The sequence below is a fragment of the Gopherus flavomarginatus genome, chromosome 11, assembly GCF_025201925.1.
Source record: "Gopherus flavomarginatus isolate rGopFla2 chromosome 11, rGopFla2.mat.asm, whole genome shotgun sequence".
Classification (NCBI taxonomy): domain Eukaryota; kingdom Metazoa; phylum Chordata; order Testudines; family Testudinidae; genus Gopherus; species Gopherus flavomarginatus.
Genome location: NC_066627.1, coordinates 11,204,409 through 11,276,497, shown reverse-complemented (window position 1 = coordinate 11,276,497; position 72,089 = coordinate 11,204,409). Strand labels below are relative to the sequence as shown.

At 43.9% G+C, this 72,089-nt stretch overlaps 4 pseudogenes; 2 read left to right on the top strand and 2 right to left on the bottom strand.

The window, feature by feature from the left end:
* Window positions 1-4,312: 4,312 nt before the first annotated feature.
* On the bottom strand, window positions 4,313-5,247 carry LOC127031224 (olfactory receptor 13A1-like; annotated as a pseudogene).
* A 15,614-nt stretch (window positions 5,248-20,861) lies between these two features.
* On the bottom strand, window positions 20,862-21,797 carry LOC127031216 (olfactory receptor 13G1-like; annotated as a pseudogene).
* Window positions 21,798-40,591: 18,794 nt separating this feature from the next.
* LOC127031244 (olfactory receptor 6F1-like) lies at window positions 40,592-41,525 on the top strand (annotated as a pseudogene).
* Window positions 41,526-58,084: 16,559 nt separating this feature from the next.
* On the top strand, window positions 58,085-59,038 carry LOC127031821 (olfactory receptor 1030-like; annotated as a pseudogene).
* The last annotated feature ends 13,051 nt before the right edge of the window (window positions 59,039-72,089 follow it).

The following is a 72,089-nucleotide window of genomic DNA, read 5'->3' as shown; positions in this document are numbered from 1 at the left end:
GGTGATAGATGTGGCAATTTCCTGCAGTATCCAGAAAAACCTGATTACATTGTGTTTAAGTCTCTTTGGCATCTATTGCATTAAATGCAAAGGTGATGGATTATTGTGAGTCTTGGGAAGTATTAGGAACTTCAATGGACAAGAATGGACTTTTGAACAAAAAGTGTCAAATGAATTCCCTGGGGAATCTCCAGGGGGAGGTGACTGCAAATTTCTGCGTCTGGTTGTGCAAACCGCCCGCCTTTTGAAGCTGCTTCCTGAGGAAATGACCATTCCCTGCTGATTACTTCTTCCCAGAATCTGAAGATCAAAGCCTCACGCTGTAAAAAGGAACGACTGACATATGCATGCAGATTCTTGTTCTAAGGTAAAACTGCTATGAACTTGTTACCACAGAAAGACCTCTAGATGGAGTTTGAAGGAGTGAGGTGGGGTGATTGCTGGTTGGCTCATTAGCATCTGTGTAGGCTCTTTTATTGTTTTAAAATATTTCTTCTGTAATGATTTCACCTGAACAATAAATGCCCCTGCTTAGAATGGGCTGTGTGGTAATTTATGACTACGGGCATTTACAGGCCTTTTAGGGCTTGCTGGAAATAACAGAGGATAGTTAGGGTATTTTGCTGCCTGGGGAAACCCTGGTCAGGAGGGACAGATATTTTGAAGAGGGGTGTCTTTCCCTTGAAAAACTAGTCAATTTCTATAAGTTATTATTAAAAGTTTTAATCTCTTAATAACAGTGGAAGATAAATATCTTTTTTTTAGCTCTAGTACTATATGAACTTAGCTGTATCATGGCACTTAGCTGCTGGAGCTGTATTGATGTGAAAAACAGCTGTTCAATAAGGACTTTGTCTAACATCTGAATTGTTATTCTATTGGGTGAATAGTTTTTTTTTTTATGGGATATTCACAAGTGCTTGAGCAGGTTGTGCACCTGGGGCGAGAGTTTGAAACATGAGTTAAGCACATGGGGCCAGATCTTTTATTTAAGCACTCAGTAAGATTTTCAAAAGTATCTGGGGACTAGATTTACAAGAGGATTTAGGCATCTAACTGCCACTTTTAGGCACCTAAATACCAGAATCAGGCCTCACTGGGATTCACAAACCCCGTGAGCAGCCACTGCCAAACACTATAGGGACCTTTTCCTGGCACTATGGTTTTGCACTGTAACCCTTCTGCTCTCTGGAGTCAGCAACAACAAGGGCTGAGTTCAATGTGCAGGGTCCCTCTCACCAATATAACACAACTCCCCCTCCCCCCAGTAACCGGGGAATATTACACACACACACACACACGGGTGCCTCTAGGAGGCAACAGTTCCCCATTCACAAGTACCGGGTCTGTGTACAGCAGAGAAAATTTTAATAAAAAGAGGAAAGGAACCTGGAACCAGTTTGGGAAAACCCCACAATCGCGATTCAAATATATCCGACCATGAGCAAAACTCCCTCTCCAGGGGACTTTGAGCAGTATCATTTGCCTCCATATCTCTCACCTTATGGTGTGAAAAGCCAGCAGACAAAGGTCTCTTTAAGATGTCACTTCCTTCTCCCTCTACTGCCCCCTCCCATTCACAGCTGCTGTGCTTGACCCGTAGAGAAAGTTCAGAAGTGCATTCACATGAGTTCACCTTCCAGCTGGGTGGTTGGAGGGCGGGAGGTGGGATGAAATGTCCAGCAATGTCTTACCTGCCGTGCACCACTGCAAATGACTCACAATTGATGCTATGCACTCTGCCTGGCTGCCTGCTGCCACTGCTGAGCCCTCGTTCATCGTGCCTTCATTCAGTCCATTGTGTCATTGTATGCTCTGTCACTGATGTCTCTACACCCTCACATTCCGCTGACACCTGTCTCTCTACTGTGACCTCTGCAAGTAAGTCTCCTCTCCTGGGGTTTCACCCAGCTCTCAGTGATTTCAGATCTCAGCCCGGGGTACCTCTCTTCTAGTGAAGACTGGGCTGTCTTCTACACAGAACTGTTGTCTCACAGCCAGTCTAAGCGTATAGGCCTGATTATCAGTGATTTCAGCTCTCGTGGCCCTTAACAAAACAAAATACTCTCAATGGAGCCTAATCAGCTCTGCCTTTAGACAGGGGAGTGGAGCAGATCAAATGATTCCGATGACTCTTATGCAGAGCTCTCACCACCATGCAGAAACAGCTGTTCCCACTCTCTGTCTCCCCTTTTCCACTGCAATCTGGCATCAGGGTCCCCTGCCTAGTGAGTTCAGTCCAGCTGAGGGTGATTCCCTCAGTCTGGACAGGCTAATCGCAGTTCTGCTTCCCTTTATTTGTACAATCAGGATAACAACATTTACTGAACCCTGCATTCAATACTAAAGTGATTTTTAACTCAACATCAGCCAACATCAATGACTTTGGCAACACAACTCTGTCTGCTGGATCCCTAGGCAGAGTAGGGGGTGTTCAGGTAAACACAGTCTGGTCCTGAAGCCTTTTTCCTCCAGCTCAGGGGAGATCTCATTCAGACTTTGCTTACTATAATAAAAATTCCCCAGCGCCTCTGCTGCTGCATCTGAGCATGCACACTGCTGCTCCAGTCAAGGTGTCCAGAGCAATGCAAGAACTGGGAGAAGACAGACGTCCTATGTCTATGTCAACACTTTTTCCCTCCTCTTTCTTATCTCTCTCCATTTACCATTAGTCTAGGAAGAGTCTGTCTACAGTGCTGTGGGACTGTGACCAAAAAGAGAAAGAAAAGCAACCCCTTAAAAAGCCAGACCCTGGTTTGCCAGGTGTAGGTGGGGCTGATCACACTGTATGCTGTGTCTGTGTTTCTTTAGGCTGAGGTTGCAAGTGTGAGTCAGCACAGGAGTCAGAAGCAGCACTGCCAATCTTTGCTGTCTTTTTCTGTCTCTTTTCATGCATGTTTGTCTTGTTTCACGATCGGACTCCAACAACAGAAGGTCATGGACATCAAAACAGATGTTTTCTCTTTTCTAAGATTATCTTTAAGAACATTAAAAAAACAGCCTCTAAACAGAGATTTTGCTTATGAAAGTCTCTATATATCTAAAAGGAAAGAGAATAAGGGAAATTGTTGCAATGAAATCCTTCAATAAATTATTTTAAATATATCTGAACTGTTTTTGTTTGTATGTTTCTTTTTCTGGGACTTTAATAAAAAGTTAAAAAAGAAATTCAGTGATGGATGTTACAATAAGTCAGCAGCAATAAATGGACATGAAACCCATGACCTCAGTGACTTGTTTAGTGATGTAACAGTGAGCAACAGTTACTAACACAACTTGTCTTTTGAAAAAAAATCGTTAGATGATAGATATCAAGTATCAAAGGGGTAGCCGTGTTAGTCTGAATCTGTAAAAGCAGCAAAGAATCCTGTGGCACCTTATAGACTAACAGACGTTTTGGAGCATGAGCTTTCGTGGGTGAATACCCACTTCTTCAGATGCATGTGGTGGAAATTTCCAGGGGCGGTATATATCAAGTTTCTTCATGAGGTTGATGGATTTCCACTCCATACGGCTAAATGCAGTGCCTTGCATGGTGTCAAGTATCAGAGGGGTAGTCGTGTTAGTCTGGATCTGTAAAAGCAGCAAAGAATCCTGTGGCACCTTATAGACTAACAGACGTTTTGGAACATGAGCTTTCATGGGTGAATACCCACTTCTTCAGATGCATGTGGTGGAAATTTCCAGGGGCGGTATATATCAGTTCTTGTATTAAAATCTCTGATCTGAGTCCATGACACATGGACTGGAGACCTCCAGAACTCAACTAATATGTATTTGAGAGGTTTCTGGGGTTTAATGTCTGAGAAAGAAATCAGACACAGAGAGAAAGTCAGTTTGATATTTTTTATCGTATTTATTAATGGAGGCAGAGAATGGAATATTGTGATTCTATGAAACTGCATTTCCATAATATGCTCCACAATGAGACAGATTTTTATCACTATTTCATCACCTAAAGGGTTTTCCTGGAGCACCTAACACGCACTGAAATCAATGTGTAGGTGCTTTTGAAAATCCCACTGAGTATCTAAATACTTTTAAAATTCTAACCCAACATGATAGCCCAGCTAGTGTGACTGGTATATTCCATGGGGCCTGATCCTCAGCTACTGTAAATCACCATAGCCCCACTGCAGTTAATGCAACACATTCCCACCTGGTGTAAATCATTGCAGTTCTATTCAAGTGAATGGACCATAGTACAAATCCATGTCTCATGAAGTTCATAGTTTTGCAACTATTCATACCACCTGTGCACCTGGCTTAAAAGAAACAAGGCAGGCGATAATCAGGTTCACACTTGGAAAAATTAACTTTTTGTGGTGAATGGAAAGATTCTCTTCATGGCCACTTTGACCTCCTTATTGCGCAGACTGTAGATCACAGGGTTCAGGGTGGGAGTGACTAGGGTGTACATTATGGCCACCTTCTTGTTTTTATCCAATGAGTTACTGGAGGTCGGCTGGATGTAGATGTAGATTATGGTGGAGTAGTACAAGATGACCACAACCAGGTGGGAGGAGCAGGTGGAGAAGGCTCTCTGCTTCCCTTTGGAGCTCTGGATTTTCAGGATGGTGATGATAATGAAGCTATAGGACGCGGTAGTCAGAAGAAAGTTCCCCATGGCCAGGAAGATGTCAGCCATGAACATCATGATTTCGTTGACATAGGTGGAGCTGCATGACAGTGCCAGTATTGTTGGGAAATCACAGAAGAAATGCTGGATGAGGCTGGGCCCCCAAAAATCCAGGCATAGCACAAACAATATGTTAACAAATGAATTGATGGTACCCACAGCCCAGGCACTGACTGCTAAATGGATACAAATTTCCTTTCTCATGAGTTTTACATAATGCAAAGGTTGGCAAATGGCTACATATCGGTCATATGAAATGACAGTGAGCAGTAGAAGCTCTGTCCCCAGTGATGATGTAAAGACAAAGAGCTGGGTGATGCAGCCTCCAAAGGAGATGGTTTTCTTCTCCTGCATCAGGTTTTACAGCATTTTAGGTACAACCAAGGAAGTGCACAAAATAACAATCAGGGCTAAATTGGCGATGAAGAAGTACATGGGAGTGTGGAGAGGTGGGTGGATGACAATAACCACAATGATCAGGGAATTGCTCATGATGACAGCTATATAAAGGCACAGGAATAGCCCAAAGAACAGCCCCTGGTGGTAAGGATGGCCAAGAGCCCCTGCATGATGAACTCGGTCACTCTGATGTGGTTACTATGTTCCATTTTTTGAGCGTTCCTTCCATAGCAACAAATTTTTGGTCAGGTATTGCATCAAAAACTACAGCAATATGAAAACAAAACAAAACAAAAAAGAAACGAGGAGTCCTTGTGGCACCTTAGAGACTAACAAATTTATTTGGGCATAAGCTTTCGTGGGCTATAACGCAATTCTGGATATAGGATGGTTTCAGTATATATCACATATACAATATAGAAAAAATACAAAAAAAACTATAAATTTGTTAGACTCTAAGGTGCCACAAGTACTCCTCATTGTTTTTGCTTATATAAACTAACATGGCTACCCCTATGAAACCTACAGCAATATGTCAACTGAAGCATTGAAAGGGACCGATGGGATGTGTGTGTGTGTATTGGATAGATAGATAGATACATAGATAGATAGATAGATTAGATGGGTTGTATGAGGATAGATAGATAGATCTCTTGTCATACTGTAAACACTTAACAGAGCATATAAACTAACTAAACTACATTAAAATATATTAGCACAATAATCTGTCTCAGCTACTGAATCCATATTCTCCCAATATTTGTGTGGAGAAGTGAAAACATAACACACTTGATGTGCTCAAATACACGTGCATGAAGTCATTTGGGCTGTTTACAAAAACTGCTTGTGATAGGAGTTCACAATATGATCTTAAACATAATTCATACGCCAATAGCCTTATTAATAACCAAGATTCCACTTTGCAAACTAATTTCACAAATTATATCTGTTACAATATAGATTGGCTTCAGTTCATATCACACATACAATATTTAAAAAGTAAAAAAAAATACATAATATATATGTTTATATGAAATTCTGATGCATAAAAGTAAGGACTTGATTTCACTTTAACTCATGCTAATGTAAATTAGGCTTAATTCCAGTGCCATCAGTTGGAATTATTCTCCATTTACTGGAATTACATTGGTATAAAACTTGTATAAAGGAGTGGGGACTAGTGCTCTCCCACATATATGTGGGTTTGTGTGTGTTGCTTTATTATTAGGAATAGTATTTGCATGATTGACAAGTCCTCCCTACTACATCACTCTTAGGTCTCCATTTACTGTGCTGAAATGTTTCTAGTCTTATTACTAGTTTATTGCTTCTGCTGCTTTTCCTCTCACTCCTCCTGGCGTAAATCAGGAGCCAATGAAGTCAATGAAGTTACTGAATTATAAAAATGATGAAAACTAGAACAGCCTCAGGGCCAACAAAACTAACGAATCATGAGATCATATTACAGTCATTTTGCATCATAGAATCATAGAACCGTAGGGCTAGAAGGGTAATTTAGTCTCTGTCCAGGCAAGATGCAGGATTTGTTGTGTCTAAACCATCCAAGACAGATGGCTCCAGCCTCTTTTTGATAATCTCCAGTGTAAGTGCTTCCATGACCTCTAGGTATATGAGAGTTTTTGTTTGTTTGTTTGTTTTGTTTTTAAAGTCACCCATTGTGTTACTTTTCAAATTCAATTCCATATTTTTGAGGACACAGACTATAAGAAGTCAATCGTCCACACCTCAGATCAGTGTCTTAATATTATATCTCCATTAAGTTAATCTCATTACAATTAAATACAGAGGAGCTTTCCTGATATATGGGAATTTACATCAGATTTCTATTGGTCAAACTGAAATCAACATTTGGTCCTATATTCATAAACAAATGGTGGAAATGTGTATTTCTGCAAAGAACTTTTAGCCAAATAATAAAAAAAATACACAGAAATTACATATAGCTCAATTTTCCAATGAGTGTAAATGAATTAATCATTCAACTCACTGAATTTCACAAGGTCTCATAGAAAATTTGAAATGCTAGCCTAAAAACGTCAGAAAGCTTCATTTAGGAACACAGTTTATGAGGAAGGAAGAAAGCAAGCGAGCAAGAAGAATATTCTCATCTCTCATTCAATCCTCCAATACAATGGATCAAGTTGTAATTTAAATGCAGAGACTGAATTATGATTCATTCATCTTCATATATAGCAGCCTTCCGTTGGGAGATCTTGCACCCCTTGTGAATCTGGAAAAAAGTTAACTCTCAAACAAGGCCTCAAAGGAGAAGGTAAATGGGAATCTCCTAAATCAGTATGAATATAAACTTTCCACATTAAGCTGGGAAAATCCCTTTAGCTCTTAAATCCACATTAAGTTGGCAAAATTCCTTTGGATCTTAGGTCCAAATGTCTGTTCTACTGAATTGTCCAGGAGAAGGCATTTTTTTCTATCAATGCATTTCTTTCTGACATAGTGCTACCCATAGAGATGGATTCCATATTAATCAGTGAAGGTCAGTGGATAAAATTTCAGAGTGAAATCCTGGCCCCAGTAATTGGAGTCAATAGGAAGGCTGACCTTGGCTTCAGTGGAATCTGGATTTCACACTCAGATTTCTACTATCAGTGATCCTTAGTCCTGAATCATCTGAGTTTACTCTCAGTGTTAAATACCTCTACTCTACAAGGAGTAATGGTCTCAAGTTGCAGAGGGGGAGGTTTAGGTTGGATATTAGGAAAAACTTTTTCACTAGGAGGATGGTGATGCACTGGAATGGGTTACCTAAGGAGGTGGTGGAATCTCGTTCCTTAGAGGTTTGCAAGGTCAGGCTTGACAAGGCCCTGGCTGAGATGATTTAGCTGGGAATTGGTCCTGCTTTGAGCAAGGGATTGGACTATATGACCTCCTGAGGTCCCTTCCAACCTTAATCTTCCATCATTCTATATCTTCACTAATATAACTATCAAACCAACTTCTGAGAACTTTGAGCAGTGTCTTCTCCCTTGGTCCTGTAAAGTCAATGGGGCAGGTCCCCATCGGGTGTAAATAAGCATAGCTCCATCACAGTCAATGAGACAGATCCAAAGCTAGTGGAAATCAGGCTTGTTTCAACAAAGTCAACAGGCCAGATTCCCAAATGAACGAACCAGCCTATCTGCATCAAAGTAAATAGTTTTACAACATTTGAGGATTGAATGGAGCTACCCAAGTGTCACTTCACACAGTCTCTAAAGGTAGTGCTTTTGATAATATGTGAATGAGAGCCAAATCTGAGTCACAGAATAATCCTTTGTAGAAAAGAAAACCCATATTGTATTTCCGATGCGAGAGATTTTTCAGGGGTGGCAGTTACATAGGGGAAAATCTTTTAAATTATATAGATCCCATTACCTCCAAACACTTAAGCACATGCTTGATTCTCATCTTATGAGTCATATTATTGACTTCAATCGAGTTCTCACATGCTTAAAAGAGAAGCAGATAAGCTTTTGGATCATGGCTAAAACTGTGATCCAAAGTTTTGGTGTCATCATACTTATGAAAACCCATTGTGTCAATTAAGCGAAATGTATCTTCAGAAAAAAATTTACATGGACTTTCATTATTTCTTTTTTTTTTTTAACTGAAGTCCCCTGACTGTCCCTGCGTCAGACTGATTGTTTGGCTTAATGATTGCACTAGTAGTTGTCCCAGCTGATCGACAGGAAAAGGTAGTACTGTATATCATCTGTAATGTGGATTGCAATAAATTGTGGTATCCTTCAAACTTATTTTGAATAAGTAGAGATTTCCTTTTTATCCTTACTTTATGACGGATCCATGCTTGGCTTATACATCACTACAGAGTCATGGTCCCAGGTCTGTCATTATGGCTGTAATCAAGGATTATAGATGAATAGATTACAAGGTCAGAAGGGATCCCTGTGATCATCTATTCTGACCTTTTGTATAGCACAGGCCAGAGAACTTCCTTGAACTAATCCCTAGAGCAGATGTTTTAGACAAAAATATCAAATCTTGATTTAAAATTTGTTGGTGATGATGAATCCACCACAATCATAGGTAAATTGTTCAAATGGTTAATTACTCTCATTGTTTAAAATGTTCACAATCTGAATTTGTCTAACTTCAACTTCCAGCCAATGGGTCACATTATACCATTCTCTTCTAGACTGAAGAGCCTATTATTAAATATTTATTCCACATGTAGGTACTTACAGATCATGGGTTTTCAAACTGGGGGTTGGGATCCCAAAAGGGATTGTGAGCAGAGCAGGTGCAAGGATGTTTCGTGCTCTAGGTGAAACTTCCACCTTGTGCCCTTCCTCGTCGCCCCACCCTGAGGTGCCCCCCCCGCCCGCAGCAACTCCCCTCCTCCGCTCTGAGGCGCACCCTCCCTCGTCAGCTCACCCCTGCCCCGCCTCTTCCCCTACCACACCATGGCTGCTTCACTTGTCCCGCCTCCCAGACTTGAAGCGCCTAAGTTCATTGGTGCCACAAGCCTGGGAGGAGGGAGAAGTGAAGCAGCCATGGCACACTCGGGGAGGAGGCGGGGAAGGGGTGAACTGGAGGGGGGAGTTCCCCTGCGTGCCGCCACCCACCTCTACTTGCTGCAGGCAGCCCTCCCCGAGCTCCCTTGCCCCAGCTCCCTCCACCTAAATTCTGGTAGCGACTGGGGCAGAAGAAGATCCAGCTGCCGTAGTCACTGCCGAACAAAACGCCGTCTCCCAAATCCTAGTGCCCTAGGCGACCGCCTAGGTCACCTAAATGTTTGCACTGGCCCTGATCATGAGGGTTATTACATGGTGGGTCGAGAGCTTTCAGCTTTCAGCCCAAACCACACTTTTCCTTCAGCATGTATAATGGTCTTATATATATAAAAATATATATAAAAAGTGTTTTTCATTTATAACGGGGTGTTGCATTCACAGGCTTGCTATGTGAAAGAGGTCCTCAGTAAAAAAATTTGAGAACCACTGTCATAGACTGTAATCCAGTTACCTCTTAACCTTTTATTTGTTAAGATAAATCAGAGATCGGCAACCTTTGGCAGCGGTTCACCAAGGTAAGCACCCTGGCTGGCCAGGCTGGGTTATTTAACTGCTGAGTCCACAGGTTCAGCCGACGGCGGATCCCATTGGCTTCAGTTGGCCGCTCCAGGCCAAAGTCTGCTGCGGGAAGCAGTGACCAGCACATCTCTTGGCCTGTGCCATTTCCCACAGCCCCATTGGCCTGGAGCAGTGAACCATGGTCAGTGGGAGCCTTGACTGGCCAAACCTGAGGACGGGCAGGTAAACAACCTGGCCTGGCCCAACAGGTTGCTTACCGTGGTGAGCCATATGCCAAAGATTGCCAATCCCTGAGCTAAATAAATGGAAATCCTTGAGTCTATCACTACAAGGCATGCTCCCTTATTCTTTAATCATTTTTGTGCCTCTTTTCTGAACCCTCTCTAATTTATCAACATCTTTCATGAATTGTGGGCACCAGAACTGGACATGATATTCCATCCGAAGACACACCAGTGCAAAATACAGAGGTAAAATAAATTCTCTACAGCTGCTTGAGATCCCTCGATTTATGCATTCAAGGATTACATTAGTGATTTGGTTATACTACCACCCTGGGTGCTCATATTCAGCTGATTACCAACCAAATCGTTTTCAGAGTCATTACTTGCAAGGAGATAGTCCCGCATCTTCCAAGTATGGCTGAAATTCATCATTCCTAATGTATACATTTACATCTAGCCATATTAAAAATAATAGTATCTGCTTCCTCCCAGTTTACCAGGAGATCCAGATCACTCGGTATCAGTGACCCATCCTCTTCATTATTTACCATTCTCCTAAATGTGTCACTGTAAGGAGGCGCCCTGGCTCCCCGCTGCGCCTGAGAGGGACGAGCAAGAGCAGGTGCCTCAGTGGGCGGAGTCAGAAAGGCCTGTCCCCGCCCCCCGGAAGTCAAGGGGTGGGACAGGAAGTATAAAAGCCCGGCCCCAGCGCTCAGTTGGGCGCAGGCTGCCGGAGAGGACATATGCTGGTGCCTGGGCTCTCGCTGGGCCGGACCTTCCCCGTGCCCACTACCCACAGGAGCGCTGGCCTGACCTGCCCCGCGCCCATTACCCAGAGGAACGCTGGCCGGACCTGCCCCGCGCCCACTACCCAGAGGAGCGCTGGCTGGACTTGCCTCAGACCCGGTACCCGGAGGAACGTCGGCCTGACCTGCCGTGTGCCCGATACCCCGAGGAGTGGCCTGAGCTTCCCCACGACCGGTACCCGGAGGAACCCATGGTCTGGGACCCACCAGACGACGCTGGCAAGGACCAGGTACCCAGAGAGGGGGAGGTTGGAAGTAGCCCGGGGATAGCTGACCCTGGTTTGGCTCCTGAAGAGCCCGAACCCATGTCAGTGTGTTGCAGCCAGGATCCCCACTGACCGCAGCGGGTCTTGACCGCTGCTAGGGCCCCGGGCTGGAACGCAGTGGAGTGGGAGGGCCTGCGTTCCCCCTGCCACCTGCAACCGGGTGGCAGACTCCCCCTCTTCCCGCCTATTGCCGCTGCTCTGCGCTGATCCAGAGGGCCAGAGCGAACTAGACTTGTGTTTGGTGCCCCGCCTGAACCAAGGGCTGGGCCCCCTTGAGTTTGCCATTGCTCTGTCCTGACCCAGAGGGCCAGAGCTAATTAGAGTTGTGTTTGGTGCCCCGCCCGAACCAAGGGCTGGGCCCCCTTGACTTTGCCACTGCTCTGCCCTGACACAAAGGGCCAGAGCTAATTAGATTTGTGTTTGGTGCCCCGCCCGAACCAAGGGCTGGGCCCCTTTGACTTTGCCACTGCTCTGTCCTGACCCAGAGGGCCAGAGCTAACTAGACTTGTGTTTGGTGCCCCGCCCGAGCCAAGGGCCCGGGCTGATACTGTGTTTGCTCAGCCCCTGCTAGAGGCCTGAGCCTGAACTATTACTGCCCGCCCTGTCCAAGGGCCTGGGCTGATACTGTGTTTGCTCAGCCCTTGCTAGAGGTCTGCGCTTGAACTTCTACTACCCCGCCCTGCCAAGGGTCTGGGCTGATACTGTGTTTGCTCAGTCCCTGCTAGAGGCCTGAGCCTGGACTATTACTGCCCTCCCTGTCCAAGGGCTGGGGCTTATCTACTTTGAGAGCCCCGACCCCGGCTAGAGGGCCGGGGCTCTACCTTGTTTACAGACCTTGTACCCCGCTCAACACCTGCCGACGGGCTAAGCCTACCTGGACTGCAGTGCGTAAGGAGGCGCCCTGGCTCCCCGCCGCGCCTGAGAGGGACGAGCCCCGACACGACCGGCTTACACGTGGAAGCACCACTGGGAGGTTACACAGCGCCAGGATGTGGGCGCGGACCCTTAACGCCGGTGAACGGGAGGCCGCAGGAGAGGGAGCCCCCTCCCCAGAGATGGACCTGTCCCACCTCGCCGCCCTTCTGACCGAGAACCAGGATCGGCAGCGGGCGGCGCAGGCACGATGGCAAGAGGAGCAGCAGGCTGCCCAGCTTCAGCAGCAGCAGCAGCTCGTCGAGCAGCTGGGGAATCAACAACGCCAGCTGATCCAGCACCTGGTTCAGCAGCAGCAGCAGGAGTTCCAGCTGAAATGCCTCCAGCACCTTGCAGCGGAGCGGGGGCCCCGAGAGGGGGTCCAGTCGGGGGGCACCGATGGCAGCCCGGGGCCCCACCCACCGATCCGACTGACCAAGATGGGCCCGGGTGATGACCCGGAGGCCTTCCTGGTCACCTTTGAGCAGTTGGCCATTGTCGCGTGGTGGAATCCTGACCACTGGGCCTCCATCCTGGCGCCGTACCTGACAGAAGTGGCTCAGGTAGTCTACCGAGGCCTGTCTGCCGAGGCCGCCCAGGACTATCGGCAGGTGAAATCCGCCATCCTGGACGCCCTCGATGTGAGTCTGGAGACGTTTCGACAGCGGTTCAGGGGCCTGACGTATCCCACGGAGGCCCAGCCTCGTATGGTGGCCCAGGAACTGCGGGAGACCTGCCGGCGGTGGTTGCAGCCCGACCGTTGAACGTCGGAAGAGCTAGCAGAGCAGGTGATCCTCGAACAGTTCGCCCACATCCTGCCACCGCGAGGAAGGGCCTGTGTCCTCCGTCATCGACCGGCGACACTGGCCGCCGCTGTCACCCTGACGGAGGACTTCCTGGTGGCAGAAGCCCCGATGGGCCCGACAGGCCGACTAACCCCACCAGGACCAGAACACTCCGACCTCGGGAAGAAGGCGACACCCACCCGGGCTGCAGCCTCACCAGCACGGCCGGCCCAAGCCCCACCGCCCGCTCCCCGGAAGGTGCCCTGGAACCTCGCCAGGGACTCCCCAAGGACCCGGCCCCAAGTCGGACGACCCGACCTAGGGCCTTGTTTCTCCTGCGGCAAGTCGGGACATCTCCAGAGGGATTGCGCCCAAATGGAGTGTACCTTTGGCCAGGTCTGCTCCAGGGAGGCTCTGGCCCGGTACCGACAGCCCGCCAAGATTACGGCGCCTGTGATGGTGGAGGGATACCCGACCGTGGCCCTCCTTGACTCCGGTTGCGGACAGACCTTAATCCGCAACCACTTAGGTCCCCCAGGAGATGCACGCCTGGGGGAAATTCATTTACAATGTATCCACGGCGATGTACGGCCGTACCCCAGTGCCTGGGCCCGACTGACAATAGACGGGGAGACCCGACGGATGGTGGTAGGTCTCGCACCGAGTCTGGCGTATCCAGTAATCCTGGGCCAGGACTGGCCCGGGTTTCCGGCCGTCCTACGCCGACATGCCGGAGGCAGCCTGGGTCCCGTACCAGCCTTGGAAGGAGAGGCCTCAGAAGAGAAGGACGATGAGCGGGGGCCCCCAGAAACGGAAGAGGATGAGCTGGACCCCCCGGAGGACCCCACCGCCGAGGATGGGGGCGATGTTTCCCCGGGCGAGGCCAGGGATCCCTCGGCCCCCACGGACTTCTGCCAGGACCAAAGAGCTGACCCCACCCTCAGCGAGGCATATGAACAGCTCGCCGCTGTGGATAGAACTATCCTCGATCCCGGGTGAGCTGCCCGGTGGCCACACTTCGAGTTGCGCCAGAACCGCTTGTATCGGGTCGAGAGGGACCCACACACCAGGGAGCCCCGATCACAACTCCTCGTACCCCGCTGTCATTGGCGGGCGGTCATGAAACTGGCCCATGACGTCCCGGCTGCTGGACATCTGGGTACTGAAAAGACCCTAGCCCAAATATTGGGGCGCTTCTATTGGCTGGGGATATACCGCAAGGTGAAGGACTATTGTACCTCGTGCCCGGAGTGCCAGTTGACCGCGCCGGCGAGGACGCCCAAGGCACCACTGGTCCCGATGCCATTAGTCGAGACCCCTTTTGAGCGGGTGGCCATGGACCTGGTGGGACCCCTCTCCAAGAGTGTTGCGGGGTTCCAGTACATACTCGTGATGCTGGACTACGCCACCCGGTTCCCTGAGGCGATCCCGCTCCGTAACATCACCGCCTGCACCATCGCAGGCGAGCTGGTTAAGGTCTTCGCCCACGTTGGCTTGCCCCGGGAGATCCTCACGGATCAGGGGACCAATTTCACCTCGCGGCTGTTGGAGCAGGTGTGCAGGCTCCTGGGGATCAAGCAACTGCGAACCGCGGTGTACCATCCCCAAACCGACGGCTTGGTAGAGAGGTTTAATCGCACCCTCAAGGATATGTTGCGAAAATTCCCCCCAGAAGACCTCTGCCGGTGGCACCAACTACTCCCGCCCCTGCTCTTGGTGGTGCGAGAGGTCCCCCAGGCCTCAACCAAGTTCTCGCCGTTCGAGCTATTATATGGCCGCCAACCGCGGGGCCTGTTGGACCTGATGAGGGAGACCTGGTAGCAAACCCCCTCACCCGCCCAGGGTCTCCTGCAATATGTGATCCAGCTCCAAGAGCATCTCAAGCAGGCTGGGACCCTAGCACAAGCAATCTTAAAAGCTGCCCAAGAGATGCAGGCCCAGGTGTACAACCGGGATGCGCGCACCCGGGACTTCCAACCTGGAGACCGGGTCTTACTCCTCCTCCCCTCCAGCGAGTCCAAGATCCTGGCTCGATGGCAGGGCCCGTACGAGGTGGTGCGAAAGGTGGGCCCCGTCACCTATGATATTCGTCAGCCTGGTTGGCGGAAAGAGCTTCAACGATATCACGTTAACCTCCTTAAACCCTGGCGGGAGCGAGAAGGATTGCTGATCAATCCCTGTCCACCAGAACCCGAACTCGGGCCCCAAGTACACACTACGGAAGACCCCGAGGGACCCCAGCTCGGGGAAACGCTGACAGAAGAGCAGCTGGAGCAAACCCGCTGCCTCCTTCAAGCATTCCCTCGCACTTTTACGGCCCAGCCCGGGTACACTTCCATGGCCTATCATCAGATTCAGACAGAGCCGGGAGTGGTGATCCGGGCCATGACCAGACCCCTGCCGTATCACCGAAGGCGAATCGTTGAAGACGAGGTACGGGCGATGCTAGACCTGGGAGTAATTGAGCCATCACAAAGTGAGTGGCGTAGTCCCATCGTCCTGGTGCCTAAACCCGATGGCTCCCAGCGTTTCTGTATCGACTTTAGGCGCGTTAACGCCATCTCCAAATTTGATGCCTACCCCATGCCCCGAATAGACGAGCTGCTGGCCCGGTTGGGAGAGGCCCGCTATATCACGACCCTGGACTTAAGCAAGGGGTATTGGCAGATTCCCCTGGATCCGGCCTTCCGGGAGAAAACCGCCTTCGCCACGCCGACCGGCCTGTACCACTTCACGTGGATGCCCTTTGGCCTTCATGGGGCACCCGCAATGTTCCAGCGCTTGATGGACCGCCTCCTCCAACCACATCATGACTACGCCGCAGCCTATCTAGATGACGTGGTCATCTACAGTCGGCAGTGGGAGACCCACCTGGACAAGGTCGCCGCCGTCCTAAGGTCCTTGCGGGAGTCTGGGTTAACGGCCAACCCTAAGAAGTGTTGCATCGGCTGGCGTGAGACCACCTACTTGGGGTATACCGTTGGCAATGGACAGGTGAAACCTCTTGTGGACAAGGTTCAGGCCATTGCCGCCTATCCACCGCCAACCACGAAGCGCCAAGTCCGCCAGTTCTTGGGGCTGGCGGGATATTATCGGAGGTTCATCCCCCAGTTTGCAGCAGTGGCCGCCCCCTTGACCGGGCTCCTTACCAAGAACAGCCCGCGACACGTACGCTGGACCCCCGAGTGTGACGAGGCTTTCCAGTCACTGAAGGCAAGCCTCTGCAGCAAGCCAGTCTTGTTTAGCCTGGACTTCCAGCGACCATTCGTCCTACAGACAGATGCGTCGGAAGTCGGGCTCGGGGCTGTCCTCTCACAGGAGGTGGATGGGGAGTAGCATCCGGTTCTTTACATCAGCCCGAAGCTGTTCCCCAGAGAACAAAACTACGCAGTCGTCGAAAAGGAGGCCCTTGCGGCGAAGTGGGCCTGGGGAGGAGAGACTCAGATCTCTGAGGGTACTGCCAGGAGGAAGCACCCTGGACTGAGTGACTTGGTCCCAGCAGGACAGTGGGACACCAGCTTGCAGAGTCTGGAGATGATAATTCCCTGGGCGACCAGCAGGCGCCGCCACAGGAGTAACTCCCATCCCGCCACACAGACTCACTCTACTCTTAAAAGCACTCAAGAGTTTTAATAAAAAGATCCTGGTCTGATCTCACCCCTCCTGGGAGTCTGAGTTTTGGAAGGAACTGAGCCCAAGCACAGTCTTAACTGTTCTATCCCTCCTTCTCTTCTGGCTTAAATAATGTGATGGGCAGTTCCCCGATCATAGCATTGTGCTGCTCCTACATAGGGATAATAGATATGGCAATTTCCTGCAGTAGCCTGAAAAATCTGATTACATTGTGTTTAAGTCTCTTTGGCATCCATTGCATTAAAAGCAAGGGTGATGGATTATTGTGAATCTCGGGAAGTATTAGGAACTTCAGTGGACAAGAATGGACTTTTGAATGAACAGTGTGGAATGATTTCTCTGGGGAATCTCTAGGGGGAGGTGACTGCAAATTTCTGCTTCTGGCTGCGCAAACCTCCTGCCATTTGAAGCTATTCCCTCAGGAAATGACCATTCCCTGCTGATTACTTCTTCTGAATCTGAAGATCAAAGCCTCACGCTGTAAAAAGGAACGACTGACATATGCATGCAGATTCTTGTTCTGAGCTAAAGCTGCTCTGAACTTGTTACCACAGAAAAAGTCCTAGATGGAGTTTGAAGGACTGAGGTGAGGTGATCGCTGGTTGGCTCATTAGCATCTGTGTAGGTTCTTTTATTGTTTTAAGATGTTTCCTCTGTAATGATTTCACCTGAACAATAAATGTGCCTGCTTAGAAAGGACTGTGTGGTAATTTATGACTATGGGCATTTACAGGCCTTTTACGGCTTGCTGGGAATAACACAGGATAATCAGGGGATTTTGAAGGCTGGAGAAACCCTGATCAGGAGGGACAGATATTTTGAAGAGGGGGGGTCTTTCCCTTGAAAAACTAGTCAATTTCTATAAGTTATTATTAAAAGTTTTAATCTCGTACTGGAGCTGTACTGATGTGAAAAACAGCTGTTCAATAAGGGCTTTGTTTAACATCTGAGTTGTGACCCCCTCAATCTGGACAGGCTAATCGCAGTTCTGCTTCCCTTTATTTGTACAATCAGAATAACAACATTTACTGAAACCTGCATTCAATACTAAAGTGATTTTTAACCCAACAGCAGCCAACACTGATCACTTTGGCAACACAACTCTGTCTGCTGGATCCCTAGGCAGAGTAGGGGGTGTTCATGTAAACACAGTCTGGTCCTGAAGCCTTCTTCCTCCAGCTCAGGGGAGAGCTCATTCAGACTTTGCTTACTGTAGTAAAAATTCCCCAGCACTTCTGCTGCTGCATCTGAGCATGCACACTGCTGCTCCAGTCAAGGTGTCCAGAGCAATGCGAGAACTGGGAGAAGACAGATGTCCTTTGTCTATGCCAACACTTTGTCTCTCCTCTTTCTTACTTCTTTCCATTTATCATTAGTCTAGGAAGAGTCCGTCTACAGTGCTGTGGGATTGTGACCAAAAAGAGAGAGAAAAGCAACCCCTTAAAAAGCCAGACCCTGGTTTGCCAGGTGTAGGTGGGGCTGATCACACTGTATGCTGTGTCTGTGTTTCTTTAGGCTGAGGTTGCAAGTGTGAGTCAGCACAGGAGTCAGAAGCAGCACTGCCAATCTTTGCTGTCTTTTTCTGTCTCTTTTCATGCATGTTTGTCTTGTTTCACGATCGGACTCCAACAACAGAAGGTCATGGACATCAAAACAGATGTTTTCTCTTTTCTAAGATTATCTTTAAGAACATTAAAAAAACAGCCTCTAAACAGAGATTTTGCATATGAAAGTCTCTATATATCTAAAAGGAGAGAGAATAAGGGAAATTGTTGCAATGAAATCCTTCAATAAATTATTTTAAATATATCTGAACTCTTTTTGTTTGTATGCTTCTTTTTCTGGGACTTTAATAAAAAATTAAAAAAGAAATTCAATGATGGATGTTATAAAAAGTCAGCAACAATAAATGGACATGAAACCCATGACCTCAGTCAATTGTTTCATGTTGTAACAGTGAAAAATGGTTACTAACACAACTTGTCTTTTGTAAAAAAAAATAGTTAAATGATAGAAATTCTTCTATTAAAATCTTTGATCTGAGTCCATGACGCATGGACTGAAGACCTCCAGAACTCAATTAATATGTGTTTGAGAGGTTTCTGAGGTTTAATGTCTGCTAAGGAAATTAAGGCACAGAAAGAAAGTCAGTTTGATATTTTTATCATATTTACTCATGGAGGCAGAGAATGGAATATTGTGATTCTATGAAACTGCATTTCCATAATGTGCTCCACAATGAGACAGATTTTTATAGCTATTTCAACACCTAAAGGGTTTTCCTGGAGCACCTAACATGCACTGAAATCAATGCATAGGTGCTTTTGAAAATCCCACTGGGTATCTAAATACTTTTAAAATTCTAACCCAACATGACAGCCCAGCTAGTGTGACTAATATATTCCATGGGGCCTGATCCCCAGCTAATGTAAATCACCATAGCCCCACTGCAGTCAATGCAACACATTCCCGCCTGGTGTAAATCATTGTAGTTCTATTCAAGTGAATGGACCACAGTGAAAATTTATGTCTAATGAAGTTCATAGTTTTGCAACTATTTATGCCACCTGTGCACCTGGCTTAAAAGAAACAAGGCAGGTGATAATCAGATTCACACTTTTAAAAATTACTTTTTGTGGTGAATGGAAAGATTCTCTTCATGGCCACTTTGACCTCCTTATTGCACAGACTGTAGATCATAGGGTTCAGGGTGGGAGTGACTAGGGTGTACATTATGGCCACCTTCTTGTTTTTATCCAATGAGTTATTGGAGATTGGCTGGATGTAGGTGTAGATTATGGTGGAGTAGTACAAGGTGACCACAAGCAGGTGGGAGGAGCAAGTGGAGAAGACTCTCTGCTTCCCTTTGGAACTCTGAATTTTCTGGATGGTGACGATAATGAAGCTATAGGACACTAGTCATAAGGAAGTTCCCCATGGCCAGGAAGATATCAGCCATGAACATCATGAATTCGTTGACATAGGTGGAGCTGCAGGACAGCACCAGTATTGTTGAGAACTCACAGAAGAAAAGCTGGATTAGGTTGGGCATGCAAATATCCAGGCATAGCACAAGCAATATGTTGACAAACTAATTGATGATACCCACAGCCCAGAGACTGCCTGCTAAATGGATATAAATAGATACAAATTTTTGGTCAAGTGTTGCATCAGAAACTACAGCAATATGAAAAACAAAGAAACAAACAAAAAAACGAGGAGTCCTTGTGGCACCTTAGAGACTAACAAATTTATTTGAGCATAAGCTTTCGTGGGCTATAACCCACGTCTGGATATAGCATGGTTGCAGTATATATGACACGTACAATATAGAAAAAATACAAAAACACACCCATAAATTATAATAAGTCAGCAGTAATAAATGGACATGAAACCCATGACTTCAGTGAATTGTTTACTGTTGTAACAGTGAACAATGGTTTGATTAATATTTTATATATTGTTGGGATTGAGACATTACTTTACTAACACAACTTGTCTTTTGTAAAAAAATAGCTAGATAGAAATTCTTTTATTAAAATCTCTGATCTTAGTCCATGACACATGGATTGGAGACCTGCAGAGCTCAACTAATATGTGTTTGAGAGGTTTCTGGGGTTTAATGTCTGCTAAGGAAATAAGAGAAAAAGTCAGTTTGATATCTTTTATCATATTTACTCATGGAGGCTGAGAATGGATTATTGTGATTCTATGAAACTGCATTTCCATAATGTGCTCCAAAATGAGCCAGATTTTTATCACTATTTCAGCACCTAAAGGGTTTTCCTGGAGCACCTAACATGCACTGAAATCAATGCATAGGTGCATTTGAAAATCCCACTGGGTATTTAAATACCTTTAAAATTCTAAGCCAACATGACAGCCCAGCTAGTGTGACTAGTATATTCCATGGTGCCTGATCTCCAGCTATTGTAAATCACCATTGCCCCACTGCAGTCAATGCAACAAATTCCCACCTGGTGTAAATCATTGTAGTTCTATTCAAGTGAATGGACCACAGTGAAAATTTATGTCTAATGAAGTTCATAGTTTTGCAACTATTTACACCACCTGGCTTAAAAGGAACAAGGCAGGTGATAATCAGGTTCAGACTTGGAAAAATTAACTTTTTGTGGTGAATGGAAGGATTCTGTTCATGGCCACTTTGACCTCCTTATTGCGTAGACTGTAGATCACAGGGTTCAGGATAGGAGTGACTAGGGCGTACATTATGGCCACCTTCTTGTTTTTATCCAGTGAGTTACGAGAGTTTGACTGGATGTAGGTGTAGATTATGGTGAATTAGTACAAGGTGACCACAATCTGGTGGGAGGAGCAGGTGGAGAAGGCTCTCTGCTTCCCTTTGGAGCTCTGGATTTTCAGGATGGTGATGATGATGAAGCTATAGGATATGGTGGTTTGGATGAAGTTCCCCATGGCCAAGAAGATATCAGCCATGAATATCATGATTTCGTTGAAGTAGGCTGAGTTGCAGGACAGCGCCAGTATTGTTGGGAACTTACAAAAGAAATTCTGGATTAGGTTGTGCCTGCAAAAATTCAGTCGTAGCACAAGCAATATGTTGACAAATGAATTGATGGTACCCACAGCCCAGACACTGACTGCTAAATGGATACAAAGTTCCTTGTTCATGAGTTTTACATAATGCAAAGGATGGCAAATGGCTACATATCGGTCACATGACATGACAGTGAGCAGCAGAAGCTCCGTCCCCAGTGATGATGTTAAGACAAAGAGCTGGATGATGCAGCCTCCAAAGGAGATGGTTTTCTTCTCCTGCATCAGGTTTTCCAGTATTTTAGGTACAACCGAGGAGGTGCACAAAATATCAACCAGGGCTAAACTGGTAATGAAGAAGTACATGGGAGTGTGGAGAGGTGAGTGGATGACAATAGCCACAATGATCAGGGAATGGCCCATGATGACAGCTATATAAAGGCACAGGAATAGCCCAAAGAACTGCCCTTGGTGGTGAGGATGGTCAAAGAGCCCCTGCATGATGAACTCAGTCACTCTGGTGTAGTTACTATGTTCCATTGCTTGAGTGTTCCTTCTATAGCAACAAAGGTTAGAGTTTTGGTCAGGTATTGCATCAGAAACTACAGCAATATAAAAAAAAATAGGAATCCTTTTGGCACCTTAGAGACTAACAAATTTATTTAAGCATAAGCGTTCGTGGGCTATAACCCGCTTCTGGATATAGGATGCTTTCAGTATATATCCTACATACAATATAGAAAAAATACAAAAAAACCCATACATTTTTTAGTCTCTAAGGTGCCACAAGTACTCCTCATTGTTTTTGCTGATACAGACTAACACGGCTATCCCTATGAAAGCTACAGCAATATGTCAACTAAAGCATGGGGGGGTGTATTGGATATAGATAGATAGATAGATAGATTAGATTAGATTAGATTAGATTAGATTAGATGGGTTGTATGGGGATAGATAGATTTCTTGTCATACTGTAAACACTTAACAGAGCATATAAACTAATTAAACTACATTAAAATATATTAGCACAATAATCTGTCTCAGCTACTGAATCCATATTCTCCAAACATTTGAGTGGAGAAGGGAGAACATAAAACACTTAATGTGCTCAAATACAGGCGCATGAAGTCATTTGGGCTGTTTACAAAAACTGCATGTGATAGGAGTTCACAATATGATCTTAAACATCATTCATACACCTGTAGTCTTATTAATAACCAAGATTCCACTTTGCAATTTAATTTCACAAATTACATCTGTTGCAATATAGGATGGTTTCAGTTCATATCACGCATATAATATTCAAAAAATACAAACACATAACATAATATATATGTTTAGGTGAAATAAGGATGCACAAAAGTAAGGACTTGATTCCGATTTAACTCGTGCTAGTGTAAATTAGGCATAATTCCATTTCCGTCAATGGGGATGATTCTCCATTCACTGGAATTACACTGGTATAAAATTTGTGTAAAGGGGTGGGGACTAGTGCTCTCCAATATATGTGTGTGTGTGTTGCTTTTTAAAATCACCCATTGTGTTACATTTCAAATTCAATTGCATGCTTTTGAGGGCACAGACTATAAGTAGTCAATCTTCCACATCTCAGATCAGTGTTATAATATTATATCTCCATTAAGTTAATCTCAGCTACAAGTAAATACAGAGGAGCTTTCCTGATTTATGTCAATTTACATCAGATTTCTGTTGGTCAAATTGAGATCAACATTTGGTCCTATATTCATAAACATGTGGTGGAAATGTGTATTCCTGCAAAAACTTTTAGCCAAATAAAAAAAAAGACCATATCAATTAAATTTAGCTCAATTTTCCAATGAGTGTAAATGAATTAATCATTCAACTCACTGAATTTCACAAGGTCTCTTAGAAACTTTGAAATGCCAGCCTAAAAAGGTTACAAAGCTTCATTTACAAACAAGGATTATAGGAATGGATGAAAGCAAGCGAGCAAGAATAATATTCTCACCTCTCATTCAATCCTCCAATACAATGGATCAAGTTGTAATTTAAATGCAGAGACTGAATTATGACTCATTCATCTTCATATATAGCAGCCTTCTGTTGGGAGATCTTGCATCCCTTCTGAATCTGGACAAAAGTTAACTCTCAAACAAGGCCTCAAAGGAGAAGGTAATTGAGAGTCACCTAAATCTGTATGAATATAAACTTTCCACATTAAGCTGGGAAAATCCCTTTAGCTCTTAAATCCAAATGTCTGTTCTACTGAATTGTCCAGGAGAAAGCATTTTTTCCATCAATGCATTTCTTTCTGAAGATAGTGCTACCCTTTGAGATAGATTCCATATTAATCAGTAAAGGTCAGTGGATAAAATCTCAGCGCAAAATCCTGGCCCCATTATTGGGAGTTAATGGGAAGGCTGACCTTGGCTTCAATGGGGTTTGGATTTCACACTCAGACTTCTGCTATCAGTGATCCTTAGTCCGGAATCATCTGAGTTCACTCGCTGTGTTAAATGCCTCTATGTCTTCACTAATATAATTATCAGGCCAACTTTTGATAACTTTGAGTAGTGTCTTCTCTGTTGGTCCTGTGAATTCAAGGGGCAGCTCTTCATCGGGTGTAAATCAGCACAGCTCCATCACAGTCAATGAGACAGATCCAGAGCTAGTGGAAATCAGGCCTGTTTCAACAAAGTCAACAGGCCAGATTCCCAGCTGAATGAACCAACCTATCTGCATCAAGGTAAATAGTGTTAGCGAGCAAAGCTCGGTTGATTTTGCTCTGTTTTACAACACTTGAGGATTGAATGGAGCTACACAGGTGTTACTCCACTCAATCTCTGAAGGTAGTGCTGTTGATAATATGTGAATGAGAGCCAAATCTGAGTCACAGAATAATCCTGTGTAGGAAAAAAAAACACCATATTGAATTTCAGATGAGAGAGATATTTCAGGGGTAGCAGTTACGTAGGAGAAAATCTTTTAAATTATATAGATCCCATTACCACCAAGCACTTAAGCATGTGCTTGATTTTCAGCTTATGAGTCATCTTATTGACTTCAATCGAGTACTCACATGCTTAAAAGAGAAGCAAATAAACTCTTGGATCAGGGCTACAACTGTGATCCAAAGTTTTGGTATCACCATACTTATGGAAATCCATTGTGTCAATTAAGCAAAATGGATCTTCAGAAAAAAAAATACATAGACTTTCATTAATATTTTTTTTAACTGAAGTTCCCTGACTGTCCTCAGGTCAAATTGATTGTTTGGCTTAATAATTTCACTAGTAGTTGTCCCAGCTGATTGACAGGAAAAGGTAGTACTGTGTATCATCTGTAATGGAGATTGCAATAAATTGTGGTTTCCTTCAGACTTATTTTGAATAAGTAGAGATTTCCTTTTTATCCTTACTTTATAAAGGATCCATGCTTGGCTTCTACATCACTACAGAGTCATGGTCCCAGGCCTGTCATTATGGCTGTAATCAACAATTATAGATGAATAGATTAAAAGATCAGAAGGGATCCCTGTGATCACCTATTCTGACCTTTTGTATAGCACAGGCCAGAGAACTTCCTTGAACTAATCCCTAGAGCACATGTTTTAGAGAAAAATATCTAATCTTGAGTTAAAAATTGTCGGTGATGGTGAATCCACCACAACCCAAGGGGCTGTCTCTTACTGTGTTTCTATACTATGGATACTACAAAAGAGTCCTGATCTCATGTAGAGGCTTTAGGTACAATAATAATAATAATAATAACAATAACAATAATAATAAATAACATAATGAGATGGTCAATGTGTTCATATTTATCCTTCTAATTTCACAGAAGCTACCTCTGTCTGAATTTGTTTTTCTAATTGACCTCCACATATTGGACTGAAGCAGAAATTATTTCAGAGAAGTTCTCTGTACTGTGTTATCTAAATCAGAAGAGATGATCCCTGTGCTCATTTCTGGGTTTAATAATCTATAAATCTATGAATTATTATCTCCATCTATCCTGTGCCTCTTCTGTCTCATTCCTTCTCCTTTGCTGCTCTCCTGTGATCTCATAAAGTAAACAAAATTTCTTTTCTATCATCTGCATGCTCCATCTTTTTTTCTTCACTCTTACCTTATGGCCGTGTATTTGCCAGTGATAATTCCAGAACACGAGCGCCTTTGGGCACTCTGAACTTTTACTGGATCACAGTGTCCCAGGCCAGAGGCCACCTCAGATATTTACCTTTTTATTATTAGTCCACCAGCAAGCACAGGCCACGGACCACAATCCTGGTAACCCTGAGGCCAATGGGAGCTTGGCTTTGCTCTCCGGGGGGTCATGTTTGGGGCCCATTGTTTGGGACTGCAGTGTCTGTCCAGATAGCTAAAGATTTCAGAGCACAGCACTGTCCCAACTCTTCACAGCTAGTAAGGTAGGAAAAGAGCTTTATCTTCATTCCAAAGGGAGGGGAGCTGAGGCACAAATGGCTGATTCCTCAGACTCTAAAACGCCATCTTCTAAGGTGCTGTGGTACCTTAGGGCCTGACAAAAATTAACAATTTAGTGTCACAACACCCCTGAAAGGAAAGAAGGAGCCATTATCCCTATTTCACAGATGGGAAAACTGAGTCACCAGGCAGCTTAAGTGACATGCTGTCACACAGGTAGCCGTGGGGCCCATTGACTTGGATGGATCTATGGCTCCTATACACCAGCTGTGAATCTTGCTCTTTGACTTCAGTGATGTGGTGGTTGATTGACACCAGCTGAGTAACAGTCTCATTGACTCCAATGGAGCTGTGGCTGATTTACACCACTTGGGTATCTGGACCATTTACTCCAGTGGAGCTAGGTCTGATTGATATCAGCTGGGGATTTGACCTATCGGACTCCAATGGAGTGAAGGCTGATTTACACCAACTGGAAATCAGGCTCCATTCACTCCAATGTAGCTACAGTCAATTTACACCAGTTGGGGATCTGGTCCCACTGAATCCAGTGGATCAAATGCTGATTTACACTAGCTTGCGATATGGCCCACAAGGATGAAGGTTGAGCTTTTCTTACCTTCCTAATAGATTTGTACACACAATTCCAATTAATTGTAGGTTGCAATGATGGCTCATTGTCCCTTAGGGAATCTGGGACAAAGCCAGGAACTGAGCTGAGATTTCTGAGTTCAGTCCGGTGCCCGAAACATGAGATTGGCTTCATCTCCATGCTGCAATGGCTGGGTGCGGGGCTCTGGCCTGTGCTATGGGCTCTGGCCATACAGGGACCAGATTTTAAAGGGATTTAGGGGCCTAGTGGGAATTTCTGAAGCTCCTGGGCCTTTCAAACTCATTTATTTCAGTGGATGTTAGGTGCTTAGGTACTTTTCAAAATCTCATTAGGTGCCTAAATACCTTTAAAAATCTGACCCTAACTTTACACCACAGAGCCTATGCCCACAGATGTCATACACTGAGCAGGGGTGGCAGAGTCTGCCCAGAAGCCGGGGAGCCAGGGGCCCTCAACCCCTCTGTGACTCCACCTCTCCTCTTATCTTCCCTATGGGGCCCTGCCCCCTGGCCAAGACAGCAGTATGAGCCTAGCCCAGGCAGCTCTGGGAAGCCACGTATCTGGGGTGGGGGAGCCTGAGAGCTTCCCGTAGCCCATGTCCCCTTTCTCCCAGGCCCCTCACCCCAGGCAGGACGAGGGTCTGCAGCTCTTCACAGCTGCCTGGGCAGCTCTTATCCCAACCCAGCTCCAGCTGGGGGGTGGGAAATAGGAGCCACAGCCCAGACATGGTAAGAGATGTGTGGGCAGCTATGTAGAGCTGCAGATTCTGCACTTGCCCTGGGTGGGGAGTCCAGGGGGTGGGGTCTGCAGCTCCCTACAGCTGCCTGGGCTCCTCAACTGGGCTCCAGCTGCCAACCGGTCCAGGGGGAGGGGGGCAGGAATTTGGGAGGAAGAGGTGGGGTGGGTTCCAAGGAAAACATGCGAGGGCCATGGCTCCCTGTCCCCCCTCACCCCCCTGCCCCTTCCAGTGCCCCTGACACTGAGAGTTTTGTCAGCAGAGCTTTGCTGGTCAGGGGTGTGGAATTTTTAAGCGTATACCTGATCTTAGAGAAAATGTGGTAAAATATGTGTTGAAAACATTCTTTTAGCCTGGAGCACCCTGACCATAAATGAAAAGTGTTAACCCCCCTTTCCTCCCACATGAAGAGATTTAGGAAGGTTTGTGCACATATTAATTCACTGACACATTGATTTGTGGCCAAACATTTTCAAAATTGGATGACTGAGGCTAAAAATAATAATTAGGCTGAGATTTTCAATGGAGCCAAAGGGAATTAGACACCTGACGTAGATGGATTTTGAACATCTAATTTCTATAATCTCCTTTCAAAATGCCAGATATAGTTCTTCTGTGGCATTGCCATAGATCTCAAAGGGGGGTGTGTGTGTGTGTTTCACTGCTGGACCCTGCTGGAAGGAATGTGTGTCTATTTGTTTTGTGTCTTTTGCTGCTGCCCCCTGCTGGAGTGTACAAGCTTTGCTTAGTGTGTATGCATGTTCAGGTATTTAGCTGTTGTCCCACATTGAAATCCTGAGCAGTGAGCCTTAGAGCCTGGATCTAAGGAATTGGGCTCCTGCTATAACACTAATAACAACTTTGTAGACATTTGGGCTCAGGATCTGAAGCCCATCCCCTCCCCAGGCTTCAGAACCCGAGCTCCAGCCTGACATGCTGTTTTTAGTGCCGTAGCATGAGCCTTGTGGGCAGGGTCTGCAGATCCAGGCTGGGAGACTGGCTGTTAAAATGCAGTGCATGTGTACTCTCCAGGGTGGCCAGATGTCCAGATTTTTGGATCTTTTTCTTATATAGGCTCCTATTACCCCCCCACCCCCTGTCCCGATTTTTCACATTTGGTTTCTGGTCACCCTAGTACTCTCCTTGGCCAGTGCTGCAGACTAGTGTGCCAACAGGTCCGTGTGCATGCGCACCCAGCACTGGAATACTGGGGTGGGCAGAGCTGCAAGTCACAGCTCTGTTGCATTGAGAGCTCTGTGTGGGCAAGAGAGTGAGAGGGGCAGGGCTAAATTTCACTATTTGTCAGCTTTGTGTTTGGGGCAGGTCAGCCAGGAAAGAGTTGTAACTCATGATTATGATTATTGGCAGTGCTGGGAAGTGGCTTGGGGCCAGGAATAGTAGGGATATTACATGACAGAACTGATGTACATCAGCACAGCTGTGAAGGCATCCAAGGACTGGGAAAACAGAGGGCTATGTGTCAGGACTAAGGGGAATTGGCAGAGCTGGGGGATGTGGGCAGGACAGCAAAGCCTGTCACAATCCAGGTACGTTGGCTGATCTGTCACTGAGGCCTAGACAGCTGGAATTGCCTTTCACTCACTGTACTTGGGCCCTGCTGCCTCAGCTAACCCAGTGGGAATCTATGGTTTGTTTACATGTCAGTTTCACTGCACTCCACACACCAGCCCACTACATCCCCTAGCTAGGTGAGAGTCTGGTGGAATTTATGAATGAAGGGATCACCCTCCACAGGAGCTGGTCAAACTGGCTTGACCCCTTTCACTTTACACATCAGGGGGCTCCTTGCCATAGGAACAAATCTTCCCCTTCCTTTGTCTAACATTAATCAGTGGCTCTGACTTTCCTTTCTAATCAGCCCCAATGGGACTGCTGCCGCAACTTGCATTTCCCAACAGCGTTTCCATTCTAATATCCTCCATGGGACCCATTAACATGAAAAGTAACTTTGTTTCTGGTGCTGGCGCTTAACTCCTTGAGATGTTTGTCAGATCTCCAGGCAGTGCCCAGGTCTCAGCTGAGCAAAACATTTCTCAGAGTGCTGATTACGACATGAGGAGTTATAACAACCTGTGTGTCTTCCTGTAAATCCCTACAGAGCTGCTGCCTAGTTGGAGAGATTTCTCTTTAGTGGCTGTGTTACAAATGAGCACATAATGAAGCAGGGTTTTTTTACCTGATTATTATTTTTATCCTAAGCAAGAGTCAATGAAATTAACATGTTTCAGATGACACTGCTCAGGGTTCCTTCATGCTGGGGATCTGTCACTGCAGATCTGCTATCAGACCTATAGAAATAGCTGCATCCTTACGGACAAGCACTTTACAGCCTATGGACAGACTGTTCATTGCCACTTGTCTGGTCAGCCACCAGGGACTGAGATACCTCCTGTTACAATCCATCCCCTTGCCACTGATGCCCTTAGCAGAGTGTCACAGTCATACTGCAAGTCCCTTGTCAGCTTCAATTCCCACCTGCTTTGCCTGTGAAATTAGCTGCACACAGAGTCAGGATGAATATCCTTTCGTTACCAATAATCATGATAGATATTTTTATAGAATTATAGGAGATTAGGGTTGAAGGAGACCTCAGGAGGTCATCTAGTCCAACCCCCTGCTCAAAGCAGGACCAGCACCAACTAAATCATGCCAGCCAGGGCCTTAAAAACCAATAAAGAAATGTCAGCAGCCCCTGATCACTGAAGTCCATTTCCCACAGGGATGGACCAATTAGCAGCACATAGATAGATAGATAGATAGAAGCAGGTGAATGTAAACACCATTAGACAAGCGGACAGAGAGATGATTAGACAGATGAACAGAAGACATTGCAGTTTGACAGAAGTGTAGATGAGCAATTAGAAATGCACGTGGATAGATAATTGGATGGATAAAGTGCAGGGGGAGGAAAAATGGAGAGATATCTTGATGGACAGATAGGTAACAGGATGGATAATTAGGTGGTTGGTTAGATTGACAGATAATTGGAGAGAACAGTGAAAATATAAGCGCTCTCTCTCTCTCTCTCTCTCTGTCTCATACACACACACACACCCCAGATTGTCCCATCCAACAATGTGCTTCAAAGCTGATCAAAAGAGGTCATTTCTCTAGGTGAGAACTCAGATAACAGCACCCGCACCATGACTGTCTTCCCTTAACATGTTTTCTGAGCCTGCCAACTGGTGTTATACTTGGGTGCTGGGATTTCCATGTGACTGCAGATCCACTTATAAATAATGACTGACCAAGGCTGTAAAATTCAGCTCTAGATCCTGAGTCTCACAAAGATAATTGAGGATGTTAGTTGGTGATTTCTGTCTTAGACCTTTGATGTCCAGGTAACTTCATTATTTCCATTGCTGCTATGAATTTGATGGGTAGCATCAAGTGATGCACAGAGAGGCCGGTCAGAGCTGTAAGATAATCACAATATCCAACTTCTGCCACAACTTCTGTTGCAAATCTGGCCCTAACTCCCTTTGATTCCTTAGAAAATCTCTCCAATGACTTCATTAGAATTAGGCCCCAACAGAGGTGTTAGCCAATACACACAAGTTGTGGATATCATACATCACATCAATGAGTATTATGCACACTTTATTAATGTAATATGCAATGTATCTACGAGCCCTTGACTTAGGGGAACTTTGACTGATACATGTGATATTTGTGGGAAGTTATATTAACTGTGTGTATTATGCTCTTCCCACAATTCTGCTTGCCCGTGTGGAGTATCCCACAACACTGTGCAAAACTGAAGACAGCTTTGGCATTAGAAAATATGAAGGCTATCAAAGCCAATGGCTTTGTCCTAGACAAATTGGGATGAATCTCTACACCCAACTGGTTTAGCATATGGTATCCAAAAGAGAGATTAGAAAAGTACAGAACAAAGCAGCAAGCTTAGGAACAGTTACAAACTAGCGGGATGGATTTGAGTGTTGAGTATAGAGCTTTGCAACTTAAATAATTGTACTATAAATCCTGCCAGTTGAAATGCATCTCTTTGAAGCTCACCTTCTGTGTAAGGTGAACATGCTGCACGAATATGCTTCCAGGAATATATCTCCTTTTCGTATTGTACTGCTTTGATTTAGGCAATATATTTAGCTCTGATACATTGTTTTGTCTCTTGAAAATTTTTAAGACCAAGCCATGTGTGTAGTCAATCGGCTACACCTCTGAGTCAGTAGATCTGGGATGTCATGAACATTTAAAGCTACTTATTCCAACTATAGGTAGGGTGAATGGCTGACAGTGAGTCAAAATGGAGTTGATTCTTAGCTCTGTCAGCCAGCCAGCTTTGTCTCAGTGCTCACATGTTGCAGATGAGGAAAAATAACATTTGCTCCCTCCACAGGAAGATTTGTTGCATAAGTCAGATTTTCAAGATAATTGAAGGGGTTTGGTGCCCAAATCTCATTGACAGTCAATGGGAATTGGGTGCTTAACTCTTTTATGTCCCTTTCCTAAGGTGACCAGATTGCCTCGTATTGAAGTTAGGCTTACTGGCCTCTATTTGCCAGGATAGTCACTGGAGGCTTTTTTCTTTTTTTTTTTTTTTAGATAAATGATGTCACATTAGCTATCCTCTAGCATCCAGTACGGAAGCAGATTTAAGTGACAGGTTACATATCACAGTTAGTACTTCTGCAATTTCAAATTTGAGTTCCTTCAGAACTCTTTGATGAATCTCATCCTGTCCTGGTGACTTATTACTGTCTAATTTAACAATTTGTTCCAAAATCTCCTCTGTTGATAACTCAATATGGGACAATTCCTCAGATCTGTTGATGAAAAAGAATGTCTGAGGAGTGGAAATCTCCCTCACGTCCTCTGCACTGAAGACTGAAGCAAAGAATGCTCTTTTTAAGAGTAACAAGAAGGATTTCTTCAGGAATGTTAGCAACAAGAAGAAAGTCATGGAAAGTGTGGGCCCCTTACTGAATGAGGGAGGCAATCTAGTGACAGAGGATATGGAAAAAGCTAATGTACTCAATGCTTTTTTTGCCTCTGTCCTCACAAACAAGGTCAACTCCTGCTATATAACAGTGCAAACACAGACTTAAAGCTAGCCCAGAAAGGGATGAGGACTTAGCCCAGAAAGAGGGCTAAAGACTCTAAGAAGAGTGGAGGGACAGGCTCTCTCAGACCTTTTACCCTGGAAGATGTTTGTTAGTGAATCAAGACTGTTTGTGACTTGGCTGGAGGACTGTGTCACTGAAGACCCACCTGATGAGTTTAACAGCCAACAGGGGGATCCAGGATCAGAGAGATCATACAGATTTTCACCCGACCAACAAGAGGTGCTCATGAGAGGTGTGTCCCTCATCACAATGCCATTTGTAGGCATTTCACTTTTGTGACTGTACCTCTTAATTTCCATTTAACTAGCCTCCTAATTTTTGTTTAGTTCTATTTCCTGAAGTTAAATGCTTTTGTGGTGGGCTTCTTTGGTATTCCCCACTACTCCCACAAAGATGTTAAATTTAATTATATTATGGTTTCTCTTACCAAGTGGTTAAGCTATACCCACTTCTTGGATCAGATCCTGTTCTCCACCTGGATCTAAATCAAGGATTGCCTCTCCCCTTGTGGGTTCCAGGACACTGAATAGGAGTCAAGAACATGATGCAGTTGCAAAACACCCTAATAGCATTCAGGGCTGTATTAACAGGAGTATTTGATGCAAGACATGAGAGATTATTGTCCCTTTCTGCTTGGCACTGATGAGGTCTCAGCTGGAGTACTGTGTCCAGTGCTGGGTTCCACACTTTAGGAAGATGTGGACAAATTGGAGGGAGACCAGAGGGGAGCAAAACAATGATGAAAGGTTTAGAAAACCTGACCTAGGAGGAAAGGTAACTAATACTCAGCATGTTTAGTCTGGAGAACAGAATACTAAGTGGGGAACTGTTAACCATTTTCAGATATGTTAAATGCTCTTATAAAGAGGACTGTGATCAATTCTTCTCTACGTCTACTGAAAGTAGAAAAAGAATTAAAATGTTTAATCTGCAACAAGGAAGATTTAGGATATTAGGAAGAACTTTCTACTCTAAGGGTAGTGAAGTTCTGGAAGAGGGAGGTTGTGGAATCTGCATCACTAGAGGTTTTAAAGTACAGGTTGGACAAACAGCTGGGAGGAAAGATTTAGGTTTACTTGGTCCTACTCCATCCTGACTCAACACATGGGGCTGGACTTTATGATTCTCAAGGTCCTTTCTGGCCTGACTATGACATTCCCCGGTGTTATCTGAACTGATTATCTGCTAGTTCACGCCAATCCTTGACTCTGGGAGCCAGCCTTACCCTGCTCTGCTGTGAGAACCCCCACTCCTGGGCTGTTCACACACAGCCTCTGACATGTAAGCTGCTCCTTGGATTGTGCAACTGAATGACTCTAGCCAATATCTCCAGTCCCGGACACAACCCTAGGAAACTCCGTCTTTCCATGTCCAGTTATGCCCGCTGGATGATGCAAGCTTATATGGGTTCATCAATTTAACAAAGAAATTAATATTCACCAAGCTTGTTATCCCAAGGGGAGTCTCTGACACACTTCAAACCAAATTCACTGCTTCAGATAGAATAAACAAATTTATTAACTATAAAGGTAGATTTTAAGTGATTATAAGTCAAAACACAACAAGTCAGATTTGACAAATGAAATAAAAGCAAAACATATTCTAAGCTGATTTTAATACTTTCAATAACCTTACAAACTCAGATGCTTCTCACCAAATACTGGCTGGTTGCACTTCAGGCAGGCTCTACCCTTTGATCAGTGCTTCAGTTGCTTGGTGGTGATGTCTGTAGATGGAGGTGAAAGAGAGAGAGGAAGAGCACGGCAAATGCATCTCCTTTTTATCATGTTCTTTCTTCCCTCTTGGCTTTGCTCCCCTGCCTTCAGAATCAGGTAATCATTACCTCATCATAGTCCCACACTAACCAAAGCAAGGGGTGACTTATTCAAGAGTCCAACAGATCCTTTGTTGTTGCCTAGGCCAGTGTCTTTTGTTCCTGTGAGGCTGGGCTGGGTTTGTCCCATACATGTCCAGATGAGGTATGAACTGACCTGCTGCTCTTGGACAGTTTTTGCCTGGGCTTGTTTTAAGCTATGAGGACACATTTTAAGCCTCATAATGAAATTGCAACCTATAACATTACTATAACAACAATGATCAGTGCATCATGAGCCTTCCGAAGACACCTGACATGACAAACTTTGCATTGGATACTACACAATTATGATGAATATGGGTTGCATGGTGTTCCCACAAGGTACAGAGTGTGACACTGATATTTCTATGATTCTATGATTTAGGGTCCATATTTGAAAATGAAATACTTTTGCCAACAGAAAATTTAGATTTTTGTCAGATTTGATGTTTTCGTGTGGAAAATTTTGAGTAAAACAAAAACACGTTTTCTCCTATAATAGCTTTTTGTGTGTGGGAGGAAATAACTAGCTCTTCTTGGCTACCCCTTTGGCCTCCTGTTGAATCCAGGCAGGGAGTAGCCTGAGGGTATTTCCACAACACTCATATTCTAGAGACTGATCCCAGAACCTCCAATTCCATAGTCTCCAGCAGGTAGTCACATAACACTTGGTTAGCTTGCTCAAACTTCATCACGTGTCGTGTCTGGAGAGTACAACTCCTAGCAACCTCTAGGGTTAAAGGGCTACATCTGTGACACACGTGTGCTTATCTTACTACACAAGAGGCCTACTTCTGTGTTACCTCCTGCTAAGCATTCAGGTTAAAATACTGAAAAGCACCTGTCATGGTATAATTCCCCACTCTGAACCTTAGTGTCCAAAAGATGGGGTACCAGCATGAATTCCTCTAAGCTCAATTACCAGCTTAGTACTTGTAGCGCTGCCACCAACCAGGAATTCCAGTGCCGGGTACACTCTGGTCCCCCCAAAACCTTGCCTGGGGACCCCGAAGACCCAGACCCTCTGGATCTTAACACAAAGAAAGTAAACCCTTTCCCTCACCGTTGCCTCTCCCAGGGTTACCCTGGAAGATCACTGTGATTCAAACTCCTTGAATCTTAAAACAGAGAGGAAAATCCACCTTCCACCCTCCCTCTCTTTCTCCCCCTCCCAGACTCTCCCTGAGAGAGAAAGTAATCCTAACACAGAGAGAAAATTTACCTTTCTCTCCCCTTTCCCTCCTTTCTCCCCACCCAATTCCCTGGTGAATCCAGACCCAGTCCCCTGGGGTCTCACCAGAATAAAAAAAAACAATCAGATTCTTAAACAAGAAAAGCTTTTAATTAAAGAAAGAAAAAACAGTAAAAATTATCTTTGTAAATTTAAGATGGAATATGTTACAGGATTTTTCAGTTATAGACACTGGGAATACCCTTGCAGCCTAAGTATACAAGTACAAATTAAAATCCTTTCAGCACAATACAAATTTGAACTCCTTCCAGCCAAATACACATTTGAACTCTTTCCAGCCAAATACACATTTGCAAATAAAGAAAACAAATATAAGCCTAACTCGCCTTATCTACCTAGTACTCACTATTCTGAACTTATAAAAGCCTGTATCAGAGAGATTGGAGAGAAACCTGGTTGCACGTCTGGTCCCTCTTAGCCCCCAGAGTGAACAACAACCAAACACTAACAGCACACACAAAATCTTCCCTCCCTCAAGATTTGAAAGTATCCTGTCCCCTGATTGGTCCTCTGGTCAGGTGACAGCCAGGCTCACTGATCTTGTTAACCCTTTACAAGCAAAAGAGATATGAAATACTTCTGTTCTATTAACTCTTACTTATCTGTTTATGACAGCATCAAAGGGACTTTGGTGCTTATGTCTCATTTCAAAAGCTTCTTAGGGCCAGATTTTTAAAGCTATTTAGGCACCTGGTGAAATTTTCAAAGCACCTGGTTTCAATGAGTTTTAGGTGCCTAGATGCCTTTTGAATACCCACTAGTAACTAAATTACTTTAAAAATCTTACCCTTGCTAGATATTCAAAGCTATTTGGGCTTTGAAAATTGCAGGTAGATATCCTGAGGGATTCAAAAAAGCACTTAAGCAAGTTAGACACCTAACTCCTACTGACTTCAATGGGTTTAGGCACCTAAATACTTTTAAAAATCTGGCCTTTAGACACTTGTCCACATTTTACTGTCTGTTTCAGACACATGGCTCCAAGGCATAATTCTTCCCTGACTCACTAGACCTGGTGCAGCTTAATGTCCTCTGTTACAGGAGTGCTATATATCTGTATATATTGAAATGGAGAATAGATTAGGTGCCTGTAGATGGTGTCACATATATGAAGCATATTTCCTTGGTTTTGTAGGATTAATAAAATTCATTGTTGGGGCTTCCTCTGTCCAGTTCTTTGTTTGTGTTGAGAAAGTAGAAGGTGTCAAATGTTGGCATTTGCCATTACTTTACAGCTGGGGAAAATGAGGAAGGAGGGTGGGATCTTAAATAACGCTCCAAAGCTCGCAGTGTTAAGCAAGTGTTTGGCAAAGACAGAACTAGAGCACTGGTCTTCAGGCTACCAGTACTGTGCTTTCGCCAGGTGACCAGCTTGACTCAGCAGAGTCCATTACACATTCTAGGGAGATCTGTGAAATTCTGTTGAGATCAAATACCCCAGTGAGCTAGGGAGGTGGGGGCAGAGTAAAAAACCAACCCCCTCATGCAGCCAGCGTGAGCTGCAGCTCATTAGCAAGGTAGGTAGGGGTAAAACCAGTTGGTTGGTGATGGAAAGAAAATCCCACCAATCTCAAAATCTATAGCATTTGCCTGAGTCTTTTAGTTTTGAAGAGACAGGTTCTTATTTATACTAACAACACTTCAGACCACTCTGGCAGTAGAATGAGAGCTTAAAACTGAGTGAATCATACATGCCATGCTCATTTTAAAGCCCATTTTACTGCTACAGTGGTGGATAATGCCCTGGATGTAAATATGAACCAAGTGTGAACTATTTCTATATTTAATATATATTTAGGTTGCAGTGGGGGAGATATATCACCCTCTGAGGCACCATTTTCCAGCAGGCATGCTATTGTGTGTCATCCAAAGAAAGAAAGATTGTGAAAGAAAGGAGTTTGTGTTGACAGGCTCTGCTGGAAGACATCGTAAGTTAAAACCACAAAACATCTACAGCTTATCCTGAGAATTATAATTTAAAGTAACTGTACTGTGAAACAGGTTAGCCATGCTTTATAATGAGCAACCTGAAAAGTTTGTTCCCTTGAGGAGTCAACACACCTGTACTGAAAGAATCAGTGTATCTCTTTCCTTTTTTTAATGTAGTATAAAATCTAGGATGAACAAAACGAAATAGTATTTTTTGTGAATTGTATAATTGGTAAATTACTGTTTTACTTCAAAAAAATTGCAAAAATGAAAATATTTTCATTTTTACCCATTTTTCTTTTATTTTTTCCAGGTTTTTTTCTCAAAGAAATCCACAAACTAAATAGGTTTTAGTTAACCAAAAGTTAAATATGTTCTTTAGTTGCCAGAAATGTCTTGCTTTCATGAAAATCCCCCAAACACTTTATTTATTTGCTTGAAAAAATCAGTTTAATCAAAAAGACAATATTCATTGAAAAAAAGGTGTTGAGGGAAATTTTGCCAGCAGCTGTAATACATTTACCTGTGGAATGTATTAGTCTAGTAACTTTACTGAGGCAAATGTAAAAGGACTGGTAGATGGATAGGTCGGTGGGAGTAGGTAGATTTCTAATCAGTGCCCAGAAGTAGGAATCTCAGCTCTCACGTTCTGTCCTCAGCTGGCTCTGTGATTTGAACAGATCACTTCCTATCCCTGTTTTAGTTTCCGCACCTATAAAAAGGAAAAAACCATACTGACCTAGTCACACCATTCGCTCCTTAAAGCAGGTCTCTAGTGTGAATTGTGTGGATTAATCGCCATGCTTTGCAGATGTAAAGATCTGCACAAGTGCTAAATATTGTTAGCTGTGCAAGAATAAATTCAAATGGAAATGGAGAGGATAGGCATTACAACTAAGATTTTCAAAGAAGCATAAGGGGTTAGTGTCCTAGTTTCTATTGCACTAACTCCCTCTGACCCATTGGGAAATACTAGGCTACAATGACTATCAATAATTCTTTCTTTCTTCTAGAAAATGATGGCTATCTAAGTGCAGGCAGGATATCCTCTGTACAATGTGGCAGACATACCTAGAGTTGTAGGGTGGTTTATATGCTGTTCCTTAAGCATTTGGCATTGGGCAGTGATTGGAACGTGATTCCTAACTAATCAGATTATTGTTCTGATCTAGCCCAGGCTGTAAGGGATGGACTGAAAGCTGAGTCCAGGGAAGGTGAGTGAAAGAGGAGGGTTGTTATGTGGGAGGAAAATGGGATGCAACTTTACTATATTTCTCGGAAGCTCTTTCTTTGTTGTTTGTTTGCACCTGTTTGTCTGGCTTGTCTTTTACACTGTAAGCTTTTCAGAGGAGGAAAAGTCTTCTGTGCTATGTTAGTGTGGTGACCGGAGCAATGGGGTCCCAAACCTAGCTGGGACCTTAAGGGTCTAACAGAAGACACAAAATATGTAATAAACTTAATTTCTGTAATTACTTACACCAGCTGATTGTCTGGCACATTGATTACAGTGAAGTTAAGTAGATTCACACCAGTTGATGATCTGACTGTAACTTGAAGTCTTTGAATCAAGATTTGAGGACGTCAGTAGCTCAGCCAAAGGTTATGGTCTATTACAGGGGTAGGTGGATGAGGTTCTATGACCTGCAATGTGCAGAAGGTCAGACTAGATCATCATGATGGTATGTTCTGGCCTTAAAGTCTATGAGACTAGAGCCAGTTGAATTTTTGGGGATGAATATTTTATTCACAAAAATAATGATGTTTTGGGACAACCCAAACTATTCGTGAGTTCAGGTTGAATGTATGGAATATCTTTAGCCAAAAAAAGAAGAAAAAAATGGAAAAAATCTTACTGACATTTTCAAACGAAACATTTTCACTTTTATTCTGAAAGACATTTTGTTTAGAAATGTAGCTAGATTTATCAAAAACAATTAAACAATGTGGAAAAAATCCCAAAGATTAAAAAAAATATTTCTGGCTGTACAAAATATTTTGTTTCACTTGTAACCATCTTTTTTTTTTTGGTTTTTCATTTCATTGAGAAAAACTAGAATAAATACATTTTGGTTTGACCTGAAATGAATTTTTCCTTTATAAATTTGGCATTTTGGCCATTGAAATGAAACATTGTCCTTCACTCAGCTCTAGGCTTGATCACCAATTTATTACACATTTCATTAGGGATATGCTTCCCACTGGTTAGAGCAGGGAGGGCTCATACTGTCTGGATTCATTCTCCTTGTCACAGTTTTAAATCTGGACAAAACATTGGATGGCAAAAATGTCAGCATATCAGTGAGTTCAATGATGTCAAGGCTCTTGCAAACACTCACCTGTATAACACAAGGTGTGTGGGTTTGTTTAAAATAACCTGGATAACTGTGGGTCTAAGAGCAGCTTGGCACATCCTTCCAACATCAGTCAGTGGACAGATGCTGAATTTGCAAACATAACCAGCATTAAAAGTATATCCAAAGAAACCCTCTGGTGAAATGAGATGATGAATGGCTGGAATCCCAGATGAACTAAGCAGTCGTTACTGCCACGGGCAGCAACCTCTCATCTGTTCTGCTCAGCAGCTTGTAAGACCTGAGCAATATTTATAGCTCAAGAACATCTAGACATCACACACACAGCTATTTGGTATAGATGTCTGCTTTAAGCTTGCTTCTACCTGCTACTCTTAGGCGGGAGATACCAGGGAGTAGGTCTGTTTCCAAGGACTGGGATTTTGACAAGGGCCCAATAGTGTGAGGAATTAGGGCCCCCAATATCTGTTGTTTATAGGACCTGTAGGACCTTTTCTAGTTGACAATTAACCAGACATATGTTACAGCTGTCATCTTGGTTGACTTCAGTGATTGGACCAAGGACCTGCATAAGTAAAGCCATGAATGCCTATATTTTGAGTGAAAGAACCAGGGGTTTCTAGTCGGGCCTGTGACAGATTCATAAACTCTGCAGCTTGGGCACAGATAGGTATTCATAAAATGCACTAATCAGTGGATTAGTTGCACATAGACTAGTTGCTTTTGGTGAGTACTTAACTGTTTGATGCTAATCCAGGACCATGGAGATCTGTGTGCCATGAAGATCTGTTTCTAAGACAGAGGTCTAGTTATTTGTTTTGAGATTGTCAAAATCAGGGGCCTAAAATATTTAGGCAATAGTTCCTACTGTAACTGGGTACCTCTTGGGTGCCAACCTCCCTTAGGATTCATTGACAGTTCCATCCAAGGACAATAAAACAGCCATATTTCTAGTGTTGGAATAATTAACAAGGATCAAGCCCTTATAAAGCCCAGTTATCTAAGAAAAATTATCTCTATATGACAAAGTTTGACTAAAGGTTTAACTATCTTTCTTTTATGAATCCGTTTGTTTCATCAGGAAAAACTCCCAGTATTGATGAGTGAGGAAAATCACACCAGAGTGAAGGAATTCATCCTTCTGGGATTCCCTGGGTCTCAGTATTTGCAGCTGTCTCTCTTCGTACTCTTCTTCTTCATGTATGTCCTGATCATCACTGGTAATGTGGCCATCATCTTCCTAGTCAGGACCAGACATGCCTTCAAACCCCCATGTACTACTTCCTCTGCAACTTTGCCTTCCTGAAGATCTGGTTCACCACAGCCTGTGTCCCTAAGACTCTAGCCAATCTTGTGTCCCAAAGCAAATCCTTCTCCTTCACCAGCTGCCTTCTGCAGATGGATTTTGTCTTCTCCTTGGGCTGCACAGAATACTTCCTCTTCGCTGTCATGGTCTATGACCACTATCTGGCCATTTGCTACCCCTTGCATTATAACACTATTATGAGCAGCACTCTCTCTGGTCAGCTGGCCCTTAGCTCTTGGGTGGGTGACTTCCTGGTTATTTCTGTACCAGCAGGTCTGATTGCCAGATTGTCCTTCTGCGGCCCAAACGTCATCAATCACTTCTTTTGTGACATAACTCCCTGGATAATTCTCTCCTGCACTGACACCTACCTAGTTGAGATGGTCTGTTTCATCATGTTTGCCATCGTCAACCTAGGATCCAGTGTGATAACCCTGGTATCCTACATTTATATCATCTCCACCATCTTGAAAATCTCCTCATCACAAGGTTGGCAAAGGGCCTTTTCCACATGCTCTTCTCATCTCACAATTGTGATTATATGATGCGGATCAGGATCACCATTTTTCTACATGTTAAACCATCCATAGAAACCTCTTTGGAACTCACCAAAATATTCACCATCTTGAACACAATTGTAACTCCATTTCTAAATCCTTTCATCTATACACTGAGAAACAAAGAGGTCAGAGAGATTTTGAAAAAGGTATTCAGCAGGGGGACTTGAGGTCATTGTAAGATGTCCTGATGGTCACTGCTTGTAGCAGAAAACATGGAAAGAGACAATGTCAATAATTTTAATTGTCTATTAAAGCCTTAGCAAAGTTACTAGGGTCATGTCAAACTCATGTAAAACTCTCATCAAAGAACATCACATAAAAACCATTATTATTAGTAGTACTATTGTCTGCATTATAGTAGTGTTTAGGAGCCAAAGTCATGGGCCAGCACCCCATTGTACTAGGTGCTGTACAAAGATAGAACACGAAAATGATCTTGCCCCAAACAGCTTACAATCTAAATATTTGGCAAAAGACAACAGTCGTATACTGACAGATAGATAGGGGAGAACAAAGAAGTAATTAAATGAGAATATGATACGTAACTACTCAAGATAGTTACGTCCAAAACAAACTGTAAAGAGTTACAAAGGGATCTCACAAAACTTGCTGCCTAGTCAGCACAATGGCAGATGAAATTCAATGTTGATAAATGCAAAGTAATGCACATTGGAAAACATAATCCCATCTATACATATAAAGTGATGGGGTCTAAATTAGCTGTTACCACTCAAGAAAGAGATCTTGGAGTCACTGAATATTTCTCTGAAAACATCCACTCAATCTGAACAGCAGAGAAAAAAGTAAACAGGATGTTGGGAATCATTAAGAAAGGGATAGATAACAAGATAGAAAATACCATATTGCCTCTGTATAAATCCACCCTATGCCCATATCTTGAATACTGTGTCTAGATGTAGTCATCCCATCTCAAAAAAATTACATGGAATTGGAAAAGGTGAAGAAAAGGGAAACAAACATAATGAAGAATATGAAATAGCTTCCATCTGAGCAGAGATTAATAAGACTGGGACTTTTCATCTTAAAAAATAGATGAATAAGCAGGGATATGATAGAGATCTATGAAATAATGACTGGTGTGGAGAAAGTAAATAAAGAAATGTTATTTGCTCCTCCTCATAATACAAGAATTAAGGGTCATGAAATGAAATAAATAGGCAGGAGGTTTAAAACAAACAAAAGGAAATATTTCTTCACACAACAGCATCAACCTGTGGAATTCTTTGCTAAAGGATGTTATAAAGGCCAAGACTATAACAGATAAATTCATGGAGGATAGGTTTATCAGTGACTATTAGCCAGGATGGTCAGGGATGCAAAACCATGCTCTGTGTACTTATGTTACTGGTTAGCATGACACACATCTCAGCACACTAACTGCCTAACCATTGTCAAGTTGTTTTGAGTAGGCATGTTATACTAATGCCTTTAGAAACATGATAAATAAATGTCAGTGGTTTTAGTGGCATGTCAAAATGCCATAGTTTTGGAAACATACCAGTACATTACATCTCATTTTTCATGAAAATTATCAGTGACACATCACAGTCTTTTCAAAGACAGTAGAGGTATTTCATTGTCAAAGGAGCATTTTTAGCAACATAACTGAGTGAGGTTGATTTCTGAGATGATTCCAATATTTTGTCATAATAGAGGCATGTCAAATAAAGTCAAAGTTTGCAGAGACATGCCAAAGTTATTTACAGATTTCTAGAGACAAGTCAAAGTTTTATTGTAGCTTCCAATGACACGTCAAAGTCTTTAAATATATTTTAAGGACATGGGAACATCATAGAAATGTCTTCAGACGCATTAAAGCAATGCCAACATTTTAGAGAGAAGTCTTTCTTTAGTCATGATTTTAAATACAAATTGCATCATGTGAAAGTTTGTGGACACATTTCAAATGGATGTTGTAATTATCAGAGCCATATCCATGTTTCTTTCATAGCTTTCTGAGACATAGCAAAGGTTTTTGGACCAGATGCCCAAAGGTATTTAGGTGCCTAATTCCCACTGAAGTCAATGGGATTTACATGCTCAAACACCTTTGAAGGTCTGCGCTTTCAAGCCTTGTCAAAATTTTGTAATAGAGCTAGAGTTATATAAAACTTTGTAGAAACCTGTCAAATATACATCCAAATGTTGACAGATGTGACAAGGTATTGTCATAGCCTTCAAGTCATGTCCGACTCTTGTCAAAGTTTTTAGTGGCTCTGATCAACATATTTTGGATTATATCAAACTTATGTCAATGCATGTGGTGATGTGTTCAAATATTTTGCGTACTGAACAAAATTAGCCACATTTTCCTCATAACTGATGTTGCTTCTCTTTGTAGAGGGAAGTTTTTATCAGCAAGGTAGAGTTTGGTTTTCCCCAAGGTAATATTTGCTGGGATTTTTAAACAGGGCCTGAGGGACTTAAGTACTCAATTCCCATTGAAAATCAGCATCCACTTAGCTAGCCCCTTTGAAAATGCCATTTGAGAAGTTGTGTAAAACTTTTTCCATCTAAGGGATGATCTTTTTTTGCCCTAACAGATTGCTTGCATAGCAGGCCCAAGGAACTTAACAAGATAGACTCGGTCATGCTCAAATCCCAGCATACCAGAGATATTTCCATACCATGCCAAGATTGTAAACTGGTGGATATAGGGCACAAAGGGCCAGACAGTGGACCAAAAGTGTGTGTGTATGTTCCCGGGGGGGGACTCCTGGCACTCAGCTTTGATGGCACAGATGGAGAGCACTGGAAACAATCACCATGTAACTGGATATTCCTGCTCCATTGAAGGGACACATGAAGACACTTTCCTGGAGGTAATGGATGGAAAGTAGGGCTGCTAGGTGATGGAGCTGCCTCTCTTGCCTTTAACAAGCTCAGGAACATACCTTAATCTCAACTCACTTAGGTAAATCCTGTGGGAATTCTACATCTGTACTCAGAAAACATGATATCCCTTCATCCTTGGAAAAGCTAGAAGAATAAAACAGCGGGAACTCAAGACATTTCACTTACAGGGCAGCATTTTGCTCTTAGTCTGTATTCACATTCATTGTAACTATCTCCAACACATTTCAGTGGAATTATTCCAGATTTACACCAGTGTAAATGAGGACAGCTTCACCAGATTTATGACACAGCACCCTGGAGACCCTATATTCACCGCTGTCATATAATTATGATATGTTTGTACAAAGTATGCCCTGTGAGGAATTATTTTAAAAGTCTTAACCTGTTCAACATAAATTTACTGTTGGATTGTATGTGTGTGAAGTTACAAAGTTTAGCTATGTGTGTGTTACTGAAATATGTTGTGAAGTTGGGAACACTCACAACCAGACTTTCAGGTACAACAATGGATAAGGCAGAAACACTGGTGACCCAATCAAAGGGAATTCACTTTCCCAACAGCCATCCCAGAAGATTCCCCAGAGAGAACACAAAGACAATGGAGACTGCTTGACCAATCAATGCCACTCCTTGCATGTTGAGGTAGTACTCAAGAACTTTCCCATTCTCTTTCCTGGCCATTAATTACATTGACTATGGCTGAGATTTACAAATAAGCTTAGGGGAGTTAGGCACTAATGGGAGAAGATTGCTTACTTCTCTTCAGCTTGGGCTACACGGTAAAGATTTCCTGGTGTCCTTAGGTTGGCTAGGAGCATGAAAAAAATGCTGCAACTGTATTGAAAGAACAATTATTGTGGCACTGTAGAGGGGGCACCATCATCTCCCAAACTTCTCCATGCAGCAGAGGATCGTTCTGCTGTGGCCTATCTCAGTTTCCCCACCTTAATGAGTGAGGTTACTTAAAGAGCTTGGTCAAGGGAGCTTGGTCAAAGTCTACATAAACTTTAACAGTTGCAAGAAATTAGGTGGACCCCCGGCCAGGAGAGCACGAGAGAGATGGGGTGTCCCTCAGCTGGGCCCCTGGGGCGAGATTCAGCCCAGCCGCAGCAGGGGACACAAGGTACTAGGTGGAGAGGGGAAGGAGAGAGATAGCCAAGCTGGGGGCCTGTGGGCTCTGCTCCACTCTTGGCACCAGCCTGAATCCCCTGATTCAGGGCTTTTCCCACCATGTCCCCAGCCCAGCAACCTTGTGTCATGGCTCCGGGCCGAGCCTTCGGAATTAGAGGAAAGAAAAGGGCAACATGGCCTCTGCCCAGGGTATGCAGGGAATCACCCCACCAGCCTGGGAACTGCCTCTGGAGACCCTGCTGGGATCGGAGCTCATTGAGATTTCCAGAGCCCGGCCCTGGTGCGGTCACTCCATGAGGGAGAACAGAAACACCCCCTTTACAATTCACCTGTATCCAGGGTGACCTCACCTGCATTTTAAGCTCTGTAATAGAGGACACTGCTGTGTGGGGGAGGGGGAGCTCAAGGGGCTTTTTCGAGGTGCTGGAGAGGTGTGTGTGCACTAGGAGATGGTGTTTGGCAGGTGTTGGACAGCGTATTTGGGGTGTGTAGGAGGGGTATGTGTATCCTGAGAAAGGCGATGAGGGTGCTGGAAGAAGGTATTTGGGGAGTGCAGGAGGGGCTATTGGGGGTGCAGGAGGGGTATTTCGGGAGATGCTGGAGGGGTGTGTGTGTACTGGGAGGGTGTATTTAGCAGGTGCTGGAGAGGATATCGGGGGGTGCAAGAGGTGGTGTTTGGGGGTAACTGGAGGGGGTGTGTGTACTAGGAGGGAGTATTTGGGTGGTAATGGGGGATATTTAGGGGGAGCTGGAGGGGTGTGTGTACTGGGAGGGTTATTTGGGGGTGTCGTAGGAGGTAACTGGGGTGGGGACACATACTGAAAATGGGAGGCAGAGTTGCTCCCTCTTATGGTGGCAGAGTGGCTGGCACAGACCTGAGACACAGCACCAGCCCATCAGTCAGCGCCTCCCTGTGGGATTCTCCTACTCCTAAGGGTGAGGAAGTGAGGCCTGGGCCTGTCACCCCTCCTAGCTAGGCTCTGAAACCCAATGGTGGGACAGGTGGCCTGGCTTAGAGGTGCTTGGTGGCTATGCTTACCTGACGGGATGGGGTGGGCTGGGGTGGGTGGGATCCAGCAGCTGTGGATGCAGGGGAGGGACCAGTTATGGTACAGTGACAGTTTTCCCAGATATTTCCTCTTATTTGAAAAATCCACCTAGATGGAGGGTGGCGAATCAAAAGAAAGGTCATTTCTGGAGAAACCCGGCCATATGATAACCCTTACATTACCTAGGTGGCTGAGGGAAGTGAGGCCCTGCCATCAGTGTGATGGCATTTCTCTGTGTGATAAATGAAGCGGGTGGGGAGAGCTCCATTTTATGGACCCAGCCAGTCGGTTAGCTATAAAATCCCTCTTAGTAGCTGTTCCCTACTTGCTTTACCTGTAAAGAGTTAAAAGAAGTGAATGGGCACCTGGCCGGGAGAGCTGATGGGAGGGCTAGAACTTTTTAAAATTGAAACAAGACTCCTCTTTTGTCTGTCTATTGTTGTTCTTCCAGAATAAGGGAACAGGAAAAAAAATATGCTGTAAGAAGGTTGGGGCCAGGTATGAAACAATCATTAGGATTATACCTAGAAGCTACTCATTTAAAAGCCAAGATATATAAGTAGATGAGGAAATATTTAGGAAGATGTGATTAGGTTTATCCCTTTTATTTATATATGGCTTGTGGACTCCTCTGTGCTAACCCCAAATCCTTTTGTTTTGCTTGCAGCCTTTCAACTGGACCTCAAGAAAGTTATTCTTGATCATTAATCCTTGTAATTGTTTTTTTTTAAATCTAGCAATAGCCTTTGTTTCCAGATGTTTTCTTTCTTTTTGTTTTTAATAAAATTTTCCTTTCTGTCCTAAGAGATTTGTGCAAGTTATTTAATTATCTGCTGGCAACAGCTGATTTCCTTTGGTTTCTTTCTCAGCTCTTCCCCAAAGTGGGGGTTGAAAGGGCTTCAGGGTACCCCACAGGGAAGAATTCCCAAGCGCGCCTTCCTGGATTCCCAGAGGGGTTTTGCATTCAGCTGGTGGCAGCATTTACCAATCCAAGATCAGAAAAAACCTGCAACCTTGGGAGTTTAATACAAGCCTGGAGTGGCCAGTGTTAATTTTTAGAGTCCTTGCGTCCCCCACCTTCTGCACTCAAAGTGCCAAAGTGGGGAATCAGCCTTGACTGTTTGCATGTCTGTATTTATCTAACAAGTTTTGAAAATCACACCCAATCAATTCCAAACTGTCAGGAAATGTCCTAGTGCCTTGCATTCCTTTTTAGTTTCATCTTAACTGTCACCAAACTGTCCTGGTTTCCAGTGCTTTCTTTTGGAGTAATTACAATTTCCTTCTAATATAGTCTACTCTAAATTACTGATACACGTTATCAGCCTTTACTGCATAGTGCATAGTGTTGTGTGTAACTGGCAATAAGCTCAAGATTGCACAGGTTATGTTGTCTTGGAAAGACACAGAGGTTGAATCTGTTTAAGTACAGTCCTGCAACCAGGGTCCCCACAGACATTTTATTATTTTTAAAAACTTTTAGGTCCTAATTCCCTGGTAATGCCTAGTTGCTTTGGGCTGCTCCTGAGTGGTGCAAAACAGCCAGAGCAAACTGCCCAGTGAAACTGACATTACTTAGACTGTAAGATGCGTGGGGCAGGAACTGTCTTATTGTTCTCTGTACAACACCAAGCACAATGGGGTCCTGATGAATGGTGATCCTTGGTGCTAGGAAAATGCTACTACTGATGATGATGATGAATGGCTGTTTTGAAATGTCAGAAAAGTGTGAAGTACTTAGTTTTGAAGATGGTGCTGTGCTTCCTGAAGCTGCGAGAGGGGCTACAGGCAGATGCAGAGATGGAGTGATGGTCAGACGGGGGCTTTGGCATTGAGCTTATTCCCAGAGTGACCAGGAGGAGGCACCAGTCTGGCAGTGGCTGATGCCGCCCATTGACACAAGGGGAAAATTTTGAGCAGAACTAATAAACATGAAAACATTCAAGAGGTGAGAATAGCTGAGCAGTGTTATTTTTTATTCAGCAAGCTTAGAAGTTAGATGGACCCAGCTATGTCTTTCAGGGCTGTAAAAAGTTTCATGCCCTGACTGCCATAATTAAATTAACCTAACCCCTGGTGTAGATGAAGCTAGTTCAGCAGAAGACTTATTCCATTAAACTAGCAACTGTCTCTCAGGGAAGTGGATTAACTACATGGAAAACATCCTTCTACCAATGAAGGAAGTGTCTACACTATGGTGCTACAGCTAACCAACAGCTATACTGGCACAGTCCCCTCATCTAGACACAGCAAATGCTGAGAAAAGGAGTTTTTCTCCTTGTGTAGGAACAGCAACTCCTGAACGATGCTAGCTGCACAAACAGAAGCCCTCTTCTGTCTACATATCTGTGTCTACCCCAGAGGTTTTGTTGGCTTAGCTGTATTGCTTGGGGGTTGTGGTTAAGTGTAGACCAAGGCTTTGATCACATGATCGGTCTGAATTTGGAAGTGGTCACCTGGCAAAGGGAATCGGAGGTTATAAAGAGAGAGTCTCTCACCAGTTATTTAAGAAAGAAAGTAGGACACTGACTGCCGGGCTCAGAGATAGACTTTCCATGATTCACAGAAGGGGCCATGAACTGCAGGAATGGGAATCTTGGGTACCCTAAAGGACTCCTGATCAAGCTCTAAGAATGCCCCAGACGGGTGAGGAAACAGAGGCAGGGAAATGCATGTAAGTGTTTTATTGTTTTCTCCACAACAGTGTACTTCTCATGCAATCTAAGTAAAGAATAATTGTGTTTAGAGACTTTTGCAATGCCTGTGCACCTTTTTGCTTCACCTGTCACCTGCCCCTGGAGGAATCTATAAACTCAGAGCTGCTATATGGGCGGAGTTCTGGGGTGGGGTGTGCTTGACCTACTACGGGTTCTGGGGCATCAACGCTGGTTCTGGGGGCAAAAGGCAACTGGGCCACATCATTCATTTCCATGAAGGGTTAGAAAGGAGAAACCATTTTGCAGCCTGCTGAGATCCAGGAAAGCTTAATGCAGACATGTATAGAATACTGGGACTCAACACAGCAGCCTGGCAAATGCCCAGTCTTGATTTCAAATGAACCATTTTTTCCTCGATATTTTTATTTAGCCACTAACCTATATATAATCTTTTTTTGCTCAGTTCTAATAGTCAGGCACCTAATATCTCTAAAGACCTGGTGATACATGGTGTATGAATACAACACCAACTGGCACTTTGGTGATTTAGGTACAAATATGGAGTATCCAAACCATCTGCACATTAGTGTATATTAGGCACAAATAGTATAGCAGTTATATAGCTTAAATTGGCCTACATCTTAACTCTACTCCTATTCTCTTATAATAAATATCCCATAACTCCTTGCATTATCTTAAGTAAGCTTTGGTTGAAGTAGATTGAACAGTTGTCAAAACAGGACAGATGATTATTTTTATTTGAAATGCATCTGTTCAGACCAAGGAGATAAGAGGTACAGCATGGTACTAGAAAACAAGGTATAACTCTGATTAGTTTCAAATGATGTATGCAACATCTGTTACTTGTAAACAGGACAGGTATAAAAAGATGGGCATAGCAGTATAAATTTGGGAGCTCATCTTCTGCATCAGGTGAATGTAACATGAGATGGCTTCCTTGGAGGCTGGTGTCATAGAATATCAGTTTTGGAAAAGACCTCAGGAAGTCATCTAGTCCAAATCCTTGCTCAGAGCAGGACCAATCCCCTGACAGATTTTTGCCCTAGGCCCCTAAATGGTCTCCTCAAGGATGGAGCTCACTACCCTGGGTTTAACAGGCCAATGCTCAAAACACTGAGCTATCCCTGCCTGCCCCTTTCCTTATACTTTATTATTACTGGTTTATAGCAATAAACTTGACTGACTGATTACTTGGTCTCCTGAATGTAATTTTAATGAACCAAAGTGGGTGAAACAATTTACTATATGATAAATAAACACTAAGTATCATTGTACTGGTTGCAATATAATAAAAGAGCAAACAGTATCAGCTGAACTGGTTTGTGCATGTCATCACATCAATACCTCCCCAAGAGTCAACTTCCCATCACGGACCTGCCCCCTACTGTATAAGTTGTCGTCCTGTTAGTAGGTACAAAATAGAGGCCAAACCATTTGTTTGTCTCTCCATGGGTCATATGGCTCATATGCACCAACATCGTGCATCTTATAATAAAGAGCCATCTCCAAGAGCCAGCTCTAGCTAAGGGAAAGACTGTGGCAGCGCTATCATGGCAGCACTTTAACATGGCTGTATAGTCGCGGCACCTCCCAGCAGTGTAAAAAAACCACTCCCATGAGGGGAGTAGCTGGTGCATGGTTGTGATGGGATCGCCTTGGTGTGTAGCCTGGTACTGTGGAACCGCAGTGCCCCCTGAATTCTCTCTAGCCTGGGCTGTCTCCCACAATGCTGTACTAGTGACCAGCAGCAAGCCCCTCCAGGCACTGAGATCACTCAGCACAACAGCATGTGGATCCCCTCACCCAGATAGATTACACGAATGCTCCCAGAGTCACTTATGAATCTCATGGAGAAAGGCACCAGATCCAAATCCCCCCAGCTCCCAGCACTGTACCCCAGGAATATACCATTTTGCACTGCTCAAGATGTGCAGTGAACATTTATTAATTGGTTCACCACTTCATCAATGCCCCACACTTCATAAACACTCACTGGCAAAGATAAACAATTAATCAAATCTATTGACTATAAAGGTTGATTTTAAATAATATTAAATGATAGGCAAAAAGTCAGAGTTAGTTACCAGAAGAAATAAAATATAACCACGCAGTCTAAACTCTTAACCCTACTCCACTAGCAGCAGCTAGATTAAGCAGTTTTTCTCAGCCCACAGAGTATTGCAGCCCTTCAGATACAGATATTGTCTCAAACCTGGGCCTCCAGTGTAGAAGGCTTGTCATGGGATAAGAGGGAAGATCCTTTCATGGATTGAGAACTTGTTCAAAGACAGGGAACAAAAGGTAGGAATAAATGGTAAATTCTCAGAATGGAGAGGGGTAACTAATGGTGTTCCCCAAGGATCAGTCCTTGGACCAGTCCTATTCAACTTATTCATAAATGATCTGGAGAATGGGGTAAACAGTGAGGTAGCAAAGTTTGCAGATGATACTGAACTGCTCAAGATAATTAAGACCAAAGCAGACTGTGAAGAACTTCAAAAAGATCTCATAAAACTAAATGACTGGGCAACAAAATGGTAAATGAAATTTAATATGAATAAATGTAAAGTAATGCACATTGAAAAGTAACCCCAACTATATATAAGATATGATGGGGGCTAATTACCTACACTAATCAGGAAAAATATCTTGGAGTCGTGGATAGTTCTCTGAAGACATCCAAGCAGTGTGCAGCGGCAGTCAAAAAAGCAAACAGGATGTTAGGAATCATTTAAAAAGGGATAGAGAATAAGATGGAGAATATCTTATTGCCGTTATATAAATCCATGGTATGTCCGCATCTTGAATACTGCAAACAGATGTGGTCCCCTCATCTCAAAAAAAAATATACTGGCATTAGAAAAGGTTCAGAGAAGGGCAACTAAAATGATTAGGGATTTGGAATAGGTCCCATATGAAGAGAGATTCAAGGGGCTAGGACTTCTCAGCCCCACATCCAGATAGATTACATGAATGCTCCCAGAGCCACTCATGAATCTCATAGAGAAAGGCACCAGAGACCAATCCCCCAAGCTCCCAGCACCATACCCCAGGAATATACTATCTTGCACTGCTCAAGGCCAACTAAAATGATCAGGGGTTTGAAAAGGGACCCATATGAGAAGAGATTAAAGAGGCTAGGACTTTTCAGCTTGGAAAAGAGGAGACTAAGGGGAGATATGATAGAAGTGTATAAAATCATGAGTGATGCGGAGAAAGTAGATAAGGAAAAGTTCTTTACTTGTTTCTCATAATAGAGGAACTAGGGACCACCAAATGAAATTAATGAGCAACAGGTTTGAAACAAATAAAAGGAAGTTCTTCTTAATACAGCGCACAGTCAACCTGTGGAACTCCTTGCCTGAGCAGGTTGTGAAGGCTGGACTATAACAGGATTTAAAAGAGAACTGGATAAATTCATGAAGGTTAAGTTCATTAATGGCTATTAGCCAGGATGGGTAAGGACTGGTGTCCCTAGCCTCTGTTTGTCAGAGGATGGAGATAGATGGCAGGAGAGAGCTCACTTGATCATTACCTGTTAGGTTCACTCCCTATGGGGCACCTGGCATTGGCCACTGTCGGTAGACAGGATACAGGGCTAGATGGACCTTTGGTCTGACCCAATATGGCCGTTCTTATGTTCCAATGTTCTTGTGTATTCTTCTCAGTGTCTTGGTTGCTTGCAGCATAGCTGGGAGCAGGAGAAAGGCCCAGTAATGTCCACTTTGTCTGCTTTATACCCTCAGTCATGTGCTTGGAGAACACAAGTCCAGGCATGTCTGGGGGCATTGCTGAGTCACCCAGCAAGGTTGAGCAATTCCTCTGGTGTGGCCTCATGCAGGTGAGACATCACATTGTAGCGCCCTTGCTGGGCAATGGCTGTTGATGAGTTGTTTACACCCCACCCAGCCGTTGGTCACTTTCCTTGCTGTTGCCTCTGGGACGCTAATATCTGGCTGATTCCCCATCTAACTGTGTTTTAGTAACAACCATACAATGCAATTCTCATAACTTCATATGCATTAATGATCTACATATATGGACAGAGAAATGACTTCAGCAGATCTTTCCCCTGATACCCTACAAGACATGCTTTATAAGTAAGATTATGATTATATGAAATTGAGGAATATGGGAGTTACAGCACGCTCCTCCAAGGTACAGAATGTCACAATTATTGACACTGTTTTTTCACACCCCTGAGTGAGAAAGTTGCAGTGCTGTAAAGTGGCAGTGTAGCCAAAGCCTCAGTCATTTATTACAAGGGGTTTTGTGTCAGGCCCTATATGGGACAAAAGCAACAGTTATTTTCTCCATGTCTGATATGGGCTAAGTTCACATTTTACAGTACGGTAAGCCACTTCCACCTTTCCCATCCCACATCCACAGTATAGTCCCTCACACTTTGGGAGAAGCAGCTGGAGGAAATGTAGGACCAAGAGTGAGTCTGAAGCTTGCCACAGCAGCACAGTGTGAGAGGGAGCTCAGACTGGTGGGTCATAGTGCTCTGGAGAAGCACCTCCTCAGAGCGAACCCATCACAGATGGATTATAACGACATATGCTTAAGAAAGAGCAATGAATGACTCTCAGATTTAAAATATAAGTATGGCCACACTGGGCCAGATTAACAGTTCATCTAGCCCAGTATCCTGTTTGGGATAGTGGCCAATGCCAAGTACCAATGCCGAGTTCTTCAGAAGGAATGAATGGAACAGGTAATCATCAAGTGATCCATTCCCTGTCATCAATTCTCTTTTTCCTGTATCATATTAATACTGGTTTATAGCAATAAACTTGACCACCATTGATTATTTGCGCTTTGATCCATGTCTCCACTACCCACTGCCAAAATAAACAGTCGCAAACTACATTCCTATTCACAATATAGCAATCCGCCTCCACCTTTCCCATCCAATATATACAGCATATTCTCTCATGACAATATTCCCTTTAATTTTTTCCATCCATGTATGGAATGAATTTTGTAATGTGCACCAATATCGAGTTAATGTGAGGATGTGTGCTACCAGTAGAAACAAAAACCTAGATATAATATATATTTTTAAAAAGTTGCCATATGGATAATTACTCCATTCAGGACAGGTTAGGCATTTTAGAACTCACTGCTCAAAGAATTCAATTTAAGAATAATAGTGAAATAAAAGTATGAAATGCATAGACCATTCAAAAAGTACAAGTGCACTTTGAAAGGATAAAATTAAAAGAATATACATGCATTGCAGGAGCTAACAACAACAACACATGTTGGGAGGTGAGTGTGAAAGAGACAGTATGTGTGTGTGTGTGCGCGCGCGTGCATGTTTCAGAGCCAGTGTGTGTGTGGTGAGACAGAGAGTGTGTATATATGTGTGAGTCAGAGATCATGTGTTTGTGTGTGAGATACAGAGACTGTGTCTGTAAGTTTGAGACAAAGAGTGTGTATGTGTGCAAGAGAGAGAAAATGGTGTGTATGTGTGAGAGAGACAGAGACAGAATGTGTGCGTGCCGGCTGCTGGGGAAGTCTATGAGAGACCGTGCACTGTCTCTTTAAGGCACTCCCACCAGTTGGCTCACACTGCAGCAACTGAGATCTCTTTCTCCTGAGCCATGTCGCCCCTTCCCATCTCTGCGGAGATGGGGTACATGGGCTGAAGGGCGGCGGGGAAGGGGAACAACCTCATCTCCCTCCCGGCTTTGCACAGCAAGCAGGAGTTTCCCAAGAGCTACTAGCCAGGGGCTCCAAGGCAGAGAGCAGAAGCAACATGGCAGCAGGGCAGCGGAGGGAGGGGCACCTGAACACATGCCACCCTACACTGCTCTGCATTGTTCATGTGGCAGCTTCGGGGACTTCTTTCCCTGTGTTTCAAGTTCCAGGTCCAGAGATCAGACTGTCCTGGGAGCTTTATCCAAGAATTTTTTAAGTTGGCAGCATTTAATTTTCTTCTTCCTATAAAATACAATTGATATTCGTTCCTTCTTTCTAGTATTCTAGCAGATCTACACCTCTCATATATCCGATGAACAGAGATTTCCACTGAGATCTGTCTGCATTAATTTCCTTTGAAATGAGACATTCCCTTTTTTCTGTAACTTTGTCTTTGGGGTCAACGGTTCTCCTGCCTCGATTATTTTCCCTTTGGAATCAGTTGTTTTCCATGACTTCCCCCTTTGAGATTAGTAACAGGACTGTCTTTGTACCATTGTTTTTCCTTTCTAATAACTAATATTAACGTTCATCTATGCAATAATTTCATATTCCCACCAGCAGAAATAGCTGGGGAGATTACATCATCTCATCTGAAGGAGAAATTACCAACCAGGAGACACATTAATTTCTGTGAGAGGGAATAATAAAAATAAATTTATAAACCAAGAAGCACTCTAAAATCCAGGCAGCAAGACAGGGTCGCACAGGGGCAGGGGCAAGTGGGGCAATTTGCCCCGGGCCCCACAGACACCCCACGAGCCCTGGCGCAGCACCGTTTCAGGTCTTTGGCAGCATTTGGGTGGTGTGGGGCCCTTCAGTGCTGACGACATGGAGCGACTGAAGGGTTCCCAGCTGCTGAAATGCCACACAGACCCGGACCACCGCCAGGTGAGTACAAGTGCCGCAGTGCCCACACTTTGCTCCAGGCCTCATGAATCCTCTGGGCAGCCCTGCAGCCAGATAGGAACCCAAAGCTAAGTTTACTGAGATAATTGAAGAGTATCAGTAGTAGAAGACAATGGAAAAGGTAGTGCAAAAACTATAATCTTATCTCAAAAAATCTGAAGGAAGGGTTAGGGTAAGGGTGAGGCTGACAATGGATCCTCAATGTGAAAGTTAAAGCAGCACAAGAAAAATGAAATAATCTCATTTAGAACAGAAAAATACTTGCTCAGGCACCCGCCGTATAAAACAGAACAGGATTGCTTGTTCAATCCAGGGGGAAAGGAAATGAAAGTAGATGAGTTATAGCAAAACATGCCCCCCAAAAGAGCAATGAATGGCTGTCAGATTTAGAATATAAAAAGAGCCATTCTGGGTCAGACCAAAGGTCCATCTCCCCCAGTATCCTGTCTTCTATCAGTGGCCAATGCCAAGTGCTTCACTGGGGATGAACAGAACAGCTGATCATCAAGTGACCCAATCCCTCTCCCCCAATTCCAGCTTTTGGCAAACAGAGACCATCCTGTCTAAAAGCCATTGATGGACCTATCCTCCAGGATTTTTTTCTAGTTTATTGGCTCCTTGTGTGTGTGTATTTTATTTTTCATCACATGAGTTTTATTGCTTGTTAAAATTTTGAAACAAAAATATAGTCTCACTTCTCTGTGCATATGTGTCTTTCTACATTTCCATTTTTGTGTCACATACACTTCTGTTGCACCAGTGTCAATGTACCGTTGCCACTCCTGGTGTAGACATAGTTTATGTGGGTGCATCATAAATCAGTGGATGAAGAGCTCAAAGTTATGATATATCAAGAATTGATATATAAAGATATACCAAGAAGGCCACATCTGGAGTAGTGCATCCAGTTTTGGGTCCCCCACTACAGAAAGGATGTGGACAAATTGGAGAGTCCAGCGGAGGGCAATAAAAATTATTGGGGGCTGGGACACATAATTTACAAGGAGATGAGGGAACTGGGCATGTTTAGTCTGCAGAAGAGAAGAGTGAGGGGGCATTGATAGCAGCCTTCAACTACTTGAAGGAGGGTTCCAAAGAGGATAGAGTTCAGCTTCTTCTCAGTGGTGGCAGATGACAGAACAAGGAGCAATGGTCTCAAGTTGTAGTGGAGGAGGTCTAGGTTGGATATTAGGAAACACTATTTCACTGGGAGGATAGTGAAGCACTGGAATGAGTTACCTAGGGAGGTGGTAGAATCTCCATCCTTAGAGGTTTTTAAGGCCTAGATTGAGAACACCCTGGCTGGCATGATTTAGTTGGGGTTGGTCCAGCTTTCAGCACAGGGTTGCCCTAGATGATCTCCTGAGGTCCCTTCCAACAGTAATCTTCTACGATTCTATGATTCTAAGTGTGTAGGTGAAAAACAGGAAAAGATTTCAGAGTTATTGATTCTGATACCTTTGCTTTAATAGCAAGGATCTGCTAATTCTCTTTAAACTTATCTGTATTTTATTGCTCATAAAATTTTGAGAAATAAACTCTCTCTCTCTATCCATATATTCTCCTCTTTCTGTCTATATATCTCTGTGATTCTCCTTTTTTTCATTTTTCTTCAGGCACATTATTCTCCCTTCTGGATAAAAATGACTCTCTACTTTCATTCCTGATGTCTTTTCATTTTTATTTCCTTTACATTTCTTTATATGGAGTTGGATTCTGATCTCAGATGCACTTGTGTAAATCCATATGACGCTGATGTAATATACCCTGGTGTAAATGAGATCAGGAAACACCCATGATGTGTGTTTAGGGTTTTTGTTTGGTTGGTTGGTTGTTTGTTTTGGGGTGGGGGAGATGAACCCGTGGTTGAACTCTAAACATCGTTCATTTCCAATCTATTAATTTTCTATTGTGTCTTGTAGATTTGTTGATGTGACACTGATGTGATAAAGATACTTCAAAATTGGAGCTTAAAATTCTTTATTTAGAGTTCAAGAGAGCTTATGGGACTTAGATGGAACATTTCTGTACTTCAATAGAGTTCCATGTTCTTGGTTCATCTATATTGGAAGCTCAACCTCTTAACAATATGAGTCTTCCTCTGTTTATTGACAACTTCATTTTTCCAGTGGAAAGATGCAGTGGCAGGAGGTTACCTACTCCAGCTTTCTGCCAGTTTAAGTGACAGAACAACCTGACTGTGTGTACTCCATCATCATATATTGGAAACTCAACATCTTAACTTCATTTTTCCAGTGGAGAGATGCAGTAGCACGAGGTTACCTATTCCAGTTTCCCAGCAGTGTAACCGACAGGACAACCTGACTGTGTGTACTCCATTAATATTTAATGGTTTTGTGTTTCTAGATACATATTATGGAGAAAGCAGAAGGGAGAAATGAAACCCTGGTCATGGATTTCATCCTCTTAGGGTTTGGGAATGCCCCTGAACTGCAGCCCCTTCTCTTCCTGCTGTTTCTACTGATCTACATTATGACCATGGTCAGCAACATCCTCATCATTATGCTAGTTGTGGTTGATCAGCACCTCCACAGCCCCATGTACTTCTTCCTGGGGAACTTGGCCTGCTTGAAGATCTGCTACACATCCACCATCCTGCCCAGGATGTTGACCAGTTTCCTGACTGGGGACAGGACCATTTCTGTTAAGTGCTGCCTAGTGCAAACATTTTTTTTGCTATCATAGTAACAACAGAAAATCTGCTGCTTGCAGCAATGTCTTACTATCGGTATTTAGCAATATGCAATCCACTACATTATGCTGCTCTGATGAATGGCAGGGTTTGTTTCCAGCTAGTGGCAGGATCCTGGGTATATAGTTTTCTGGTCGTTGGCACACTAAATTATTTCTTGTTCAAATTAACATTCTGTGGTTCCAAAGAAATTGATAATTTCTTTTGTGATTTTTCACCCATGATAAAGCTGTCTTGTGGTGACACCCAGACTCTGCAACTGGTCACATTTACTGTGCCTACCATAGAGACACTTGTGCCTTTGCTACTGACACTGACATCCTACATTCATATCATCACTGCCATTCTGAGAATCCCTTCCAACACAGGGAGGCAAAAGGCCTTTTCCACCTCACCTCATTGTGGTGACCATTTTTTACATGAGTCTGGTTACTGTATATGTGTTTCCACCAAGCAACACTCCCAAGGTCCTACACAAAATATTCTCTGTCTTCTACACAGTCCTGACTCCCATGATCAACCCTGTTATCTATAGTCTGAGAAACAAGGAGGTCAAAGAGTCCCTGAGAAAAACTATTCTGAAACAGGTGCTTTCAAAAACAGGCATAGAATCTTAAAGGGAAAATTTTAGCCTGTATAAAATACAGATGCACTGAGATATTTTCTTAGACATGGCCCATTTCATTCCTTGAGAACAGAGTTACCTTTTTCTTTCTTTCTTTCTTTCTTTCTTTCTTTCTTTCTTTCTTTCTTTCTTTCTTTCTTTCTTTCTTTCTGTTACTCTGCTACTTTTTGAGCATTCATCTTTCATACAATTCATGCACATTTCTTTATACAAAACTTGATACTGTAAGGCCTGGTCTCCACTATGAGTTTATACCGATTTTAGCAGCGTTAAACCGATTTAACACTGCACCCGTCCACACAACGAGGCCCTTTATATTGATATAAAGGGCTCTTTAAACCAGTTTCTGTACTCCTCCTCGAAGGAGGTATCCCACGGTGCACCATTGTGACTGCTCTAGAAAGCAATCTGAACTCAGATGCACTGGATAGGTAGACAGGAAAAGCCCCACGAACTTTTGAATTGCATTTCCTATTTGCCCGGCCTGGAGCTCTGATCAGCATAGGTGGCAATGCAGTCCCAAATCCAAAAAGAGCTCCAGCATGGATCGTACGGGAGATACTGGATCTGATCGCTGTATGGGGAGACAAATCTGTTCTATCAGAGCTCTGTTACAGAAGACAAAATGCCAAAGCATTTGAAAAAAATCTCCAGGCTATGATACAGAGTCCACAGTACAGTGCTGTGTGACAAGCGTAAAGGAAAGCCAAAGAATCAAATGGACGCTCATGGAGGAAGGGAGGGGGTACTGAGGACTCCAGCTATCCCACAGTCCCCGCAGTCTCCAAAAAGCATTTGCATTCTTGGCTGAGCTCCCAATGCCTGTAGAGTCAAACACATTGTCTGGGGTGGTTCAGGGTATATCTCGTCAATTTACTACTGAAAGAAAAGGGAAAAAAACATTTCTTGACTTTTTTCAATGTCACCATATGTCTACTGCATGCTGCTGGTAGACACAGTGCTGGGGCAACAAACAGCAGCATCCTCTCCCCTCCCTTCCCTGGTGGCAGACGGTACAGTGCAGTAGGAGGACTGGTAGCCGTCCTCGTGATCAGCCCTTGAGTGCTCCTGGATGGCCTCAGGTGAGGTCGGCAGGGGGCACCTGGGTAAAAATAGGAATGACTCCCAGTTATTCCCAGCAGATGGTAGAGAATGGCTGGTAACCGTCCTCATCATAGCAACTGGGGGCTGAACTCCATCAGCCCCCCTCCCTCTTTAAGTCTAAATAAAAGATTATGTATTGCCTGGACTATCATAGCAGCGGGATGCTGCGCTCCTCTCCCCTCCAACGTTTAATGTCCTGCCTGGACTGTCATAGCAGCTGGAGGCTGCCTCTCCCTCATTTTATCTCACTAAAAAGTCAGTGTTTCTTATTCCTGCATTCTTTATTATTTCATCACACAAATGGGGGGACCCTGCAACGGTAGCCCAGAAGGGTTGGGGGAGAAGGGAAGCAACGGGTGGGATTGTTGCAGGGACACCCCCTTGAATGGCATGCAGCTCATCATTTCTGTGGGATCTGACACGGTGCGGCTGTGCTGTCTGGTTCTCTGATACACTGGTTCTCTAGTACACTTGCCCCATATTCTAGGCAGGACTGACTCTATTTTTAGATACAACATAAACATTTTTGTCTTTGCTCCCCAGCCGATCTCAGCGAAGGTCATCCAGGAGCACCCATGACAGCAGCAGATGGTACAGAACGACTGATAACCGTCATCTCATCGCCAATTTACAGTGGAACAGCAGGCGATACAGAACAACTGGTAACTGTCTCTGCTACCTTGCAAAGGCAAATAAATGCTGCTGTGTAGCGCTGCAGTACCGTCTCTGTCAGCAGCATCAGTACACATATGGTGACAGTAACAAAAGGCAAAACGGGCTCCAAGGTTGCCATGCTATGGCGTCTGCCAGTGCAATCCAGGGAAAAAGGGCACAAAATGATTGTCTGCCGTTGCTTTCATGGAGGAAGGAATGAGTGACGACATTTACCCAGAATCACCCGCTACACTGTTTTTGCACCATCATGCATGGAGATCTCAGCCCAGAATTCCAATGGGTGAGGGTGACTGTGGGAACTATGGGATAGCTACGGCATAACTACCCACAGTGCAATGCTCCAGAAATCGACGCTAGCCTCGGTACATGAACGCACACCACTGAATTATTGTGCTTTGTGTGGCCGCGTGCACTCGACTTTATACAATCTGTTTTACAAAACTGGTTTATGTAAAATCGGAATAATCCTGTAGTGTAGACATACGGTTTGAGACATTCTTTTAGAAAAGACACATTTCAGTAGAGCACTCTACTTCAGTCATCCATACATGAACACTACTGCTCAAATTCTGCAAGGAGCTTAATATCTTTTGAGTGCTTCTGAGTCTTTTCCACACCTACTGATGATGCCAATGACATTCATTCTCCAGTGATTAGGCTCATCTGTTGTCAATTAGTCCTCTGAAAAATAGGTAAACAATATTGTCACTGCAGCGAGTGAAGAAATTTGGTTGCGCAGTATTCTCTGCAGATCTGTAGCTGGGTAACCAAAACATGAAAGTCTGTGGAGGTTTAAGAATCTCAGTGTCCTGCCATGTGAAATTTCTTGCCTATTCATCCATCTTTGTTGGGTGAAGGCAACATTAACATATCTATTTTTATATCAATTCTGATATCAATATAGATATTGATACATGTAAAATGCTAACAGAAGATATTTGGCCAAAATTTTCAAAGCTCATAAGACCTGATTTCCCTCCCTCATCCAAATAAAATGAATCAATTCAAACGAACAGGAAATGAGCACCGAAAAGCAGTAGGCAACTTTGCCAATCTCAACCTAAATGCTATCACATGGGCCTCCTTCCCCTCACACAGTAACACACTATACACATACAAATATTTACTGCCAAGGTTTGACTAAAAAGTAAATTAAAGAATAAATTATCACTGAGTCTTCCTGATATTTTTATTCTTCCTCCAAATTTTTGGGCCCTGTTTTTTGCCAAAAAACATGGTCATTTCCCTGTTGTCCTTTTAACTGTTTAGGTGCCCATTGGTCCCCTGACCACCCACTTGCAGTTCTCTGATGTAGGGACATATAGTTTGCATAGATGGAGATATTTGTAGTTTGTGGCCTCATGAATCAGGCTCTGTTTGGATGAATAGTGGATTTGTTCAGCCCAAAGTGGTTCATGAATTTTACTCAAATCAATCAAAATCTTTCAGGATCTACCCCCTTTATAACATTTAACCTGGTGGTTAGAGCACTGCTGTGCGGGAGGTTGAGGGGGGGTATGTGGAAGACCCACATTCAGTCTTCTCCCACACCGGAAACAAGTGCACGGGGCTATGCAACACTTTCCTCACAAGCTTTATCTCTCTCTCTCTCTCTCTCTCTTTTTCTCTCTCTCTCTCTCCTCTTAAAGTGGTTCCATTTGGTATAAATAATGAAATAGTTATTGAAAGTGGGGTTTGTACTTCCATCTCCCACCCCCAAGCGGACTACACAGTCATCCTTGGACTTGCTTTCTGGCCTAATGACTATTCATTCTCATCATGAATGAATAACGCGGCTACCACTCTGATACTTGACACCATGCTGAATGTGTTTTCCAGCAAGGGATGGGTGTCTTATGGTTAAAGCACATCTGAGAATTACAACTTTTCATTTCTCTTCCTAGATCAGACACCTACTCCCAGTAGGCCAGAAACTTTGTAACAAAGTAATTCATCCTTATCTAGAATGTGGTGTATTGAAAACTGGGTTAAAATTACAAGCTACTACTCTGATTGTAAAGGGTTTTTCTGGTCCCGCTTGCAGACTGGGGAGCTCTGTATGGAAACATATCACATAATCATATAATCATAGGAAGATTAGGGTTGGGAGAAACCTCAGAAGGTTATCTAGTCCAACCCCCTCCTCAAAGGAGGACCAATCTACAAATAAATCATACCAGCCAGGGGGTTCTCAAGCCAGGTCTTAAAAACCTATAGAGATGGAGATTCCACCAGCTTCCTAGGTAACCCATTCCAGCACCTCACCACCCTCCTAGTGAAATAGTGTTTCCTAATATCCAACCTAGACTTCCCGCACTGCAACTTGAGACCATTACTCCGTGTTCTGTCATCTGCTACCACTGAGAAAAATCTAGCTCCATCCTCTTTGGATCCATCCTCCCCACCCCTTTAGTAGTTGAAGGCTTCTATCAAATCCCCCCCTCCCCCCCACACACACTTTTCTCTTCTGAAGACTATACAAGCCCAGTTCCCTCAGCATCTTCTCCAAAGTTATGTGTCTCAGCCCCCTGATCATTTTCTTTGCCCTCCGCTGGACTCTCTCCAACTTGTCCACATACTTTCTGCAGTGAGAGGCCCAAAACTGAATGCAATACACCAGTGCTGAATAGAGGGGAATAATCACTTCCCTCAATCTGCTGTCAATGTTCCTTCTAATGAAGCCCAATGTGCCATTAGCCTTCTTGGCATCAAGGGCACACTGTTGATTCATATCCAGCTTCTCATCCACTGTAACCCCTAGGTCCTTTTCTGCAGAACTGCTGACTAGCCATTCGGTCCCTAGTCTGTAACAGTGAATGGGATTGTTCTGTCCTAAGCAGGGCTGGCTCCAGGCACCAGCTAAAGGAGCAAGTGCTTGGGCCTGTCAATATCAGGAAGGGGCATTCCAGCCGCTATTGGGGTGGCAGGTCTGGGTCTTCGGCAGCAATTGGGAGGCGGGTCCCTCACTCCCTCACAGAGGGAGTGGAGAGGCTTTTTTTTTTTTTTTTTTTTTTTGCACAGCTTGGGGCAGCAGAAAACATGGAGCCAGCCCTGGTCCTAAATGCACTTGTTCTTGTTGAACCTCATCAGATTTCTTTTGGCTCAATCCTCTAATTTGTTAATCACACCAACACTTCCTTCATGTCCCAGATATCCTCATGGAGTTGATCACATCCCTGTGCTGAGCTGTTCAATAGAAATGAAGTCTGGATTCTATGAGGTGAAGGAAAATCACTGATTGTCTTACAGGGCTGGGGCCCAAAGAACTCCCACCTGGTATAAGCTGAGAGGTAGGGAACAAAGAGCTATGGAGACTTATCAAAGTGGAAGAGGTAGCCCTTTTGTTAAACACAAAGCAACAGTCCCTTTGCTTGTCAAAAATCTTTGATTTCTTTCTTTCTTTCTTTCTTTCTTCTGTATGGAGAACTTCAAAAGCAGGTTCCGCCCCAGGTTACAGTGAATATACAGCAAGGATACTGCACCTTGCTATCTAGCCCTTCTCTCAAACATTGACGTGTTTCTTGCGATTAACACGAGGATAGCCCCATCCATTCTTCACACTTAATCCTCTGTGCTTTTCCACTTGATTCTGTAAAATGATAGCGTGCTTCTCATTTCCTTCAAAATTTCGCTTTTATACATAATGGCTGCCCACTGAAATGACTTTTCCCTTGCTGCTGCAATTGATCTGCAAAGGGATTTATTTGTCAGAGCAGTTTGAAGATATTTAGCCCACTTGCTTTACTGAAAGCTCCCTTTGATTCTTTATTTTGTCTTTCTTTCTTTTTTATATTTGTCTAGTGAGAGGTAATAGATAGCAATTATTCCTTTGAGGTTAAGGGAAGGAGAGCTGAATTAGGTGGCCCATGCTAGGAGATTCGCTATGCAGATACAATTCACATAAAGTAGAATAAAAAAATAGAAAAAATAATACATTTATAGAAAGTGCAAATAAATTTAAAATAATAATAAATAAAATACAAAAATATTAACAGACTTAAAAATAAAATAATAAAATATGAAAAAGTAAAGTAATAAAAATTAGAAAATACAATAAAAACAATAAAAAGGGAAAATAAAATGAAATAAAACAAAATATAGAAATGACAATAAAATAAAACAGGATATATAAGTAAAATATAATAAAAAGCAAAAAATATAAATATTAAGAAAAACACACAAAAAAGAGAAAAAAGAAAGCAAATAAAAATAAAGTACCATTTTAAAACGGAGGGGGAGAGTCCATGGGACTTGTGCTCCTCTATCACAGGTGAGGAGTTTTGGTGTGTGCGCCATCCTGAGAATCTTGTCCGCCATAGAGAATCAAAAGGTCTTTTCTACCTGCTCCTCTTATCTCATGGTTGTTACAATTATCTATGGGGCCCTGATGCACAAGCCATATGGGCAGTGGTTCTCATATTTTTGTACTGGTGACTCCTTTCACATAGCAAGCCTGTCATAAACAGATAGCTAAGGGTTAATGTCTCTTTCACCTGTAAAGGGTTAACAAACAGTGACCTGCAACACCTGACCAGAGGACCAATCAGGAGACAAGATACTTTCAAATCTCGTGTGGAGGGAAGCCTTTGTGTGTGTTTTTGGGTTTGGCTTTGTTCTCTCGGGGTCCTGGACGAGACTAGAGGTGCAACCAGGTTTCTGCCAATTTCCGTGCTACAATCTCTTATCTATTCAGAATAGTTAGTAAGTAAAAAGGCTGTTATAGTCTTTTAACTTGTTTTTCTTATTTGCAGATGTGTACTTGCTGGAAGTAGCTTAAATTGTGTTTCTGCTGGAGAAAGCTTCTTTCTATTGTCTATAAGCTATAAAAACCCTGTATATTTACCATCTTGATTACAGAGACAATTTTTATGTTTTTCCTTCTTTATTAAAGTTTTCCTCTTTTTTAGAATCTAAGTGATATTTTTTGGTTATCTTTTGTAAGACTCCAGGGAAGGGAGTCTGCACTCACCAGGGAATTGGTCGGAGAAAGTATAGGGAGGAGGGAAGAAAAACCTGCTCTCTGGGTTTATCTCTGTATCTCTCTCCAGGGAAGAAGGGAGGGGGAAGAGGTGATTCAAGGAGTTGAATCATGGTGGTCTCCTAGTGTACCCAGGGTGGGAAAGAGCTGAGATGAAGAAAAGGAGGGGGAAGGGAAATGGTTTATTCCCCTTTGTTTTGAGACTCAAGGAATCTGGGTCTTGGGGGTCCCCAGGGAAGGGTTTGGGGGGACCAGGGGGTATCAGGTCTCGAAATTCCTGATTGGTGGCAGCGCTACAGAATCTAAGCTGGTAATTAAGCTTAGGAGAATTCATGCTAGTACTCATATTTGGACGCTAAGGTTTAGATTTGGGAATTATACTATGACAAAGCCTCTGAGTGTAACCCCCCCATTCTAAATTTAAAACACTTTTTCATATACTTAACACCATTATAAATGCTAGAAGCAATGGGGGACTTGGGGTGGAGGCTGACAGCTCTCAATGCCTCCTATAATAATCTTGTGACCTTCTGAGGGGTCCCAACCCCCAGTTTGAGAAACCCTGCATAAGGGGGATGCATGCTGGTGAGCCATGCTTCCACAATCCCCCTTCCACAACGACTCTGACACGTGTGGCAAACCCACTTTTCAACTCTGAGCTCCAGAGGTGTGGAGGTGTCTAACCAGAGGTGAAAGTGAGCCAGTCCGGTCCGGCACGCCATGCCGGACCGCATCGACTTCTGCAGTGGAGATTTAAAGGGCTTGGGTTAGGCTGAGGCTGACATTTAAAGCGCTCCTCCGAGCTCCCTGGTGCGGCAGGGAGCCTGGAAGAGCCCTTTAAATCCCGCCTGCAGCTTTGGCAGCTGTGCTGGTGCCAGCATGTAAAGGGCCCGGAGCTCCATGGAGGCTGGAGCCTTGGGCCCTTTAGTTCGCTCCGGGGGTTCCCAGCCACCTCTGCAGCTGGGAGCCACCTGGGTGATTTAAAGACCCTGGGACTCCCAGCCACAGCTGGTGCCCCAAGGCCTTTAAATCTTGTGGCCCCACCTCTTCCGGTTGAGGCCATACCTCTTCTGGATGAGGACAGCCCACCCCCCAGGACTCCGTTTGTACAGGTAAGTCCTGTGAGTTACTTTCACCCCTGTATCTAACAATGAATCACCTGGCGGGTGTAAAGGGTATGTCTGCACTATAGATGCCTGTCTACACTTAGAAGTTAGATGGACCCAGATATGTCCTTCCGGGCTGTGAAAAAATTCATGCCCTGATTACTGTAATTAAATCAACCTAACCCCTGGTATAGATGAAGTTAGTTCAGCAGAAGACTTATTCCACTAAACTAGCAACTGCCTCTCAGGGAAATGGATTAACTACATGGAAAACATCCTTCTGCCAATGAAGGAAGTGTCTACACTATGGTGCTACAGCTAACCAATAGCTATACTGGCAGAGCCCCCTCATCTAGACACAGCAAATGCTGAGAGAAGGAGTTTTTCTGCTGGAACAGCAATTCCTGAATGATGTTAGCTGAGCAAACAGAAGCCCTCTTCTGTCTACATATCTGTGTCTACCCCAGAGGTTTTGTTGGCTTAGCTGTATTGCTTGGGGGGTTGTGGTTAAGTGTAGACCAAGGCTCTGATCACATAATTGGTCTGAATTTGGAAGAGGTCACCTGACAAAGAGAATTGGAGGTTATAAAGAGGAGTCTCTCACCAGTTATTTAAGAAAGAAAGTAGAAGAACCCTGACTACCGGGCTCAGAGATAGAGATTCCATGATTCACAGAAAGAGCCATGAACTGAGGAATGGGAATCCTGGGTACCCTAAGGGACTCCTTACCAAGCTCTAAGAATGCCCCAGATGGGTGAGGAAACTGAGGCAGGGAAATGCATGTAAGTTTTTTATTGTTTTCTCTATCACAGTGTATTTCTTGTGCAACCTAAGTAAAGAATAATTATGTTTAGAGACTTTTGCAAAGCCTGTGCACCTCTTTGCTTCATCTGTCACCTGCCCCTGGAGTTATCCATAAACTCAGAGCTGCTATATGGGTGGAGTTCTAGCATGGAGTGTGCTTGCCCAGCCTTGGTTCCAAACAAACCCATTTTTTCCTGGATTCTTTTATTTAGCCACTGAACCAAAAAAATAATTTTTTGCTCAGTTCTAATTGTCAGGAATCTAATATCTCTAAAGACCTGGTGACACATGGCTTCTGAATACAACACTATCTGGCACTTTGATGATTTAGGTACAAATATGGATTACCCAAATCATCTGTACATTAGTATATATTAGGCACAAATAGTATAGCAGTTATATAGCTTAAATTGGCCTACACCTTAACTCTATTCCTATTCTCTTATGATACGTATCCCATAACTCCTTGCATTATCTTAAGTCAGCTTTGGCTGGAGTAGATAGGACAGTTGACCAAAAAAGGACATATGATTATGTTATCATAGAGACAGGTAGGGAAATGTTTTCACAGGCCTGTACTGGAATAACCCGAAGAGGACAAAACATATGATTGTACTGCCCTAGGAGAGGCCAGGGCAGACCGGGGAGGAGGGCAAATGGGGCAATTTTCCCCAGGCCCCATTCCCCACAGGGGGCCCCAGGAGAGTTTTTCGGGGCCCCTGGAGCGGGGTCCTTCACTCGCTCTGGGAACCCCGGAAAACTCTCGTGGGAACCGGGCCCCCGGAGCTTCCTCTGCTCCCGGTCTTCGCCGGCGGGGGGGTCCTTCCACTTCAGGGCGAAAGGACCCCCCGCCGCCGAATTACAGCCGAAGCAGGACCCGAAGCCAAAGTACAGCTGGGTCTTTGGCAATACTTTGGCGGCGAGGGGACCTTCCGTTCCGGGACTCACCGCCAAAGTGCCCCGAAGACCCGCAGCGGGGGCCCTTCGCAACTGAATTACCACTGAAGACCCGGCTGCACTACTGAGGCGGGTCCCACATCAGCGATAATTCAGAGGTGGAGGGGCCAACACCGCAGGTCTTCGGGGCACTTCGGAGGGGGTTCCAGAGCGGAAGGATCCTCCTCCTCTGAATCACCGCCGAAGCGGGGGTCCCCCACCGTTGAATACCCCAGGCCCCCAGAAGCCTCTGGGCAGCCCTGGTAGAGGCCTAGCAGGTGCTTTCATGCCCTTTGGTACTTGAAATGCATCTGTTCAGACCAAGGAGAGAAGGGGTACAGCATGGTAACAAAAAACAAGGTATAACTCTGATTAGTTTCGAATGATGTGGTACAGCATCTGTTACTTGTAAACAGGACAGGTATACAAAGATGGTCATAGCAGTATAAATTTGAGAGCTCACCTTCTGCATCAGGTGAATGTAACATGACAACATGAGATGTCTAGCTTGGAGATTGGTATCATACAGAACCTTTTTCCTGCACTATATTATTACTGGTTTGTAGCAATAAACTTGACTGACATTGATTACTTGGTCTATTTAAAGTAATTTTAACGAATCAAAGTGGGTGAAACAATTTATTTTATGATAAATAAACACTAAGTAACATTGTATTGGTTGCAATATAATAAAAGAGCAAATGGTATCGGCTGGACTGGTTTGTGCATGTCATCAGATCAATATCTCCCCACGAGTCAACTTCCCATCACGAACCAGCCCCCTGCTGTATAAATTGTCATCCTGTTAGTAGATACAAAATAGAAGCCAAACCATTGTTTGTCTCACCATGGCTCATATGGCTCATATGCACCAACATCTTGCATTTTATAATAAAGAGCTAGGTCCAGAGCCATTTCTAGCTCAGGGAAAGACTCTCAGGGCACGTCTTCACTAGCAACATTAAAGCGCTGCCATGTCAGCGCTATCATGACAGTGCTTTAACATGACTATGTAGTCGTGGCACCAAAGCTAGGAGAGAGCTTTCCCAGCAGTATAAAAAACCACTCCCACAAGGGGAGTTGCTACCAGCACTGGTGCATTGTTGTGACGGGATCCCCCTGGGGTACAGCCTGGGACTGTGGAACCACTGTGTCCCCTGAATTCTCTCTAGCCTGGTCTGTCTCTCACAGTACCATGCTAGTGATCAGTAGCAAGGCCCTCCAGGCACTGTGATCACTCAGCACAACAGCATGTGGAGCCCCTCACCCAGATAGATTACACAAGTGCTCCCAGAGCCACTTATGCATCTCATAGAGAAAGGCACCAGAGCCAAATTCCCCCAGCTCCCAGCACCATACCCCAGGAATATACTATATTGCACTGGTTAAGGCCAACTGAAATGATTAGGGGTTTGGAACGGGTCCCATATGAGGAGAGGTTAAAGAGGATAGGGCTTTTCAGCTTGGAAAAGAGGAGACTAAGGGGGGATATGATAGAGGTATATAAAATCATCAGTGGTGTGAAGAAAGTGAATGAGGAAAAGTTATTTATTTGCTCCCATAATACAAGAACTAGAAGCCATCAAAGGAAATTAATGGGCCGAAGGTTTAAAACAAATAAAAGGAAGTTCTTCTTCACACAGCACACATTCAACCTGTGGAACTCCTTGCCTGAGAAGGTTTTGAAGGCTAGGACTATCACAGCGTTTAAAAGAGAACTGCATAAATTCATGAAGGTTAAGTCCATTAATGGCTATTAACCAGGATGGGTAAGGAATGGTGTCCCTATCCTCTGTTTGTCAAAGAGTGGAAATGGATGGTAGGAGAGAGATCACTTGAGCATTGCCTGTTAGGTTCACTCCCTCTGGGGCCCCTGCCATTGGCCACTGTTGGTAGATAGGATACTGGGCTAGATGGACCTTTGGTCTGACCCAATATGGCCATTCTTATGTTCCTATGTTCTTGTGTCTTCTTCTCAGTGTCTTGGCTGCTTGCAGCATAGCTGGGGCCAGGAGAAAGGCCCAGTATGTGTCCACTCCACCTGCTTTATAACCCCACTCCATGTGCTTGGGCAGCACAAGCCCAGGCATGTCTGGGGGCATTGCTGAGCCATCCAGCAAAGTTGAGCAATTCTCCTAGTGTGGCCTCATTCAGGTGAGTCATTGCATTATAGCTCCCTTGATGGACAGTGGCTGTTGATGGGTTGTTTGACACCCCACCAGGTACAAGACATGCTTTATAAGTAAGATTATGATTATATGAAATTGAGGAATAATGGGGTTACAGTATGCTCCTCCAAGGTAGAGAATGTCACAATTATTGACACTGTTTTTTCACACCCCTGAGTGAGAAAGTTGCAGTGCTGTGAAGTGGCAGTGTAGCCAAAGCCTCAGTCATTTATTACAAGGGGTTTTGTGTCAGGCCCCATGCGGGCAAAGGCAACAGTTATTTTTCCGTGTCTGATATGGGCTACCTTCACGTTTTACAGAACAGTAATCCACCTCCACCTTTCCCATCCCACATCCACAATATAGTCCCTTGCACTTTGGGAGAAGCAGCCCCCTCCTCTTTCAGCAAAGACCAGAAGGATGGGTGTAAGTTAGGCCATTTGGCATCAAAGTGGGGATTGCCAAAAGAGCATAGAAAAGTTAGGTGCCCAATTCCCTTTGACATTCAAAGGCAGTTGGGTGCCTAAGTCCCTTAGGGTCCTGCAAAAACCACAGCCAATGTCAACAAGGAATTAAAACTTTGTTCAGGGGGCAGCTTAGGGTTTTTCTTGGCCTGCTATTTGGAGTTCCAGCTCCAGAGATCAGACTGACCTGGGAGCTTTATCTAAGATTTTTTTTCACTTGGGAGCATTTAGTTTTCTTCTTCCTATAAAAAATGAATTTATATCGGTTCCTTTTTCCCTATTATTCTAACAAATCTACTCATCCAATATATGGTATGAACACAGATTTCCATTGAGATCAGAAGTTCTGTCTGCATTAATTTCCTTTGAAATGAGACATTCCTTTTTCTTTTTCCTTTGTCTTTGGGTCAACGGTTCTCCTGTCTCCATTATTTTCCCTTTGGAATCAGTTGTTTTCCATGACTTCCCCTGAGGTTAGTTATTGGACTGTTCTTGTACCATTGTTTTTCCTTTCCAAAAACAAAGATTAACTTTCCTCTATGCAATATTTTCAAATTCCCACCAGCAGAAATATCAGGGGAGATTACATCATCTCATCTGAAGGAGAATTGCTAACCAGGAGAGACATTAATTTCTGTGAAAGGGAATAATAACAAAAGACACCAAGAAGCACTGTAGGATCCAGGCATCTAGATAGGAACCCAAAGATCAGTTTTCTGAGATAATTGAAGAGCGTCAATAGTAGAAGACAATGGAAAAGGTAGTGCAAAGACTATAATCTTATCTCAGAAAATCTGAAGGAAGGGTT